At 56.5% G+C, this 60,948-nt stretch overlaps 4 protein-coding genes and 1 long non-coding RNA gene across 5 annotated transcripts; all 5 read right to left on the bottom strand.

Annotated features, from left to right (window-relative positions):
• Positions 1–2,584: 2,584 nt before the first annotated feature.
• ZSWIM4 (zinc finger SWIM-type containing 4) lies at positions 2,585–17,263 on the bottom strand. The gene is made up of 14 exons (XM_049788535.1): positions 17,087–17,263; positions 14,911–15,112; positions 13,050–13,406; positions 11,883–12,031; positions 11,634–11,784; positions 10,297–10,452; positions 9,249–9,602; positions 8,015–8,152; positions 7,663–7,917; positions 6,783–6,918; positions 5,735–5,889; positions 5,340–5,503; positions 5,053–5,134; positions 2,585–3,763 (listed from the first exon to the last, which is right to left on the bottom strand). The coding sequence occupies exons 1-14, from the start codon at positions 17,261–17,263 to the stop codon at positions 2,904–2,906; spliced, it is 3,336 nt and encodes a 1,111-aa protein (XP_049644492.1). The 3' UTR covers positions 2,585–2,903.
• Positions 17,264–24,948: 7,685 nt separating this feature from the next.
• C15H19orf53 (chromosome 15 C19orf53 homolog) lies at positions 24,949–26,659 on the bottom strand. The gene is made up of 3 exons (XM_049788534.1): positions 26,440–26,659; positions 26,290–26,345; positions 24,949–25,215 (listed from the first exon to the last, which is right to left on the bottom strand). The coding sequence occupies exons 1-3, from the start codon at positions 26,534–26,536 to the stop codon at positions 25,090–25,092; spliced, it is 279 nt and encodes a 92-aa protein (XP_049644491.1). The 5' UTR covers positions 26,537–26,659; the 3' UTR covers positions 24,949–25,089.
• Positions 26,660–27,913: 1,254 nt separating this feature from the next.
• MRI1 (methylthioribose-1-phosphate isomerase 1) lies at positions 27,914–31,058 on the bottom strand. Its single transcript, XM_049788522.1, has 6 exons — positions 30,896–31,058; positions 30,559–30,797; positions 29,647–29,822; positions 28,992–29,168; positions 28,673–28,897; positions 27,914–28,129 (listed from the first exon to the last, which is right to left on the bottom strand). The coding sequence occupies exons 1-6, from the start codon at positions 31,025–31,027 to the stop codon at positions 28,002–28,004; spliced, it is 1,077 nt and encodes a 358-aa protein (XP_049644479.1). The 5' UTR covers positions 31,028–31,058; the 3' UTR covers positions 27,914–28,001.
• A 1,598-nt stretch (positions 31,059–32,656) lies between these two features.
• YJU2B (YJU2 splicing factor homolog B) lies at positions 32,657–36,165 on the bottom strand. The gene is made up of 8 exons (XM_049788533.1): positions 36,117–36,165; positions 35,248–35,330; positions 35,026–35,081; positions 34,594–34,654; positions 33,852–33,994; positions 33,585–33,757; positions 33,353–33,491; positions 32,657–33,251 (listed from the first exon to the last, which is right to left on the bottom strand). Exons 3-8 carry the CDS (start codon positions 35,072–35,074, stop codon positions 32,827–32,829), a joined length of 990 nt encoding a protein of 329 aa, XP_049644490.1. The 5' UTR covers positions 35,075–35,081; positions 35,248–35,330; positions 36,117–36,165; the 3' UTR covers positions 32,657–32,826.
• Positions 36,166–36,298: 133 nt separating this feature from the next.
• On the bottom strand, positions 36,299–38,655 carry LOC126030340 (uncharacterized). Its single transcript, XR_007503106.1, has 3 exons — positions 38,632–38,655; positions 37,630–37,758; positions 36,299–36,350 (listed from the first exon to the last, which is right to left on the bottom strand). It is a non-coding gene; the product is annotated as an uncharacterized LOC126030340 (long non-coding RNA).
• Positions 38,656–60,948: the final 22,293 nt, after the last annotated feature.

Below are 60,948 nucleotides of genomic sequence, written 5' to 3'. Positions count from 1 at the left end.
CTGCAGGGCTCTCAGCCCCAGCTCTGCCTTTGAAGGACCCTCACTCCACCCCACCCCCAGTTCTCCCTCCTGCCGGGCTGCACCCCCAGGGCCTGGCAGGAAAAAGGGAAGCCCCCTCCTGGGCCAGCACATTTGTTACCCTCCCGGAGCCTCAGAGGAAGCCGCCTTGGGTGAGGAGACCGTTAAATGCCAACTTTGGGGCTTCCGGACCAGGCTGGCTGGCCTGGGTGGGGGACACCCCCGGCCTGTCCTTGGCTTCCTAACTTGGGGCACACGGATGGGTGGGATTGAATGGATTATCAGAGAGAACCCAGGTAGCCATGGATTGATGGGAGGGGGTCAGGGCAGGCAACCCCATGGGTTGGAGTGGGCAGAAGTGGGCTGGCGGCACAGAGCTATGATCCAGGCATCTCTGGTGCCCTCCCCCGTTTCCTTGCAAGCCTGAGGCTGGTTCACTCGGGGCCTCTGTGCGGGCGCCCCGGCCTGGCCTACCCCCCTTCGCAGCACCCCATGCCAGCCCCACCTGTTGTCAGGACTGGGTGAGTCACATGGGCAGGCAATGCCCAGAGCAGGAGAGTGACCTTGAGGAGTTTCTGGGGATTGGCCGTTGACCCTGGGGTGGGGGGAACCCCTGGGGCCCCGGGAGCAGCCGTTTTTCTTGGGGTGAGCTGTTTAGGGAGACATCTAGGTGGGGTGCCACCTGGGTGAGGAGGGGCCTTCAATCAGGCGATGTTAGTTGGCAGGTAACCTGGGCCAGGAAGAGGGCGGCTGAGACTTGGGGTTTGACCTGGTCCCCCCGCTGTGCGGGTGTCTGAGAATACTGGCCGCAATCTTAAGTTTCTGCGTGTGAGTGCGGCGCAAGGGGGTGCCCCGGACTTGAGGGAGGCCTTGTATGGGTGATCCTGAAGCACGGGAAGGTGCAGCCAGGGACCCCGGGAAGCCGATTGGAGGCGGCTGGAAGGAACCAACCAGTCGGTCTGCAGATCCCCAAGCCGCAGCCCAAAGCGAGGAGTCGCGCCTCCTCTCCCGGCCTCTAGGTGGCGCCGAGGAGCGCGCTGGCCGCCGGGGGCGCCTGCACATACCTGCGGGAACACGTGAGGCGGGGTCATTGGCTCCCTGTGGGCGGAGGGCGGCGCCTCCAGCCAATCGCTGTGCCCAGCGCCCGCCGCCGCCCCGCCCACGGCTGCGTGCGCGCCTCCGGCCCCGCCTGGCTTGGCACGGAGCCCCGCCCCTCCGGGAAGCCCGTGTCCTCAAGTGCCCCAGGCCCGACTGCGACGCCACCTCGGCCCGTCTGCAAAGGCAGGAAGGTCCCGGGGAGCCGGATAAGGCCGTGACGGCCTCTTGGCATGACCCCTCCCAGGCCCCTCATTGTGCCTGGGGGGCTCTCCCGCCGGACACGCCCGGCCTCGCCCCTGCAAGCCGCACCCCCGCCCACCCATCGTTGGAATTCAGTGCCCCCCCACTTTGGAGAGGGCAGGGCCACGGACCCATGTACCCCCCCAAGTGCCGTCGGTGTCTGGAGCCTGAGCACCCCCTAGTGGCCCTTCCTAGCGGTGCAAGGGTCGGGGACCCCACTCTGGGTTGGGGGCATCAGGGGAGAGGCATCAGAGTAGGGTCCTGGCACCTCGACACTGGCCTTCCCACCTTCCTGTCTGTATGTAGTACCAAACCAGCAGGTCCCTGAGCACTTGGGAGCTCCAGATTCTGTCCATCTTGCCCACAAACTTGGGGTCCCTCACTTGTGGGAGGGAGATGCTCGGGAGAAGGAAGGGTGGGGAACGGAGGGGCGTCACTGGGGTGAGGGGACCACTGTTATGCTTTGGAAATAAAATCAAGACGAAAGTGATGTGTTCAATCTTTAAAAAAAAAAAAAGAAATACAATATATTGTTCAATAAATAGAAAACAGTTACAAAACGACCAGTGGTCTCTCATCCTTAATTACAGAAGGGGTCTGGGGCTTTCTTCCTCTCTCTGGGCCGAGGGGGGACCAGGGAGACACCAACCAGCGAGGTTGAAGTGGGGTGGGGGTAAATGGGCAAGATCCGAGGTGCTGGGGTGGGGAACAGGGCGGCCTGGCCAGCCTGGGCCTTTCCACATAGGGGGTGGGTAGGCAGCAGTGAGCCCAGCGCCCAAGTTTCCTGAGTTGCATGTCCAGTGGCTAGCAGGTAGGGGGACAACTAGTGGCCCCCATTCTCCCCCGGGGACCCTGGGTCCCAGGGGCTCGGGAGTCCAGGAGGGGTGAGGGGGTTTGGGGAGAGGTGGGGAGTGAGGTATGTGATTGGAGGCCTTGGGCCTCTTAAAACTCCTTCCTGCAGTGGGGGGAAGTGAGTGATTGGTCCCAGTGGGCAGCCCAGAGAGGGGACAGGGCTGTACGGGGGCCCCTGAGGCAGCTGTGGGGAAGGTGCGAAGAAGGGTTTCAAAACTGGGTACCCTAACCCATGTCTCCCCAGTTCCCCTCCCCTTTCATAGGGGTTTTGGGCAGACCTACTACGTTAATTAACCGCTCAGGCACACTTTCTGGAAAGTTCTCCTTCCCAGCATCTGGGGACCGTGAATTTGGGCAGGGGTCACGTGCCTATTGCTTTAGGGGGTTACCCAAGATGGGTCTGGGGTGTTGGCCAGTCCAAGCAGTCCCCTTCCAGGCCTCTAGATGGTGCTATGGCTTCAGATCCTTGAGACTTGCTCGAGGCAGCAGGGCGGCCACCTCCCAGGACTAGGCAGTGCGGGGCTATGCAGGGCGGTGCGGTGCAGGGGTAAGCCCCTGACTTAATACTGAAATGCCCCGGGGTGGGTCACCGGTGAGGAGATTCCCCGCAACCCCGCAGCGCGGGTGCCTCGTCGCTAAGTGGGGGTTTGGGGACCCTCTGCAAACCAAACCCCACGCCCCCCGCCGCCCGCGGCTCAGCCAAATCGCTCCCGCACCAGAAGCATCAGCTTCTTCTTGCCCTTGTAGGTCTGTTTGAGGTTCTCCAGGAACTGGGCGAACTGCAGGTGGCCGTCGGGCGCCAGCAGGAAGGTGTCGCGGGCCTTGCCCAGGAACTCGATGAAGTCGCCGTAGTGGCGCGGGCTGATGTGAGTGAGGCGCGAGTGGCTGGTGGCGATGTAGGCGGCCACCGCGGCGTCCAGGAGCTGGCAGAGCGGCGCCCGGTCGGCGCCCAGGGGCTTGGCGGCCCGGCGGGCGCCCAGCGGCCCCAGGCCCGGCGCCGACAGGGTCCAGCGGCGCAGGATGTCGGAGAGCATGGGCGCGCAGTGGATGCTGCGGACGATGAGCGGGACGATGGCCGAGAGCTCGTGGCGGCCCAGCGAGTGGCTGAGCGAGCAGGCCCAGAGCACGTCGTTGACGGCCGGGTGGCTGTCCTGGTTGAAGGCGATGCTGAGCTGCGCCAGGGCCAGCGTGGCCAGCTTGTAGGCGCGCAGCGGCAGGCCGCGGTGCTCCATGTAGCGCGCCACGGTGAAGAGGTGCGCGTGGCCCAGGCCGCCGGCCGCCGCGTCCAGCACGATCTGGTAGGCCGCCTCGAAGGCCGCGTGGTTCTTCTCGCACAGCGTGAGCGCGGGCAGCGCGCAGTTCTGCGGGTCCTTCATGGCGCACTGCAGGGCCAGGGTCCGCGCGCACGCCCACAGCTCCTCCCGCCGCGGCGCGTCCAGCTGCAGCCGCAGCAGCGTGGCGTGCGTGGTGCCCGTCACCGCCACGATGGTGGCCGCCTCCACCGGGGTGAAGAGGGAATACCAGTTCTGCATGATGTTCATCAGGGCGGACTGGCCTGCGGTGGGGGACAGGGGTGGCGGGGGCTGAAGGGACAGCCAGGCCTGGAACCACAGGCATGCCAGCAAGGCACGAAGCTATGCCCCCTCGGAAGCCTCGCCCGGCCAGCCTGGCCTAGAACCGTGCCCCTGCCAGCCTAGCTTGGAACCACGCCCCCATCAGAGTACTAGGCAGCCACGCCCCTACCAGGTAGGTTTGAAGCCAAATCCCCAACCAGCCTGGACCGAAGCCCCGCCCTGCCAGCCTGGCCTAGAACCACGCCTCTGCCAGTCTGGCTTGAAGCCACGCCCTCCCCCATCAGTTCTGAAACCACGCCCCTAGCAGGCAGGTTCAAAGCCAAATCCCCTACCAGTCTGTCCTGAAGCCACGCCCCTGCCAGCCAGCCTAGCTTGAAGCCACGCCCCTGCCAGGCAGGTTTGAAGCCATCTTCTCCTGCCAGTCTAGCCTGAAGCCACACCCTCACCAATCAGTTCTGAAGCCACGCCCCACCAGGCTGCCATGTGGCCACACCCCGAACAGTACTATGAGGCCACGCCCCTACCAGACAGGTGTGGAGCCAAACCCCCTTCCAGCCTGTCCTAAAGCCACGCCCCCACCAGCCAGTCCTATAATCACGCCCCTGCCAGCCTAGCTTGAAGCCAGGCCCTCATCCATCAGTTTGGAAGCCACGCCCCTAAAAAAGTGCTATGAAGCCACAACCCCACCAGACAAATTCCCTACCAGTCTACCTGGAAACCACGCTCCACCCTACTATGAAGCCATGCCCACAGCCACAACCTAGCATGCCAGGACTGATGTCACTGTCCCCCCCATCCGACAGTTGTGTATGTGTGTGTGTCTGCGCACTTGCTACAACCAGCAATGAATGCTCCAGACTCTCAGGGGTCCTCAAACTTTTTAAATAGGGGGCCAGTTCGCTGTCCCTCAGACCATTGGAGGGTCTGACTCTAGTAAAAACAAAACTTATGAACGAATTCTTATGCACACTGCATATATCTTATTTTGCAACGAAGAAACAAAACAGATACAAATACAATATGTGGCCCGAGGGCCATAGTTTGAGGACCACTGCGAGTTTCTCCTGATTGCTCTTTAAAATCACCCCGATGGGTTGCACTGGGGACCACAAGGCCGAGATCAAACCCAGGTAAGCTGGGTGCAAGGCAAGCCCCATATCCACTGTCCTAACACAACTGGCACACTTGGTTCGTGTCTAGTGTGGCCCCGTAAGGACACACGGTGCTCTCTAGCCCTGAGAGGTCTTGGCCCACACCGAAAGGTTCTCACCGATCTCTGTGGCACAGCTGACCAGCCAGCGCACCATCTCCCTCCGCCGCCAGCTCATGGTGTTCAGAGTCAGCCTCATCACCTGTGGGGGAACAGGCAGTGGGTCAGCGGGGCCCAGTGCTGGCCCTGAGGAACTTGGAAGAAGCCAAGGATGGAGCCCAGGGGCCCAGAGTGTCTAGATTATTGGCGGCAGCACGGGGCTTTGCAGTTTCACCAGTGTGGTAGAAACAGCAAAGCACCTTCCCCTGGTGTTGGTGAAAGTGCACCCCCATCTCCCACATCCTTACCTGCAGGCCCAGCTCCAGTGCAATGCCCAGCAGGGTGGTGTCAGGCGGTGCGCTGGCTGGAGTGGCCGTCTTGCAGGCATCCTGCGCCAGCTTGAAGAGCAGAGCCGGGGAGTGGATATTCTGCTGAATGGAGCCCAAGACAGCATGGAGCCACTTGGGGTCCCCTAGGGGTGTGATGGGGACAGAAGGCTCAGTGGGTCCCCCTGCAGGCAGGACACACCCAAATGATGTACTACACGACAGCGGGGCCCCTCTTATTTTGATGATGCTAAGGTTCCAATTCCTTACTGTCCTGAGTCAGACACACAGCTAGTGAGAGGGGGGACACTCAGGTTCACAGGAGATAGGGATCTGCTTCCCCTGTGCCAGCTGGTGATGAGGAACAGCGGCCTCACCCTTGGCGGCTGTCAGCATGGCAGAGGCGAGTTCGCACTGGCGTGTCTCCAGGTGGCCCAGGATGAACCAACGCGGGAAGCGGTTGCTCATGATGGAGTCCAGCGGGTTGGGTGGGGACTCGCCGGCCGGAAATGCCGTTTCCAGCACAGGCAGCCTGGCATGGGGGGTGGTAGAAAGAGACAAGACCCAGGTGGGGTTAGAACTGGGGTCTGTAATCCTCTTAGAAAAAAGACACACAAATCAGCAAAGCACTGAGGCGCCCAGAGAGATGGCAGGGGTGTCAGGGAAGGTTGCCAAGGGTCTGGCTATGCCCAGTCACTGAGGATTGGTTACGTGAAACATCTCTCTAGGGCCAAGTGATAGCCCAAGGGGGAAGGCTCTTGCCTTGCCAGAATCTGACCCAGGTTCGATGTCCCCTCAACACTGCATACACTAAAGTATGTGGTATCTCCAAAAATGAGCCAGGGGACAAAGCCAGGATGACACAACCTTGAAAGTGTGCAAGGGACCAGAGAGATAGTACAGTGAGAAAAGCTCTTTGATCCTCAGCATCGTATAGGGTTCCCTAAGTCCTCCATGAGTGAGCCCTGAGCACAGAGCCAAGCACCAAATGTGATCCTTGGCACCACAAGGTCCCCTGAGCACTGACTGGGCCATGTGACTTCCAAGCACAGCGGGATAAAAAAAGAAAATTAAAAAAGAGTTCAAGGAAAGTCCCGAGTTTGATCTGTGGCACCACAGAATCCCACCCCATACCGCGGCTACAGCCCTGGATTTTACTGGTTGGCAGTCCTTATTTTCCAAAGGAAGGAAGGAAAATGGTAAAATGAAAGGCCTCCGGAGCTATTTGGGTTGGCTGGAAGCTGCCTCCCAAATTGCATTCTGAGCCACGCAGTCATTTCTCAGAATCAATGGGAAGTAACAGCCTGGATGCCTGAGTGGGGGGATAGGGTGCGGGGAGATTAAACTGAGCAGGCTGGGGTTTGGGGCGTGCCCCTAAATGTCTGTTAGGCCCCTTAACCCAGTCCTCCAGCTGCCCAGGTTCACCTCATGGCCCGCAGTGCCAGGCGGTAGGCCAGGTCCGGGTCGTGTGGCAGCAGGGCAGTGAAGAGGTAGCGGGCGCAGCTGTGCATGGGGACGCTTTCCCGGAACAGCACCTCTCCGAATCCGCTGAATGGACCTCCTGCAGGGTGGATGGTGCTGAGACCCCAGGGATGGGGGCCCCCCACTTCTTTCCCTCCCAGGCCCCTCAACCTCAGGCTGTGGAGGACAGTCTGATCCTCTGGCTAGGACACACACACAACCTTGCACAGTCCTGGATGGGGGACATCTAGGTTCAGGGTGGCAGGAATGAGGTAAGGCAGGTGGGTGCACCTGCTTGGGGGTGGAGCCAAAAATAACCACGCCCACTGTCCTGTGAGGGGAGGAGCCTCACCTGCAGAGCCAATGAAATCCAAGCGTGCGTCAGACAATCTGCTCATTGGCTCCAAAGAGGGCATAATCACGGAAAGCGACTATTGGCTAAGAGCATTGTGGGGGCGGAGCCTCACCCACAGAGCCAATGAAATCTAATCCACACTGGACTCTGTTCATTGGCTCTAGGTGGGAAAGGACATCATCATGGGAAACAATGATTGGCTGCCAGCATGCAGGGGGCGGAGCCTTCTCAGCCACAGAGCCAATGAAATTGAGCACAAGCCAGACACTGCTCATTGGCTCCAAGGAGGGACGGGGCATCATAACGGAAAGCAATCATTGGCTATCAGCACTGCAGGGGGTGGGGCTTATCTAGTTAAGCTGCTAGGGGCGGGGCCTCCTAGAACCAGAACTTTTAAGACTGTACCTAGGACAGGTCACCTGCTCCTAGTCTAAGGCCTGGAGAGGGACTTTGTTTCAGGGGCACAGCCAGGCCTTGGGGGCCCCTCACCTTCCAGCAGTAGCCCGGCCTGCTTGCGCAGCACCTGCACCAGCCGCTCGTCCAGCTCCAGTTCCTCCAGCAGCGCCAGCAGCTGCTCCTCGTTCCGAACCAGCTTGTCTTGGGCGTACAGGCCGCTGGGCAGGGCGCGTTGCTGGCCCAGGCCAAGGAGCGCTACTTCCAGCGCCAGCGCCAGGTAGGACTCCCCCGGGTTCCCGGGCACCGGTACGTGCTGGTAAGTCACCTTCCGCTTCTCGGGGGCGGCATCTGTGGGAGACACCGGGGATGCTGGCACGGAGCACGGTAAGGGGATGGGCAAGGCCCATCGCCCAGATCGCAGGGGCCCCCTCCCTCTGTGCGTTACCTGGGTACAGTGCCGGGCTCTCCTCCTCCAGACGGCAGGCTTCCAGGAGCGCCCTGCACAGGCAGCCAATGGGGTCCAGGGGATGGCCCACCCAGCCCTCCGTGTTGGTAATGCAGGTGGATCCTTTCTGCAGCAGTTCTACGGAGCAGGGCAGGGAGCCTTGAGCCAGTGCTCCTCCACCTGCCCAAACCCTGCCTTGGGCTGTCCTTGCCCACCGACTCTGCAAGCAGCAGCCAGCTCAGTCAGCACACAGCTGGTAGGATCGGGCAAGACAAGGCCCTCCCGCCCCAAGAGCATCTCCATCTCCCTACTCTCTCCTGTGCCATCAGTCTAGGGTGGCACTAGGTATCAGGAAGCACATTTGCCTGGCAATCTTCTGCACCTCACTCAAGCCTGCCTCTGGGTCTGGCCTCAAATGTGGCCCTTCCCTCACCTCCTCTCAGCTCCAGGACCATCCCAGATCCCAGCCCCATTCCTGCCTCCTCCAGGTCACACCCCACGCCCCTTCTCGACTGCCAAGTCCAGTCCCCAGGGATCAAAACTTGCCACCCTTAAAGTAAGCTTTTTTAGAGGGGCAAATCAGTTCTGGGAGGCTTGGGTGACCCTATGGGATGCCAGAGATCGAGCCTGGGTCGGCTGTCCACTATGCTATCAATCAAGCCCCATAGTCAGCTCTTTAAGGAAAGTGAAACTGAGGTTCTTTTGTTTTTTTGGGGGGTCTTTTGGGCCACATCTAGAGGTGCTTAGAGGTTTACTCCTGGCTCTGAGCTCAGAAGTCACTCATGGTAGGCTTGGGAAACCATACGGGATCCTGGGAGTCAAACCCTGGTCCTTTCGGATTGGTCGTGTTGCAAGGCAAATGTCTTATCACTGTGCTATTACTCCGGCCCCAGGGGGTTCATTTTGGTTGGTGGTCACATTAGGGTTCACACTGGCAGGGTGTGTGTTTAAAACTATGTGTGCACGTCTTTGTATATGAATCTGTCTGTATGTGTGTGTAAGTGTATCTGTATATACATATGTGTGTGTTGTGGACCCCACATTTTCCCACCTGCATCCCTCCCAAGGGTTCTGTGCCCCTCACAAAAACTTTCTGTTTGGGGCATCGCCTCCAAACACTTCTTTTCCTGGCAAAACCCCAAGGGTACCCCAGCCCCCATGTGTCACACTCTGTCCCCAGAAGTGGAAATGGCGCCCCTGCCCCGCAGTGCCCACCCTTCGACCCGCTGCCCACCTTTTTCCTGCGGCTTGTAGCTCTCCAGCTGACGGCGCCGCTGCAACCTCAAGGTGTTGACCACGGCGCCCGCCAGCCGCAGGGCCTGGCGTGGATATCCGTGGGCGCGCAGCGTGTCCACGCGGGCGCACGCGGTGGAGAAGGGCTCGGCCAGCCAGAGCGGGCGGCCCTGGGGGTCGAAGGTGGGCTTGCCGCTGCCAGTGTCTCCTGCGCGGCTGGCGCTGCAGTGGTCGCTGGCTAGGATGCTCTGCAGGTGCGCGTCCCTCCAGTGCAGAGAGCCCGCCTGCAGCGCGCGCCGGAACACCGTGTGTCGCGAGCCTGTCCTCGATGCCGCTTCTTCCTCCGCCACGTCACCTAAGGAGAGCACACCGTGGGGTCGGGAAGCCCTGACAGGCTCAGTCTGGGTTTAAATTCTTTCTTTTTTGGGCGGGGGGACACACCTGCGGTGCTCAGGAGTTACTCCTGGCTTTGCGCTCAGAAACCGCCACTGGTTTGAGGGACCATATGGCATGCCAGGGATCGAACTCGCGTTTGTCCTGGGTCAGCCGCGTGCATGGTAAATGCCCTACCACTGTGCTATCACTCCAGCCCGAGTTTATTTATATACTTATTTTTTTTAACTGGCCCCTGAGTTTAAATTCTGAATTAGGTGGGGCCGGAGCACAGCAGGGAAGGCGTTTGCCTTGCACATGGCTGACTGAGGTTCCATCCTGGGCATCCCGTAGGGTCCCTTGAGCATCACCAGGAATGATCTCTGAGTGCAGAACCAGGAGTCAGCCCTGGGCATGGACAGGACAGGTGTGGCTCCAAAGCAGAGCAATAAAAAGGAGAAACAGTGATCTTGATTTTGGGGGTTCCTGACTGCAACTCTTGTGGGTGACCTGGCCAGCCTGAGGCCGTGGGAGCCAGTGCTTCCAGCGCACACTAGGCATATGCTCTACACATCAATATCACTTTCGGACACGGCCCCTTTTCTCTTTCCCAGGGTCTCTCCTAGAGTGCTGGGTCCAGGCTGCTGTGCAGGTGGGCAAGGGCACCCCCCACCTACCTGTGGGGGCCTGCATGTGTGGCTCGTGGAAGGAGTAGTTGCCCTCTTCCAGGGGGCACACGTCCAGCTGGTCCCAGGTTCTCAGCAGTTGCAGCCAGCTTGCCCGCTCCTCGGGTTTGCAATGGGGGCTCAGGACCACGCACACCCACAGGGCCCCTGAGGGAGGGAGAAAGGGAGTGAGCATGGTGAGGTCCCGACCCCCAACCTACCACTACCCGACCCCCAACCAACCCAATCCGGCTGCGGATTCTTATTGCACCCGGCCCGCTTCCCAGCCTGTGGAACTGGTGCCCTGTGTTAGCGCAACAGTCTCTGCACTGGAGACAGAAAGCAGAGCCACAGAGAGTTAAAACGAGTGGCTGCAGATCACACAGCTCTGGGTGTGGAGGTGGGATTCGGCTTCATCCACCTTGGGATCTCGCTTTATTTTATTTTATTTTTATTTTTGGGCCACACCCGACGGTGCTCAGGGGTTCCTCCTGGCTGTCTGCTCAGAAATAGCTCCTGGGGGCCCGGAGAGATAGCACAGCGGCGTTTGTCTTGCAAGCAGCCGATCCAGGACCAAAGGTGGTTGGTTCGAATCCCGGTGTCCCATATGGTCCCCCGTGCCTGCCAGGAGCTATTTCTGAGCAGACAGCCAGGAGTAACCCCTGAGCACCGCCGGGTGTGGCCGAAAAACAAAAAACAAAAACAAAAAAAGAAATAGAGTTCAGTGGTTGGACAATTTAGGCACTGGAGATTGTGTCTGTGAATGGCCTGGAGTGAAGGTTCCTTTTTCAAGGAAAAGAAATTCAAAGAGAGGCCGGAGAGATGGTGGTACAGAGGGTAAGTCTCTTGATTCGTATGTGGCTTGATCCCTGGAATACCCCGGAATTAGGAGTGATTTCTGATTGCAGAGCCAGGACTAACCCCTGAGCAGCACGACCAGAGGCCACAGCCATAGTCCAGCAGGGAGGGCATATGCCTTGCATGAAGCTGTCCTGGGTTGAATCCCCAGCATCCCATAGGGTCCCCCTGTACCACCAGGAGTGATTTCTGAAGCACTCCAGTATGGTCCGAAAACAGACAAAAAAATATACAAAGAAGGGGCTAGAGCAATAGCACAGAGGCTGTTTGCCTTGCACATGGCCAGACCAGGTTTGATCCCTGGCATCCCATATGGTTCCTTGGGCATGTCAGGAGTAATTTCTGAGCAAAGAGCCAGAAGTAACCCGAGTGCAACCGGATGTGTACCCCCAAACAAACAAAATCCAAAGAAGACTGTTCCCTGATTCGAACAGTTGCAGAGGGAATTCAGATGATGAGTTGGGGAGACATGTTGTCTCTAGGGCCCTCACCCAGCTCGTCCCAAAGCTGGCGGCACTTGTCTGTCATGCCAGCGCCCTGCTGCCGCCACAGGGCCAGGCGCGGGTCTTGCAGGAACTGCTCCGTCATGAGGATCAGCATGCGCGCCCCGTTGGAATCCCGCATACGCAGCATCTCCCGCACCTGTGCGGGGGAAGGAGGGTTCTGGGTGATGAGCGGGGTCAGGCTCACCCCCACCCACCGCCCCCTGTACTCCCCATGCTCCAGTACGCCTGCAGCACCTTGTGGAACATGGAGCGGAGCTGCTGACTGGCGCCGTAGTAGCCGCCATTGGATAGCAGCTGCTTCACTTGCTCCTGGATCTGCTCCTCATCCAGGTGCCAGCAGTTGGCATCCTCAATGCCCGCACCTGCCGTGGGGTCAGGGGCACCTGTAGGCAAGGAAGAAAGGTTGGAGAGAGCCAGCATGTGACCCTGCCACCGGTCCTCAAAATCATGAGATGCATCTCTAAGTTTCTTTTTTTTTTTTTTTTTTTTTTTTTTTTTTGGTTTTTGGGCCACACCCTGTGATGCTCAGGGGTTACTCCTGGCTATGCGCTCAGAAGTTGCTCCTGGCTTCTTGGGGGACCATATGGGACGCCGGGGGATCGAACCGTGATCCGTCCTAGGCTAGCGCAGGCACCTTACCTCCAGCGCCACCGCCCGGCCCCAGATGCATCTCTAAGTTTCAAACATTTATCCATCACTATTCACTTACCTAACCATTTGTCCATCATCCATCATTCCTCCATCCACCCATTGCCATTCACTGATCCCTTCAACCGTCCATCATCCAATCACTGGTCTACTCACCTATACGTCTATCTACCTCATCCACCCATCACCATTCAAGGATCCTTCCATCCCTCATCCTCTATTCACTGATCCATCCATCCACCCACCCACCATCCATATCGAGCCATTCCATCCACCCACATACCCATCAATTCACCCACATATTCATCCATCCATCCATCCACTGATCCGTCCATCATCTATCCATCAACCCTCCCATCCATCCACCCACCCATCTATCCATTAAACCATCATTTCACCCACACATTCATCCACCCATCCACTGATCCATCCATCAACCCTCCCATCCATCCATCCACCCACCCATCCATCCATTGAACCATCATTTCACCCACACACTCATCCATCCACCCACGATTCTCCCTTCCATTGGTCCAGCCATCATCCATCCATCGACCCACCCACCCAGCAATCCCACTGCCTGCGACCACCTCCATATTCATCCTTCTCCAGCATCACCCACCCACTAGGCGCCCCCTTTCTTCCCCGCCTTAGGTCAGCCCTCACTTCCACCACGAACGCCCCTCATGCAGCCAGCCCGGCCCAGCCTCGCCTCCTCCACCCCGGGGCGGCTCTCCACGGGGCGGTGCTGACCGTGCACCAGGTTGATCTCGGAGCCCAGCAGGAGGATCTCGTCGGCCAGGCGCTGGGCGGTGGGCAGCACCTCGGTGTGGTGGGCGCTGATGAGGTACTGCACGAACTTCTGCAGCTGGTCGCGGTTCATCTGCGACAGCGTCTCGGAGATGGGCAGGCGCAGCGCCACCTGCTGGGCGTGGCGGATGCGGTAGAGCGACAGGGCCACCACATGGGCGCAGTAGAAGAGGTCGCGGTTGTCACAGCCGCAGCTCACCGACGTGATCTTGCAGCGGTCGAAGCTGATGGACACGTGGTAGAGCCGCTCGGGCTCCCCAGGGCCCCCCGGCTCCTGGACGTTCCCGCTCAGGTGGAACCCTAAGATCAGAGGCAGAGGGTTCTAAGAGGCCGGAGAACCCCCCTGGGAGACAGACAGTCCGTCCGTGTGCTGGTTTGTATATCTGGGAAGCAAGCGGGCAGACACCCCTGCACCCCGATGGTGAAGAGGAGGAGGAGAGGAATAAATCTTCAGCTCCAGCGGCTCCCACGGATACAGATTTGTCACTGTGGGTTTCAGGGCTAAGAGTTCAGCTCCTGGTGGGGAGAGCCCCGAGGCTGGCAGTGCTCAGAGGGGGTGAGGGAGCACTCCGGGGGCAGGTCCTTCCAGCAGCCCCTGCCCCTCCCTGTCCCGAGGAGCCCCGCGGGCGGGCGGGCCCATCCAACTGGTCCGGTGGCTCAGGCCCCGGCTGGCCCTGGCTGCGTCATGCGGACAGGCGGCAGGTGGCTTCCTCATACCGGCTGGAGGTGGCCGGGCTGGGACCTGGAGATGTCCCTGCCTGCCTGTTTCAGCCGGGGCCCTGGGATCAGTCCCTGAGGCTCCTCCTGGGAGGCCCAGCTCCTTCTGCTCTTCTTCCTCCTCCTCCTCCTGCCCCCAGACCTGGGCACTGAAGCTGCTTCTTGAGCTGCTGGGACCCATTCTGCCCACTGTCTCCCACCTGGACCCTGCAGCCTGAAGTCCAGGCGCACCCCACCCCCCTGCGGAGGCCGAATAAATGACCCCGAAGTCTCAGATCAGAGAATAACCCTCAGATCCACTTTTCAGTCTCTGCCTGACCTTTACACCCAGATCCATCTCCTCCTGAATCTCTTGAGGTCAACACCCCAGATCCACTTCCCCATTCTCTGCCTGATGTCTCTACCTCGGATCCCTCCACCTGATGTCCCCAGAGCCACTTCCCAAGTTTCTGCCTGGCATTTATACCCGGGATCCAGCTCCACCTGACTCTACCCTATATCCTGAGCCACGTCCCCAGTCTCTGATGTCTACACCCAGAACCACCTCCACCTGACCTTCTGAGGTCTACACCCCAGAACCACCTCCACATGACACTACACCCTGAGTTTCTGCCTGACTCTGTCTTAGTCTCTGCCTAAAATGGACTATACTCCAGAGCCTGTCCTCCCTCTCTTTCCCCAAATCCCAGACCCAGGGCCATGAGCCTGCTTCCAGGCCCCGTCTCCCTGGGGATGCAGACGATCCTTTGTACGTCTGGCCCTGAGCCCCCTGTGCCTTACCTGGGCTCGAGTTCTTTTATTGGGGGGGGGGGGCAGCGGCGCTCAGGGGTTTCTCCTGGCTCTGCACTCAGAAATCACTCCTGGCAGCCTTGGGGACCATATGGGATGCTGGGGGGCGAACCTGGGTCCATCTCGGGTTGGCTGCATGCAAGGCAAACACCCTACCTCTCTCTGTGCTATTGCTCTGGTCCCTAGGCTTGGCCTCTAAGAATCTAGAATCCTCCAGCTGGAGCTCAGAGGGGTGCTAAGCACTGGCACAAAGGCTGGACAGTGGGATCCAAGTCCCCAGTCTGGAGTCAGAACTCACCCACTTGCAGTACCCGGTCCACGGCACCCGCCTGCAGCAGCTGCAGCCCTCGAGTAAAGGGGGCCCGGGCGTCATGCTCGCTGTCTGGGGTCTGGCAGCCCAGCGACGAGTACACGCAGATCTCGCGCTCGCTGCGTGGGAACGACCAGAACACGATGCGCTTCTGCACTGGCTCCGGCACACGGGAGAAGCGCTCCTCCACCTGCCAGGGTGCGTAAAAGCCCGTCAGGGCACAGGATCCCGGGGTATAGGGGTCCCTCCACTGCCTGCCTGGAAGGTTCTCTCCCCAGGGCTCGCCCAGGCTCAGGACGAGGAAGAAAGTGTCTGGCAATTTCTTGCTTTTATGTTCATGTAGTATTTCTCCTCCCCCAAGTTGGTTTGGGCCTTGCAGTGCTCTGGGCTGACTCCTAGCTCTGTGCTCAGGGATCACTCCTGGCGGGGCTCACCCCATATATGGGGTGCTGGCGATTGAACCCTAGTTAGCCGCCTACAAGGAAGCCTTCTTCACTGTCCTATGGCTCCGGTCAATTGTTTTGTTTTAGGGCCACACCCGGCGTAGCTCCGGGGTTACTCCTGACTCTGCACTCAGGAATCGCTCCTGGTGGTGCTCAGGGGACCCTGTGGAAGGCTGGGGATCAAACTGGGGTCTGGCCTGCAAGGCCAATGCCCTCCCACTGTGCTCTCATTCTGGCTGTCCCCTTTTGGTCATTTTTGTTTTGTTTTGTTTTGGTCTTTTTTGTTTTGTTTTGTTTTGGGGGCACACCCGGCGGTGCTCAGGGGTTACTCCTGGCTATCTGCTCAGAAATAGCTCCTGGCAGGCACGGGGGACCATATGGGACGCCGGGTTTCGAACCAACCACCTTAGGTCCTGGATCGGCTGCTTGCATGGCAAACATCAACACCGCTGTGCTATCTCTCCAGCCCCCTTTTGGTCATTCTTAAAGCAACTGCTGAGACTCAGTAGTGGGTCGTCCCCTTGACCCCGGTGTCAGCTTCCTTCCCAAGCTCCTATCCCCAGAAAAGCCCACAGAGACGGTGTCCCTTCCCTGGGCCCTGGCTGAACCTGAACCTGCCCTTCCAACCCAGGCTTGATCCTCCCAGCTGGGTGACCCTGGGCAAGTTTCTCAACCTCTCTGTGCCCCAGTTTTCTTTGCCTATGAAGGAGACATGGCTTCCTTGGGGCCCAAAGGGGCCTTCAGGGTCCTGCTGGGTGGGCCGCACCCCACAAAGAAAAAAGACAGCCCAGCCCGTGTCCCCAGGTCGGGGTGCTAGGGGACCGGGGGGGAGGACAGAGTGGCCCAGGCTTTCCGGGCAATGACTAAGGAGGGGATTTCCGGGCCGTGAATCAGAGCCTGCCCGGGGCACCCTTCAGACCGTGGAGGTGGCGTGAGACCCAAGGGTCAACCCTCGCCAGACCAGGCAGAGGATGGAGGTACAGGGAATAGGGGTGCGGGCTGGGTGAAGCTATGAAGGGAGACACCCAGTATCTTAGTTCTGGAAAGCGAGGCAGAATCCCTTAAAGCCAGAGGCGGAGCTTCAGGTGCACCTGTCCGAGTACCCAGACAGACAGACAGATGGACAGACAGACAAACAGTCTCAGGTCCTCCTCCGTTGCAGGGGCTGGGATGGGGAGGGGGGACCCTGGGAACAAAGTGGTTCATTTCTGCTAATCCTGGGGGTCTGGTCTCAGGGAGGAAATAGAAAGGGCCAGGTCCAAGGATTTTGGGGCTCCTTTAGAAAGGAAGGAAGGAAGGAGGGAGGGAGGGAGGGAGACAGCTGTGGAGACGCGAAGCCTGAAATCTTTGGAAATCGGGGATTCCTCGGTTGGCTGGTGGGTGTAGGACAGAGATGATGTGGGGGGGGGGACCCGGAGTGAGATCTGGGGGGACCAAAGTCGGGGCCAACTAGAGGAGTTTGGGGAGAAGAGGGCTGCGCCCGGGGCGCCCCCACTGCCGGCTGAGGAGCAAAGGGGGGACCCCCGAACTGTCTGGGGGGAGCCCCTCGAAGTCTGGGGCTCGGGGAGGCGTCGGGAGTCGGGATCGGGGCGCTTGAGGCTCTTCCGGCGGGCGGAGAAAGTCGGGGGCGGGTCCCGGGGTGACTCCGGTCTGGGGTCCGGTCCCGGGGAGGGAGGGGTGGAGGGAGGACCCCGAGAGCGTGCCCCCCGCAGCCCGGTCACCTGCTCGAAGGCCCAGCTCTCGGCGACGCGCTTGGCGCACAGGTCCAGCAGCGGCTCGGGCCGGCCCCGGGCGCGCACGGCCCCAGCCCCGGCCCCGGTCCCGGCCCCGGCCCAGGGCTCGCGCTCCTCGCGGCCGGCGGGGCAGAGCCGGCTCCGCTTGGCCTCGGGGGCGTCCATCGTCCGGGTCGGGGCCGGGGCTGGGACCGGGGTCGGGGCGGGGCCTCCGGAGGGGCGATCGGTCCGGTGCCGGCTCCTGCGCGGCGGCTCCGCGAGCTCCCGACCGTCCTCGCGGACTCCTCTGCTGCCTCGCTCGGCCGCCCCGGGGACCCCCGCCGCACCCACCCACCCGCGCCCCGCGCCGGGCCGGCCGGGTGATGCGGCCCCTTTAAGAAGCTTCACAACAATGAAGCCGCCTGGGCCGCCGCTTTATGCTCCGCCGTCGTCCCGCCCCCGCGCCCTGCCCATTGGCTTCCCCGGCGGCCTCCGGGATCCTCTGCGCCTATTGGCTGCGCCGCTCCGAGATGCCGCCTTTCATTCGCCCGTGGAACTGCCCGTCTTCTTGGCACGGCCCAATCAGAGAGCGCAGCGGGCGCCGCTGTCCATCACGGGGAGCCGGCGGCCAATCAGAGCGCGAGAAGCCCCGCGGCGCCGGCCTTCGGCGGAGTATCGGGGCGGGCCCCGGGTTCATTCACAACATTCCTCCCCCGCCCCCCTCGGGCTGGACAGCGCACCCGGGGCAGCTGGGGCTGCGCCCACACACCGCTTTGTTTACCGAGGGTCGCTTCCGGCCGCCGCGAGGGGACCGTCCCCGGGGCTAGGCCCAGAGCGACCCGGAGTCAGGGGGCCCCCCCGCCTCGCGGTTCATCCGTGTCCCCCGCACCCCCGATCGCCTCTGGGCTGTGTGATGCCAGAAACTCACTCAGCCTCTCTGGGCGCCCCGGCAAAGCCTGGATATTGGGGCGATCCTTTCCGGGTGGGCGTGGAAGTGGGGTGACGGGTCACAGGTCTCCCCACACCCCATGAGTCGAGCTCCAGGCGCTGCGGATCTTTGCCCTGGAACCAAGATCCGAGCCCTGAGAACCTCCCTCCCATACGACCTCCTCTGTTTGCTTTTGTTGTTGTGCTTGTGGTTATTATGGGAGGGGGGGGACGAATGGGGAACACTCCTGGAGGTGCTCTGAGAGGACTCCAGTCTCTGCTCTTTTGGGAATCACTCCTGGTGGTACTTGGGGGGACCCTACATATGGGATGCCTGGGATTGAACCCGAGGCAAGTGCCTCACTTGCTGTACTATCACAAGGGCCCTTTTATTTTCTGATCCTGCTGTCTTGGACTTGATGGGGCTGAGATGTCAGTCTCCATGGCAGGTGCTCAGGGACTGACCCTCCTCCCCCTCCCTGGATGTCCTTGGAGCTCCGTCTAAGCCCGGCTGGGCCTTTGCTTCTTTTTAATTTTTTATTTTCTTGGGCTGTTGTTGAAATCCTGTCCCTCCCTCCCTCCCTCCCTCCCTCCCTCTCAGTCCCTCCAGCTCGTCTGCTCCACGCCTGGGTGCCCTCCCAGGACCCCATATCGTACAGTACTCTCTCTGTACTCACTAAATCTGTAACTGGGGGAAATTGAGCTAGGTCAGGTCTCCCCAGTTCCATTACAATAACGCCTCCCCATTAGACAGAACTCACGTTGCCCCTTGCATGGTGCTCTCAGGGGTCCTCCCTGCTGGCCCCCTCCCTGCAGCCCTTCCCAGGTCGAAGGAAGGTGGGGTTAGAGCAAGAGTACAGTGGGATGGAGCTTGCCTTGTACATGGCTGACCTGATCCGTGGCATTCCATATGTTCCACGAGCACCAAGAGTGATTCCAGAGCACAGAGCCAGGAGTGACCCCTGAGCACTACAGGTGTGGCCCTCAAAACAGGAAAAAAAATGGCTTGACAGTTTCATTTGGACACTCGCAGATGTTTTTGGGGTACCATGTCGTGCCAGGGACAGAAATCCAGGGCTTCCTCGTGCTCTGAGCTTCCTCCTCTGAGCCCCCCGCCTCATTTCTCCTTTTCCCAGGTTCCAGCGGGCACCTCCAGAAAGCACTGTGGCCCCAGAAATGGGAGCAAAGGCTCACAGGGTGCCCATCTGTTGAGCCCAGGGTGTCTGAACTCTAGTGGCTTTTCTCTGCTGGAAAAACTGAGGCTTAGGGGAGTCCTCACCTCAGGGGTCAGATGGGGCCCTTAGCAGTGCCAGGAATTTTTTCCCCCGCCCCTGCAGTGCCAGGATCTTAGGCAGGTCCTTTTGGGGCCACACCTGGTGGTGCTTGGGGGTTGCTTGCGGCGGTGCTGGAGCAACAGGGCTGTGCTAGGGCCAGGGCCGGGCAGCGGGGCGGCATGCGAAGCATGTGATCCGGCCTGTCCAGCATCTCTCCCCGCCCTGGAGGGTCCCTCAGTGCAAAGGATCGCAGGCAAAGGCCGCGGGAAGAGAAAGCAGCAGGGGTGGGGCGGGGAGGGGGCGCATTCGTGGTAGCTTAGATGGAATCTGCCTGGGGATCCCTCAGCAAAGGGGACCTCAGGACTGGCTCTCCTCTGAAAGGGAGTCCAGCCCAGGCCCCCCACAAGTGTTGGGGACACCTAAGTATAGGCTCAGGGCTGCCCGCAGCCCCCAGCAGGGCCAGGAGCTTGGTCTTGCTCTGTATCAATTGCTAATATTGTCGTTGTGGGGAGGGGGCCCCACATGGCACAGAGGGAAACTGAGGCCCAGGACAGACAGATGTGCAGCCTGCCTTCCAGCTCCGCACCCAGCCATGGGCCCAATCGGGGTCAGGGTTGAGCTCAGAGCTGCTGAGTTGCCCCAGAGGTGGGAGGGCAGGGATCCCTTCCCCCAGCCCCAACACCTGCAGGGCCTGTGTCCAGCCCCCCTTTTCCAGCCTCCACTGCCCAAACCGCGGGGGGGCTCCCCTTGTCTGGCCGCCCTGAGCTCACTGTCTGGGCATCTGCAGATCAGAACTGGAACCGCATACCCGGGGGAGGGGGTATGAGGAGGTCCTGGAGGCTCAGCTGGGGAGTAGGGAGTCTGCTTGGCCCCCCCCCCGGGGTCCTCTTGACCCCCCACCGGGCGCTCAGGGGACAGTCACTGCAGCAGGAACCGGCCCGGGCAGCTCCCTTCCTGGTCCCTGCTGGACGCGGCTTCGCGGCCCTGCAGGCCCTTTCCGGCTTTGCCTTCGAATGCAGATTCCCGGGCCGAGAGTCCAGATCCCACAGCAAAATATCCCGGGGGTGGGCAACGCCCCAGAGGTGAAGGCTTGGGGGATCCCCAAATCCCTCTAAATAACTTGGTTTTGGGGGTGCGCGTGCGAATGCGGGGTCAAGTGGTGCCAACGTTCCCCCTGGGGGGACGAATGGGGAAACTGAGGCCCAGAGGCCCCGCCCACGCCCGGAAGTGCAGTGACCTGGGCATGTCCCCAATTTTGGGGTCAGTGGCGGGGGAGGCGGCTGGAGTCCCGCCCCGGGCCCGAGAAGGACAAATGAGGCAGTGTGGGGTGTCCCGAGGTGGCGGGGACGCTGAGGGTGACATTCCAGTCCCCGTGGCTGCCTCGAGGCCGTGTCTGGCCTCTGGGGTCAGGCGCGGGGGACAAAGGCCCCGGGTCCAGCGGAGTCCAGGTCCCTGCAGCCGCGGCCGGCCTCGAGCGCCGCCTGGTGGCTTCAGGAGGAACTGCTGTTACCCGGAGCCTCGCCCTGTTCTAACCTCCTGGGGTGACTTTCGGAACGGGGGTGTCTCCGAGCATTTAAGGGGTGCTCAACCCCTTTACACTCGGGATCCACGATGGGGTCAGGGGTGCGGCATCTGCTCCGGCTTCGGGGCCTGTGGAAGGTTCCAGAGCCGGTGCACAGGTATGAATAGGAGGGTGAGCACAAGAACAGTGAATGAGGCTCTTCCAGGCTTTCAAGGGACACCTGTTGGAAGCCAGAGGGAACAAAGAGGTGGATGGGGACCCCTGCCCTGCTCTGCCCTGCGGGGAGGCCTGTAGAGTGAGGCTGGTCACACAAAGGGGTTTAACAGTATGGGGGGCAATGTGCACTCCCCCAGCCCAGCCCAAAGACCAGCTGTCCTGGACTTTCTCTTTTATTTATTTATTTTTTTTTTTTGTGCACCTGTGATCCCCAAGTCTGGAATAGAGCACTTGGCTTGAACTCAGCAACCTGAGTTTGATCTCTGGCATCCCATATGATCTTCCAGGCACCCCCAGTTGTAAACTCTGAGCATCTCTGGGAATGGCTCAAAATAGATTTATTTACTTATTTATTGCTATTGTTATTTTGGTTTCTGGGCTATATCAGGTGGTGCTCAGGGGTTACTCCTGGCTCTGAGCTCAGAAATTGCTCTTGGCAGGCTTGGGGGACCCTATGGGATGCCGGGAATTGAACTTGGGTTCGTCCCAGGTCGGCTGTGTTCAAGGCAAATGTCCTACCTCTGTGCTATAACTCTGGCCCCCCAATGCAATTTAAAAAATTAAAAAAGAAAAAGTGGCTGGAGAGATAGCATGGAGGTAAGGCGTTTGCCTTGCATGCAGGTCATTGGTTCGAATCCCGGCATCCCATATGGTCCCCCGAGCTTGCCAGGAGCAATTTCTGAGTGTGGAGTCAGGGGTAACCCCTGAGTGCAGCAGGGTAGTAACCCAAAATCCAACCCCCCCTCAAAAAAAAAAAAGAAACCCGGGGCCAGAAGTTGTGCAAGGGGTAAGGCCTTGCGCTAGCATAGGATGGACCGCGGTTTGATCCCCTGGTGTAGGTCCCCTAAGCCAGGAGCGATTTCTGGGTACATGGCCAGGAGTAACCTGAGAGTCACTTGATGTGGCCCAAAAAAAACAAAACAAAACAAAAACCCTAGAGAGAGGCTGGAGCAATAGCACAGCAGATAGGGCATTTGCACGCAGCAGCAGCAGCAGCCGACTGTGTAGTGGCAGAAACAGATGAATTCACGTGTCTGTCGCCTGGGAGGCACCTGGACTGTCTACTGGTGAAACCCTGTCACCTGCTCAGTCTCCTCTCAGAACCATGGAAGGGCAAGTCTACAAGCCATGATCTTTTTTTGGGCCACACCCGGCGGTGCTCAGGGGTGACTCCTGGCTGTCTGCTCAGAAATAGGTCCTGGCAGGCACGGGGGACCATATGGGACACTGGGATTCGAACCAACCACCTTTGGTCCTGGATCAGCTGCTTGTAAGGCAAACACTGCTGTGCTATCTCTCCGGGCCCCATGATCTTTTTTTTTTTTTTTTTGATTTTTGGGTCACACCCAGCAGCGCTCAGGGGTTGCTCCTGGCTCTACACTCAGAAGTCGCTCCTGGCAGGCTCAGGGGACTTTATGGGATGCCGGGATTTGAAGCACTGTTCTGCATTCAAGGCAAATGCCCTACCTCCATGCCATCTCTCCGGCCCCTGTTCTCTAATAAATTTATTTGAGTCCACATCCTTGTCTTTAAAACAAATGTCACCTAGGATATATCCTAGGAACACAAAAAGAATACAAAAATGGCCTTCTGCACACCTGTATTCATTGTAGCGCTATTTACAATAGCCAGAATCTGGAAACCCAGATGCCCAACAACAGATGAGTAGCTAAAGGAACTGGTACATATACACATGAACTACAATGCAGACATCAGTAAAAATGAAATCATCAAATTTTCCTATGCATGGATGGACATGGAAACTATTGTGTTGAGTGAAATGAGTCAGAGGGAGAGATAGAGATAGACATGGAATAGCTTCACTCATTTGTGGGATTTAAGAAAAATAAAAGACAGTATAATAATAACACCCAGAGACAATAAAGATGAGGGCTGGAAGGATTGGTTCACAATATGAAGCCTACCACAGTGGAGAGTCCACTTAAGAGAAATACTGGGGGCCGGGCGGTGGCGCTGAGGTAAGGTGCCTGCCTTGCCTGCGCTAGCCTAGGACGGACCGCGGTTCGATCCCCCGGCGTCCCATATGGTCCCCCAAGAAGCCAGGAGCAACTTCTGAGCGCATAGCCAGGAGTAACCCCTGAGCGTCACAGGGTGTGGCCCAAAAACCAAAAAAAAAAAAAAAAAGAGAAATAACTACATTGACAACTATCATGACAATGGTAGTGAATGAGAGAAATAGAATGCCTATCAAATACAGGTAAGAGATGGGGGAGGAGGGAGTTGGGGGCGATTAGTAGCGGTAATGTTGCACCGGTAAAGGGCGGTGTTCTTTATTGTAACTAAAACCCAACAACAGGAGCTGGAGAAAGAGCAAATCGGTGCTAGCAGCCGATCCAGGACCTAAGGTGGTTGGTTCAAATCCCGGTGTCCCATATGGTCCCCCGTGCTTGCCAGGAGCTATTTCTGAACAGACAGCCAGGAGTAACCCCTGAGCACCCCCAGGTGTGGCCCAAAAAACAAACAAAAACAACAAACATGTTTGTTATCATGGTCCTTAAAGATATTAAAAAAAAAAAAAAAAAAAAAAAAAGGCCCGGAGAGATAGCACAGTGGCGTTTGCCTTGCAAGCAGCCAATCCAGGACCAAAGGTGGTTGGTTCGAATCCCGGTGTCCCATATGGTCCCCCGTGCCTGCCGGGAGCTATTTCTGAGCAGACAGCCAGGAGTAACCCCTGAGCACCGCCGGGTGTGACCCAAAAACCAAAAAAAAAAAACAAACAAACAAACAAACAAAAAAAAACAAAAAACAAAAAACAAAAAAAACAGGGGCTGGAGAGATAGCATGGAGGTAAAGCGTTTGCCTTACATGCAGAAGGTTGGTGGTTCCAATCTCAGCATCCCATATGATCCCCTGAGCCTGCCAGGAACAATTTCTGAGCGTAGAGCCAGGAGTAATCCTTGAGCACTGCAGGGTATGACTCAAAAAAACAAAAACAAAAAACAAAACAAAAACAATAAAAAAACCCAAATGTTACGAGGGCCAGTGGTTAGTGTACTTGCCTGGGCATGGCCCTAAAACAACAAATATTGACAGACCAGATAATAGGGTTCAGACTTTTCCCCTTATGACAACATGGCCCTGTGAACACTGCTGGAGGCAGCCTAGAAGCCCCAGGCAGCCTTTTGTGGCCCTTGGAAGCCCTACATTCTCCCCCCAGCCTGGTGAGCTTAAGAATAAGGAGGTATGGGGCCGGAGTGATGGTGCAAGTAGTAGAGCATTAGCTTTGCACACACTAACCTAGAACTGATCACGATGCGATGACACCCCCCCCCCCCCAGCGAACCATATGAGGAACAATTTCTTCAGGAGCTGTGACCTGAAGACCTCTCTTCACCATTTATGCCCCTTACCTCAAAAAAAAGAACCAACATTGGCCAGTTAAGGCCATGGCACAAAGCTCCATGAATGGAGTTCGTGTGCTGGAAGCATGGGCTGAATTCCCAGGGCCGTGTGGTCTCCTTAGGGCTGCCGGGTGTGATCCCCAAACCAACACAGGATGATGGAGCTGAGACATGGTCAACCCAGGGTTTTAAGGGAGTCATGCTCAAAAAAGGTGTTTGATGTGGGGGCTGTCTGGTCTCCCTAGCACCACTAGGCTGGGGCACAAAGTTTTCAGGCACAAATGGGCACCCCATGCCAGCACGCAGCCACCACCTGGCTCTGAGTGCTGGCCTGTCCCTCCTTGCCCTGACTGGAGCACTGCTAGCAGGAGGGGACTGTGGAGACTCTTTGGGTGCAGGAGTAGCATGGGATGATGGGGGCTGTAAGCCTGGGTCAAGCAAAGGCCATGGATGGTATACAGCCTGGGGTGCAAGAACTCAGCTGCTGGCGTCCGTCTCATCTGTGGCTGGGAAGTAGGGATCAGGCAGAAGAGGCACCGCCTCCAACACAGAGGCGCTGGAGAACCAAAGGAGCAGAAAATCAGGTTTATTGAGAACTAGGGGAGCATAGGAAGTGCCTCTTCCGCTCTCTGGGTCTGCTCCACTCTGGGGTACAGTCTGTGGTTTTGGGAGTCTGTGTCCTCTCTGCGAGGGGTACAGAAGGCCGAGTCTTTAAGAGGATGCCCCCTTCTTCTTGTCAGGCATCCCCTTGAGTAGTGCCAACTTCTTGGGCAGGCTGGAACTTGCCTTCATCGTCACCTCGTGCTCAATCTTCTTCCGGATCGCCACCTCCAGGTCCTACAGAAGGTACAAGGTGCTCAGGTGGGGCTCCAGGGATGGGGTAGGTGGTCCAGTCGGCCCCAGCTCAGAACCTGGGCTCTTTGAAGTGGGGGAGAGGGCAGTATACCAGATGGTGCTCAGGGTGACTCCTGGCTCTGTGCTCAGAGATCACAGGGTTGTCTGCATGCCCAGTGAGCAACCCACTCATTATCAGAGAACGGCTCTGTTTTTAAGTGGCACCCTGCGGGGCCAATTCAACCTTTGGGCTTGTGTTCAGTTGCACCTGGGTGTGGGGTTAGGATTCACATTCTTGGGTGCTCAGAACCTCAGGGCCTGGTCCTGCTCTGCTTTCTGCTTTGCTCCAGGTGGTCCGAGCAGCAGCAAGACAGGAACACAGTGTAGCACAAGCAGGTAGAGCTTGGCCTCTGCCTGTACTTGCACACAAGGCCCGGCCGGGTTCCATCCCGGGCACCTTCAAGCCAGCCAGGAGTAACCCCACAAGGCCGCCGAATGTGATCCAAAAGCCAAAACAGAAAACACACCACCGATAGGAGAAACAAAAATCCGACTCGGGGTTAAAGCGTCCCGACCCTAGCACCCCACCGATTCCATTCTAAAGACTCCTGGAGATACAGATCTGGTCCAGGCCACCATCTCTGGGCCCAAAGAGGCTCCGGGGAGGCGTGGACACATGCAAGACGCATTGCTTTCTGCAAAGCTGGGCTTGTCGCTCCCCGGAGGGAGGTCCGAGGAGCTGCCCAGGCGGCCTCTCGGGTTGCTGTCGCAGCATCCTGCAGGCTCCCTCCATCCTCCACCCCCGTGGCCCCCACTGTGCGCCCCACCAGCGCCTGCAGTCAGTCTCCGGACAGGTTGGGCGCCAAACCCGTCCGTTGCACACTCACTTTCTTGTTTTGGTTTCGCATTTTGGGTCACACCTGGTAGCGCTCAGGGGTTCCTCCTGGCTCTGCTCAGAAATCGCTCCTGGCAAGCTCAAGGGAGGGACCCTATGGGATGCCGGGATTCGAACCACAATCCTTCTGCATGCGAGGCAAACGCCCTACCTCCACGCTATCCCTCCGGCCCCCCGCTCACCTTCTTGACTTTCTGCTGCTGGACCACGCGCGCCTTCTTCGGAGCGATGATGCGGCCTGGGGAGGGAGATGTGCGCATGCATGAAACCGAAGGAGTCCCCCAACCCAGGCCCCAGCACGCGCCCCCCGGCCACCCCGACCCGCCACTCACCGCCTTTCTTCGGGGCTCGGCTGCGCTCCGCGGCGGCCGTGCCGGCCTTGCTCTTGCCGGGTCTCCGCGCCTGGAACTTGCGCTGTCCCTGGGCCATGGTCGCGCATGCGCGGAAGAGGCGGGGCGAAAGCGGAAGTTAAGCGCAGCGCCGGGCGGAAGCGTGGGGCGCGACGGGAGGTGACGAGCGGAAGACGCAAAGGCTCACGGGACGCACCGTGGCAAAGATTTTTTTTAAAGGGCCAGTTAGAGCCAGGGATAGCGTGGAGGTAGAGCGTTTGCCTTGCATGCAGAAGGACGGTAGTTCGAATCCCGGCATCCAATATGGTCCCCCAAGCCTACTGGGAGCGATTTCTGAACGTAGAGCCAGGAGGAACTCCTGCGTGCTGCCGGGTGTGACCCAAAAACCAAAACAAAACAAAATAAAAAGGGGACCAGTCAACATCAAATGGTATTCATCTAACATTAGAGTTTTTTTTTTGTTTTTTTGTTTTTGTTTCTGTGTCACACCCAGCAGCGCTCCTGGCTCTATGCAGGAATTCGAACCACCGTCCTTCTGCAAGAAAGGCAAACGCCTTACCTCCATGCTCTCTCTGGCCCCAGAGTTTTTTGTGCCAGAATAGGGTAGAGCCTTTGTTTTGCACATGGCCAACCTGGGAAGGACCCAAGTAGTCCTCTGCATCCCATATAGTCACCAGAGCCTGCAGGAGTGATGAGCACGGAGCCAGGAATAACCCTTGAGCAACACCAGGTGTGGCTCAACTTCCCCCAAAATAAAAATAATAAAGGTTTTCATGAAAAGCTGGACAATTCCATGGAGGCCAGAGAGGTTGGAAGTACAGCAGGTTGAGGACTTGCCATGCATGCGACTTATCCACTTCCTGATTAAAAATTCCCCAGAGCTCTGCCAGGGAAGAGCCCCAGCAAGACTGAATATTTCCTAGCATGGATTTTTTTTTTTTTTTTTTTTGTGGTTTTTGGGTCACACCCGGCAGTGCTCAGGGGTTATTCCTGGCTCTATGCTCAGAAATTGCTCCTGGCAGCCACGGGGGACCATATGGGACGCCGGGATTCGAACTGATGACCTCCTGCATGAAAGGCAAATGCCTTACCTCCATGCTATCTCTCTAGCCCCAGCATGGATCTTTTAATTTTTGTTTTTGGGTCACACCCGGTGGCGCTCAGGGATTACTCCTGGTAAACTCAGGGGACCATGTGGGATACTGGGATTTGAACCACGGACTCCTGAGTTGGCCACATACAAGGCAAACAAACGCCCTAAAGCTGTGCTATCTCTCCGGCCCCAGCATGGATTTATTTTGTAACACATTCTGTGCAATTTCCACAAGATCTGAACTTGTGCTCAGGACACACAGTGCTCATTTTGTTAACTTCCAGGCGTGCCCCCAAATTCATGTCATCCAGATACTTACAGCCCCTGCTGGTTGGGGGAGGCCAGAGCTCCAGCAGTTGGCTCTGCGCTTTTATTATAAGCATATGATGGGGGAAGGGGATGGATGGGTGTGGCGGGGAAGGATACTCCTGGGGTCTACCTGGGCCTCTGCTCAGGAGCCCGCAGCACTGAGGGCAGCCTGGAGATCCTTGGGGGAGAACACCCCTAACTCCGTGATGATGCCTCCAGTTATGAGCTCATGGGGGGTGACGTCGAAGGCGGGATTCCAGACCCCAATACCTGCAGAGTGAGAAGAGAGACCAGAAGGCTGGGACTGGCTGGGTGCAAGAGGCCGTGGTGAGAATACAGAGGGCAGGGTGCTTGTCTTGCATGGGGCCAACCTGGGGCCAACTCCTGGCATCCCATTTGTTCACTCCAAGCAGCACCAGTCCTAACTTGTGAGTGTGGAGCCAGAAGGAGTAAAAGGAGTAAGCCCCAAACACTGGGACCCAAAAATAAAAACTAAAGTATTGGAACACGAGGCTGGGAAAGATTTGGGGGAGGGGGAGAGAGAGAAAGACAGGGAGAAAGGGACCCAAAAATAAAAACTAAAGTATTGGAACACGAGGCTGGGAAAGATTTGGGGGAGGGGGAGAGAGAGAAAGACAGGGAGAAAGGGGGAGAGAGAGAGAGAGAGAGAGAGAGAGAGAGAGAGAGAGAGAGAGAGAGAGAGAGAGAGAGAGAGAGAGAGAGAGAGAGAGAGAGAATTTCCAGCGTCTTTCACTGAGCCCTGATTTTCCCAGCCTGGCAGAGGGGACCCCCAAAGGGTTGGCACAGGCTTACCAGGCGCGGCAATTCGGACCCCCTGCACGTCGGTCAGCTCTTGTCCTGGGCGCTCCTCAATGACAATATCTTTGCCCGTGGACAGCTGGAGGTCACAAGAGGAGCTGGGGGCAGCCACGTAGAAGGGGATGGCGTGGTGCTTGGCGGCGATGGCCAGCTGGTAGGTGCCCACCTTGTTGGCCGTGTCTCCATTGGCCACCACGCGATCAGCTCCCACGACGACGGCTGGGGAGGCAGGAGGGAGCAGCTGGGGTGAAGGGGAGGTGGGAAGGGGGCAGGGTGAGGTTGGAGGTGGGGTTGGGGTTCCCCCAGCACTGACCTGACACCCCACGGTGGGCCATGGCAGCGGCTGCCATGCTGTCAGTGATGAGTGTGGCCGGGATGTGCTCGTAGACCAACTCGAAGGCTGTGAGCCGGGCACCCTGGTTGTAGGGGCGCGTCTCCGTGCAGAAGGCGTGCTCCAGGCGGCCCAGATTGTGGAGCGAACGGATCACACCTTCATGCATGGTTAGAGCAGTGCATCAGGAAAAGGGGTTATGAGGTTCCCCCATTCTTAGGGTCTGTCATGGTATCTCACTCTGTCAGGACCTCCAAAACATAGAGCACTCCTCTTCTTTTTTATTGGGGGGGGTCACACTCAGGAGCGCTCAGGGGTTACTCCTGGATCTATGATCAGAAATATCTCCTGGCAGGTTTGGGGGACCATATGGGACGCCGAGATTCGAACCACCGTCCTTCTGTGTCTAAGGCAAACGCTTTACTGCTGTGCTATATCTCAGGCCCCTCACCCCTCCTCTTCTTTGTAATAGTCACCTTATCTCAGCCAGCCTCCCTCTGATCATCTGTTACCCCCCATCTTTCTTTGAGCACCTGGATCCAGCCAAAACTGATACTAAACCCTAGGTGTTACTGTACAAGAACTGTCTCTCACATCCACAGAGGGCCATCGTCAGATTAGGTGGACATCCACTCACCAAGGGCAGTGCCGTAGCCAGCGGTGGCCAGTGCTCCCGTGTTACAGTGGGTGAGCACAGTCACTTTTCCACCCTCAGGGGCCGCACGCTCCAGCAAATGGCGAGCGCCCAAGTCCCCGATGTTCCGATTGTCCCTGAGATCTTTCTCCAGCATTTCCTCTGCGAAGCAGATCACCCTGGATCGGGGATGAGGGATGAGAACAGAGAGGTTCTGAGCACCAGGCAGGAGGGCATGGAGGGGGGGGGGGGATGGCAAGACTCTTTCTGTGGCCCTGACACTGGGTAAAGTGTGGATGGCAGCAGTGAGGGTACAGAGTGCAGGGCTGTAAGCTATGGCATAGCAGGGGCTGAAACCCACATGGGGTGGTGGGTGGGCTTTCGTTCCAAGGTGCTGAGGCAGAAGCTGGACTGAGTGAGGGGCAGCAAAGGGCAAGAGGAGCCAGGGCAGGGCAAAACCTCCAATGCAAAACCCGAGGTGCCAGAGACACCTCCGGCAGAGCAAAGCACGTTTGCCTAGTACACGGCTAACTAGGGTTCGATCCTGGTTCCCATATGGCTCCTCCGTGCACCACCAAGAGCGATCCCTGTGAGCAGAGCCAGGAGTGGCCCCTAAGGGTGGCCAGGTGAGACCCCAAAACAAAAGTAATAAGGAAAAAGAGAGCAAAGAGGAGGCGTCTGGATAAGCCGGCAATGGAGAGAGGCGGGCAAAGCCAGGGTGCAAACACCCCTGGGGAGCCCCGGGTCCACTGACAGCCCCTCCGGCATGACCTTGCGCCTAGGATCGCAGCGCTTCGTGCCTCAGTTTCCACATCCGGTGGGCGTGCACCAAGTCGGGGGCTGGGGCGCCAGATCCCGGCGCGCCGGACACGGTCCACCACCCCCACCCCCCAGCCAGCCCCACCGGCCCAGTACCTCTCCCGGACCGCCTCCTCCGTGGCGCCCTCCCGCTCGGCCTCCCCGGCGGCGAAGGCGGCCAGGTCGCGGGCGGCGCGGGCCATGTTGACGGCCGTGGGCCGCGCGGTGACCAGCAAGGCGAGCGCGTCGCGCACGAAGGCCACGAGGGCCGCGAGCCCCGGGCCGCCCGCGCCCGCCTGCAGCTCCACGGCCAGGCTGAGGCAGCCCACGAGGGCGATGGCCGGGGCGCCGCGCACCTGGGGGCGAGAGCGGGTGAGCCCGAGGCGTCCCGGCCCGGCCCAGCCCGGCCCAGCCCATCCCATCCCAGCCCACCCCGGCCGGCCGGCCGGCCCACCTTCATGGCGCGGATGGCCGCCCAGGCCTGCTGCACCGACCCCACCGCCTCGTAGCGGCTCTCGTGCGGCAGCAGCAGCTGGTCGAGGACCTGCAGGGAGCCCCGCGAGTAGCGGATCGCCTCCAAGGCCATGGCGAGGCCCGGGCGTTCAAAGCAGCGCACACGTGGGGCGGGTCGCCTGGGTCCTGGGACCGAGCGCAGTGATCGGGGACCGGAGGGCGGAGCCGGAACGAGGAGGCGGGACGAAGGGTCAGAGAGGCGGAGCCTAGACGCAGGGACGAATCTCGATTGGCTGATCTGGAAGACTGGGGCGGGACATCTGCTTCAAAGGGGAGGAGACAGGATGCAAGGGGCGGAACTATGTTAGCGGCTGGACCAATAGGGAGGAGGCAAAGGGGCGGAGCCACGAGTCAAAGGCGGGTTAAGGGGAGGAGACATGACCCAGAGGGCGGAGACACAACGAAAAAGGCGGAAACCACGTCTTCCAAGGGGCGGGGCTACTGCGACAGAGCCAATAGGAATAAGGCAAAGGGGCGGGGCCATGATGCGAAGGCGGAACAAAATGAGTTGGGTGGATCCCGAAAGGAAGAGGCGGGACGTCGGCTTCAAAGGGGAGGAGACATGACCCAGGGGGCGGAACGGTAGTGTCTGAAGGGCGGAGCCAGAACGAAAGGGGCAGGATCACGGTTACCAAAGGGGCGGGGCCCTGAAGACAGGGTCAATAGGGAGGAGGCAAAGGGGCGGAGCCACGACTCAAAGTCGGGTTAAAGTTAGTAGGGCAAATCCCGAAAGGCTGAATGTGAGACGCAGGGGGCGGGACGGCAAAAGCTGAAGGGCGGGGCCTTGAAGTCAAGTGGGCGGAGCCCTGAGGCAGAACCAGTGGGAAGGGGGTAAAGGGGCGGAGCCATGATCCGATGGCGGGGCAAAGTTAGTCGGGCGGACGCTGAGAGGCTGCTACGAACGCAGGGGGCGGAACTACAGGAGGCGGAGACGCAATGACGGGGCGGGACAGCGGGGTCCGAGAGGCGGAGCCTCCTTAGGCCGGCAGCGCGTGCGCACTACCGCCGGGACGCGCTCTTCGACCCTTGTTCCCTGGCAGTCAATGGGCGGCGCCACCCAGGCTGCCCTTGTTTGATGCCCTCCCTCGCAGACGTCCCTGCGGGAACCCCGAGGGCTGACTCCTTGCCGCCCCATTAGAGGGTGACTCGCGTCACCGACACTGACCTCCTCGGGTGTAGGAGGTCTTGGTTGTCAGGAGAACCACGCACCTTGGTCTCTTGGGGTTGTTTCCTGCAATTTGCGTTAAAAAAAGCACCCAATTGGCCTTCTGTTTTGGGGCCAAAGCTACCTCTGGGCTTCAGAAATTGTTCCTGGCTGGCAATTGGGGGGCCCGATGTGACACCTATGGGGTGCAAGGAGATAGAACCTGGGTAGACTGCGTGCAAGGCAAACGATCTCCCCGAGTTAGCCTTTTTCCAAGGTATTTCCGCGGTGCAAAAGATGAACCGTTGGGGGTGACAGCCAGCCACATGGGAGAGTTCCTGCACCCCAGCTAGGTCTAAGCGCCCAAGGAGCCTGGGCCACTGCCTCCAGGAGGTCTGTCACGACTATAGGCCAATCAGAGCCACTTCTTTGAAGCCCACCAGGCTTGCAAGGTGGAGATGAAAGCTGGCTGCAAGTGTGCTGATTGAGGCTGAACCCAGCTGGGTAGAAGGCAGGGTGGCAGTAGGTGGGGCGTTGTCCCAGCTAGTCCTCCAAGGCTGGAGCAAGGAAGCAACTTTAATACTGGAATGTCCTCCAAGGCACAGCCCCTCCCCTGCCCCCAGTAAATAAATAAAACCCCAGCATTGCAGTGGGGGGCGTTGAGGTCCAGGTTCTGGGGAGGGTGAAGTTGGGGTACGTGACCAGCGCTGGATACCACCGCAGACAACTCACTCACTTTCAGAGTCCGAGTAGTCAGCCACGAGAGAGGAACTGAGGCCCTTGGGAGGCTGGTCCTCGGGGGTCTGGGGTGCATCCTGCCAGCTTTCTTGTGGGGTTATAGACATGTCCTGGGAGATTGTGGGACTGTCCTGGGGGGCTATGGGCCTGTCTTGGGAGATTGAGGGACTGTCCTGGGAGGTACCCTGGAGCTGGGGGCTGTTGGAGGGGTCCCCGCCCCGGGCCGGCCGCCGCACAATGCCTAGGTCACAGCCGGTGATGGAGCCACTGGTGGGAGGTGCCCGGCGGGCCTGGAGCAGCTTCTTCAGGACCCTGCTGCTTGTCTTGGGAGTGCTGCTTGCTGGTCCTGGGGCGGCAGGGAACCAGGAGCGCTGGGTGATCTCCGAGCGCTTGAGCTTCTGTTTGTCCTCGTAGGCTGTGGGGATGGGTGAAGAGGGAAGCCAGGCATTGGCCAGGGGGCCAGGCCAGGGAAGCACCCCTTTTCGCCCCACTCCCATGGCCCAGGGCCCCACGCACAGTCTAGGGTGTGCAGTGTGAGCAGCGCAGCCAGGCGTCTGTCGGCATCGGTCTCGGGCAGCAGCGGGATGTCGAGGCTGGCCTTGGCCTGCAGCGCCTGGTCCCGCCGCTCCTCTTCCAGCTGCCCTTTCTTGCGCTCCTGCGGGTGGCCGGTGAGCAGGCGAGCAGGACAGGGCAAGACAGGGCAGGCCCCCCACTTCCAGGCCCTGCAGGCTCACAGCCCAGTGCTCACCCGGAAGCGTCTCCGCAGCAGGCTGTTGAGGCCGAAGTCGTCCTTCCAGGCGCTCTGGGCCTCCTGCAGGTCGCTGAGCGCGGGTAGCGCCTTCCGGAGGGTCCCGCGGTCGGCTGCTCCGTGCTCCAGCCGGAACATAGCATCGGTCTCCAGGCGCTGCTTCTGCTCATGTTCTGTGGGTAATGGGGACAGTCGCGGGACGGAGGTCAGTGGGGTGACAGGGTCGTGGGGTGACAGGTCAGCGGGTAGCACTGTTGGGCTGCTCACCAGTGGTTAACACCTGCCCGTTGTCCTCCGGGTCCCAGCGCTCCTCCTTGCGCCGGGCACCGCTGACGATGACATACTCGCAGCTGGCCGGGTCCGTCTGCATCTCGATGTAGTTGACGCACAGGTGACACTTCATACGGAACCTGAGGGTGACCGAGCCTTCATTCATTCATTCATTCCCACCATTCATTCCTTTTCTCCATCACTCACTCATCACCACCATCCATTCACTCCCCACCATTCCTTCCTTGTTATTCATTAATTCACTCTCACTAGTCCTTCTTTTATCCTTTGTTCTCTCCCTCCTTTCATTCCTTTCCTCCCTCCTTTGATCTCTCATTCATTCATTCCCTCATGCTTTCGTTTTCTCATTCACTCATTTATCCCCTCCCAGCTTTGCTCTTTCCTTCACCAAACTTTCTCTTCAGCACTGCACCAACTCTGGAGTCACTTAAGGGACAGAGAAGTGGTGGTGGTGGTGAAGACCCTCCAGAGGGGTTATGGGTGGACCCAGTTGCCAGCACTGGTGTTGGTGACCAGGTGCCGCTGCTACAAGTCTGTCCCTGAGGGTTGTGGGGTTTGGGAGGACCTGCAGCGAGGGGGAGCTTTGGAGCACTTTGGGCAGAGCCTCAAGTGTGAGTGTGTTGGGGGCGGGGAGGGGCCCCCTGCCAGTGGGTCCCTCCTAGGGCATGGCCCCTGCCCAGCTTTCACACCTAGGTAGGGGTGTACCCCTAGCCCGTACCTGTATATGGGGGTGGTGTAGTACTTCCCCACTTGCTTCTTCTCAGCGTTATAGCGGACACCTGGGGAGGAAATGGGTTCAGCACCAATTTTGCTACTGGCTGGGGGGACACCCGCAACCTGGCTTTGGTTCTCATAACCCCTGGCCTCAGTTTCCCATCTCTGAACGGGGATTGGTATGGGGAACCCAGAACAGAGGGTTGCCAGAGGGTTCCTGGAGCAGATCCCGGCATCCTCCTCCCGTCTTGAAGAGGTGGGTTATTTTGGGGGGTTCTGAGCACCCCGGGGCCTTGTTGGAGTTGCAGAGCTATCACTGAATGGGCTGGGCATCCCAGACTGCTGTGTCTGTCCTAGGTGTTGTCGCCCATTCACCTGCGGAAACTGAGTCACGGGAGGTGGAGTCTGGGGTGCTGGACGGGGCTGGGGGACTCACCCATGCCGATGTGGTTCTTGCAGCCGTCACACCAGATATTATAAGGCATCTCGAACCTGCGACACATATGACTCAGGACCCGCCTTGGCCCTTGGTTCAGCACCCCAGGGCCGAGTCAGGGAGACACGGAGCCGCCAGGGATGAAGCCAGGGTCTCAGGCACTCCTTGACCCCCTCCCACCTCCAGCTGCAGTAGGGGGGTGATAGGCGCCCCAGAACTTACCTGATGATGAGGATGCCCTGGGACAGCTTCCGTGCCCGCTCCCGCAGGGGGTGGGTGCCATGGTAGCGGTTGAGGGAGCCATGCTGCAGGGGGAAGACAGTGAGTGGGGTGGGGAGGCTCCAACCCCTGGGGACCCACCAGGCTGAGGGATAAGGGCTATGATGCGCTCATCTGCCTCCCACAGGACTCCTGGACTCAGGGCTGGCACCTGTCCTGACCCCTTTCCTGCCTCAGTCTCCCCTTCCTGCTGCTAGAGAGGGAGGTGGGCTGGGGGTGCAGGTGGTCTCTGCAGTCGCATCTCTCCCTCTTTTTTTTTTTTTTTTTTTGGTTTTTCGGGCCACACCCGTTTGATGCTCAGGGGTTACTCCTGCTAAGTGCTCAGAAATTGCCCCTGGCTTGGGGGGACCACATGGGACGCTGGGGGATCGAACCACGGTCTCGAACTTTCCTTGGCTAGCGCTTGCAAGGAAGACACCTTACCTCTAGCGCCACCTCGCTGGCCCCTAACTCTCTCTTTAATTTTATTCAATACCCCATTTTATTTCGTTTATTTTTTGGGCCACATTCAACTGCGCTCAGGGCAGAGCTCCTGGCTCCAGCTCAGGGATCACTCCTGGAGGTGCTCAGATCCTGGGGTGCTGTGATCGAACCAGGGTTGGCCACATGCAAAGCAAATGCCCCCCTGCTGTGCTATGTGGGGACCCTGGCCCCTTGCCACCTTTTTTTTGGTCAAACATCTGGTAGTACTTGGTGTCATGATGCTCACTGGCTTCCAGGAGTGCTCAGGGGTCCTGGCCTGTGCCCCCTTGTATGCCACCCTCAGTAAGGGAAAGAGGAGGACCCTTGACTCATGACCAGCTGGCTCCTACCTTTTCAGGGTTGAAGTCTGGAGGGTAATACTTGTTTACACCTTTCCTCTCACCCTGGAAAACAATGAAAGCATGAGGAGAGAGGGAAGGGATGGTGTGGGGGACCCCCCCTGAACCTCCCAAAAGCCTGGCACTCACCATCTGGGCAGTGGATTCTCAGTCCCAGCACGCGAAGATTGATATGGGCTGGTGCCTCCCGGGGCTGTGTTGGGAGGTCTCAGGGGTCTCCTGGGGCTGGGAACAGGGCACAGAGCTCCTGTGTGATATTCTCAGTCCCCCTGGGTCGTTCTCCCCACAGAAGCCTGAAGGGTCAATTGCTTACAAGTCTGACACGTGAGATCCTGGGTTTGATCCCCGACACCTACAGAGACCACAGCAAAGTCCCTCTTAAAACCCAATTCGCAAAACATACAAACAAACAAAATAAAACCCAATTCGAAGGGGCCCGAGCCACAGGACAGAGGGGAAGGTGTTTGCCTCATATGTGGAAAACTGAGGTTTGATCCTTGGCACCCCAAAGGATCCTCCCAAGCCCCACTAGGACTGAGTGCAGAGCCACTAGGTATGACCCCCCCAAAATAAAAACCCAATTGGGAAAACTGAGCTAGACCCCCCCATGCCCCTAGTCCTGCACCACAGCTGAAAATATGATCGGTCTCCTGGGGTCCCCATCACCCATGCCTAGTTCCTTCTGGCTCATTCTTTTCCAGGGACACTGACTCGAGCTGTTGTCCAAGGGGGGACCTGGGGCAATCCTTGAGCTTGGCTGGGTCAGACACCACCTGAGAACTGACCCCTGGCCTACTGGAATCAGTTCCTACCCTGGGTCTCCCCACCCCTAGGTCCTCCTTAACTAGAGGAGGGGGTCTCCACCCAGTAAAGTCATGGGGAGTGAAGGACGCTCTATGCTACCCCCAAAGAGATCTCAAGATTACGTGTCTCTACTTCCCTTTCCTGGGGACTTCTGTTCTGGGGGCTGCACCTAGGTCTCATGATTTGATATTTGATGATTTGATAGTTCTGCCCCTTGCATCCTGTCTCCTCCCCTTTGATGACAAAATTTTACCTGTGCGCCCCCTTTGCAATGCGGGTGTGTGTGTGCCTGGCTGGGTGGGGACTGGTGCGTATCCGGGCTCAGAGGGAGTGTGCTCTAGAACTGGGATCGGCACATCTTCCCTGTCCATACCAACTTTGGTTTTTGGGCCACCCCTGGTGATGTTCAGGGCTCACTTCTGGGGGGGCTCAGGGAGTTCAAGGGGGTGCCAGGAACCGAGCCTGGGTTGTGGCCTGCAAGGCCAATGCCATAGCGCTGGTGTTGTATCTCCGGCCCATGACTGGGAAAATTCCGACAGTGTCTGTCTGTTCCAGGGAATGACTCTGCTCTTGGCCACATATGACTACAACCCGTCAACATCTCTCTGGCCCCAAAATGCGCAAGTCACGTCACAAAGCTATGGGACACGAGTCTCCTCAGCCCCCAAAGCACTTTCAAACTTACAACACACACACACACCTGTGCCAACAGGATCTATGAGCCAGCCCCTGCCCAGGTGATGGGGTGGGGGGCAATGCCTGCTCCCCGGGTGAGAATACCAGCTCCTTGGACAGCAGCTGGGCACGGTCTGATCCTCTGAGCAGCTCCCTGCAGGAGACAGACTTTCTGATGTTGTTGACTGCAGTGAGCACTGGGATGAGAGTATGTGTGTGTGCCTGTGGGCATGTTTATTATGTGGGACTTTTTTTGTGTTTTGTTTGTTTTGGGGCGGTGCCCAGAGCTGACTCCTTGCTCTGTGCTCAGGAATCACTCATGGCAGGCTCAAGACACCCTACAGGATACAGGGGATGGAACCCAGGTGGGCCATATACAAGACAAGGGCCCTCCTACCCTTTGTCTTATGGCTCCAGCCCCCTGTAACAGGATCTTCTGGTGGTTTTTCTCACCTCAGTGAAAGGCACAGGGTGGGGTGGGGTGGGTTATCCTTGGGGGTGGATGTCCCAGGGGGTGGTATGAATGACAGGCTGAATAATGGGTAAGTGGGGGGAGTCTGGGGTGAAAGTGGGGGACTGCTGCAAGGACTGAGGGGGGCAGGTGGGAGGCCTCCTGGGTGCATGACTTCTGGTGCAAAATGCGTCCTCCCTCCAGAGCCAAGTTTACCCCTGGACTCCATGGGGTCCCCGCCTGCCTGGGAGATGCCGTCACGCCCCAGTGGTTTGGGACGCGACATTGCGGCGCTGCCTCCGTCTCACTGCGCCCTGGTCCGGGTTCACCGTCCAGGGTGCTAAACCGAGGAAGGGGTCCTCCAAAGCACCGGTGCGGATGGGGCATGGGGAGCTCAGTATGCACCAGGGGGTGCGCGACTGGGACCCCAACCCGCACCTGCAGATCCTTCCAGCCCCCCTGCAGCATTCCCGTAGAGATCAAGGCTCTTCCGAGCCCGGGCGAGGTAGTGGCCGGACCCCCGATCCCCGGCCCTAACCCCGCCAACCCGCCCGGCGCCAGCTAGCCCGCACTTACCTGCCTCCTCCTGACGTCACTCCGCGGCCCTGCCCGGAAGTGAACGCCAGGGGGCGTGGCGCATCTCCGGCCCTGTCACGTCACCAAATACGCATGCGCGGGGCGGGCGTAGAGAGCGGGGCGTCGCGCTGGTTGGTCGCAACGCCAGGTGAGCAGCCAATTCCCTACTGCGCGCGCCACGAAGCCCCGCCCTTCTTCTCCCACGGACCAATCAGAGCCCCGTTTGCCTGCCCGCGCCCTGGCTCTCTGGTGCATTCAAGCCAACTCAGGTTTTGCAAGAGGTTTACAGAGGGTTTTTCCTTTAATGAGAAAAAAGTTATTTTTCAATTATTTTTTGTGATTAAAAGCGTTACACATTTGATGAAATAACAGGAAGCTGCTATTTTAGCGCCCTTAAAGGAAGAGTTCAAGCTCCTGATCCCCTCACATTGTCCTGTCTCTATGGAGCCCTGGAGTGAGAAGTTGAGTTTGAATCTGTTTTTAGGCCCCGCAGGACCTGACAGCGACTGGCTCGATTAGTAAATTCTACTGTCTATTGGGTGCCTGCTGTGTGCCAGGGCATGCATAGGTGTAGACTCTGCGTTGCCCCTCAAGCACCCCTACCCCCACCTACCCATTCAGGACCTGAGCTTTTCACCTTCAAGTCCATCTGCAGACTTTGCAAATGAGTTCCTTGGAACAAGGTTTTTTGCTCAGGGCTAAAGTGGTCTCACCCTCCCCACCGTGGGGGTCCGGACTCTCGACTTCATCAATGCAGGGTAGAGCTCAAGAGGGAGTCAGAAATGAAGTGTAGGGCCTGAGAAATAGCAGAATGGTAGGGCGTTTGCCTGGCATGCTGCCTTCCCAGGGAAGACCCAGGTTCAATCCTTGGCATCCCATAAGGCCCCTGAGCCTGCCAGGAGCGATTTTTGAGCTCATAGCCAGGAGTAACCCCTGAGCGCCGCCAGGTGTGGCCCAACCAACCCCCCAAAAAGTGAAGAGTTCTTCATAAAATGCAGCAAAGTAGCAGAGAGAGGAGCCTTGTTTTCAAGCAAGACAAAAAATGCAGCAGGACCAAAGGTTAAGGGCCTACATTTGTCTCTCTTGTTTAACCCTGACCTCACTGGTTCCCCAGATCCTCGCTAATAGAACTACCTGGAGCATAGACTCAGGAAGAGTCCCTGAGCCCCACCAGTGACTGTGCTTCCAATACCACACCTCAGGGGGAATAAAATAACACACACAAATAAAACCTCAACATAGCATCCTACAGCGTCTGAGTTTGCCTGTAGCTGGTGGGCAGGTCTTTACAATGTGCTGTGCCCTCCAGGTTTTCTGTGAATTCATCTCTTAATGCCTTTTAGAGCAGCTCCACATTATTTATTTATTCCTCACCCTGTTATTATTTTTCTTTGCAGAGGTATAAAGAGCCCCTGTACGGCTGTGCAGCTGTGGCAGGGAAGGAACTTGCAGACTGGAGCCAAAAGCGCTTTCTCCATGAGAGAAGGTACTTATTTATTTATTTATTATTCTTATTTTTTGGTGCACAGAACAGCCGTGTGTGCCAGCTACTTCCTGCACGTAATAATTTCCCAGTTGCCACTGACCTGGCGTTGAGCATTATGAAAAAGCTTCTGTGAAGTCTGCCCCCCACCTCCTTGATGGACGGCCAGGTGCAGCCAAAGGCTCTGATTAAAATGGAAATTCGTGAGGCCAGAGCCATAGCACAGCAGGGAGGACACTGGGCTTGCACGGGGCAGACCTGGGTTCGATCGCAAGTCCCCCATAAGGTCCCCCATAAAGTCCCCCAGGCACCACCAGGAGTGATTTCTGAGCGCAGAACCAAGAATCAGCCTTGAACACCGCCGGGTGTAACCTTTGGTGCACCAGTGCTCAGGGAGCACCAGAACTGTGGTGTCTGAGCACCAAAGCTAAAAATGAGGCCTACCCTGCAAAACCCACCATCTTTTGGTTTCAAAGACGACCTCCAAAGTATTGGGAGGCTGGCTCGACTTCCATTGGTTCAATTAAATCACGTGGTCATCTCCGACCGCAATGGTTTCTGGGAAATGTAGTTTTTAGTTAGAAAACATGTTTTCCTAGAGAAGAGTTGGGGAGTTTGGGGAACAATGAAGGAGTGAATGACAGGGATCCTCCCGGCGGGCCCTTTGGTGATGGATAGGGTCGGACTGGGGATCCTGAGCTGGGAGTGGATGTTCCAGTGCCGAGTCACCCCTGTATTCCATCTCCTGCTCAGTTGGGACCTGGTGGGGGCCAGGGGCGGATACCTAAGATGATGCTTGGGTTTGGGGGCGAGCCGGTGGTACAGACACAGCCGCGTGGCCCCTGGTGTCATGGACCTGGGGTACCAGCCCAACTGTAGCATCCCTGACCTAGGTCGCTCCCTTGAGGTCCCTGTAGGGCAGCATTTTGGGGTATGGGGTGGCCGTTTTGCTGGTTTTTCTTATTGTTTAGTTGCTTTGGGGCCACAATGGCCAGTGTTGGGACTCTTCCGGGCAGTGCTCAGGATGGAGCACTGTGTCGAGAACAGATCCCGCGGTGTCTGCACCCCTGCATACAAAGCTTTGGGCTTGGGTGTCAGCCACAGTAACTGCCCACCCAGCCACCGTGTGTGTGTGTGTGTGTGTGTGTGTGTGTGTGTGTGTGTGTGTGTGTGTGTGTGTGTGATTTTTGGGCCACACCCGGTGGTGCTCAGGGGTGACTCTTAGCTCTGTGTTCAGAAATCGCTCCTGGATGGGGCCTGAGAGATAGCATGGAGGTAGGGCGTTTGCCTTGTATGCAGAAGGATGGTGGTTTGAACCCCGGCATCCCATATAGTCCCCCGAACCTGCCAGGAGCGATTCTGAGCACAGAGCCAGGAGCACAGAGCCACCCTGAGCACTGCAGGGTATGACCCAAAAACCAAAAAAAAAAAAAGAAAAAAGAAAAAAAAAGAAAGAACTCCTGGCAGACTCAGGGGACCATATGGGATGCCGGGAATCGAACCTGGGTCTGTCCTGGATCTACTGTATCCAAGGCAAATGCCTTACCGCTGTGCTATAACTCTGGCACCACCCCATTATCTTATCTTTTTTTTTGGGGGGGGGGTCATCCCAGCAGCGCTCTGGCTCCATGCTCAGAAATCACTCCTGGCAGGCACGGGGGACCATATGAGATGCTGGGATTCAAACCACCATCCTTCTGCATGAAAGATAAACGCCTTACGTCCATGCTTTCTTTCCGGCCCATCTCTTATCTTATTTTAAGAGAAAATTTATCTATTTTTTAATTGATTTATTTTATTTTATATTTATTTTATTTATTTTTTATTTTACTGGGGAGCCACACCTGGCAATGGTCAGGGGTTACTCCTATCTCTACCCTCAGGAATCACACTCCTGGCTGTGCTCAAGGGACCCTATAGGATGCCTGGACAGTATCAAGGCCTGCTTCTTGGAAGGCAAGTGCCCACCCACTGTCTGATGGTTGCTCCCATTGTCAACTCTGTTTTGTGTTTTGGGCCACACCAAAGGGTACTCAGGGTTTCCTCCTGGCTCTGCGTTTAGGAATCACTCCTGGCGATCCTTGGGGGCCCTTATGGGATGCTGGGGATTGAACCTGGTTAGGCCTGTTGCAAGGCAAGGTCCCTCTCCGCTGTCCTGTGCCTCCAGCCCCATCATCTGTTTTGATCGGGCACCTATCACTGTGCAGAACTTTTTACTAAACTTACTCATTCCCCTGCCCTACCCCTCTCTGGCGCTTTCATAAGGAGCTTCCCTCTAATTGTGTGTACTCCTGGTAATGCGTGACCCCTGGTCAGCATGAGTGAACCTCCTGACCCCCCCACCTCAACTCATTATGATCACAACAACAACATCAGCGAACACAAACAATTTAAATATAACAATAAAACATGGCCTCAAATCACAAGACTCTGGACAGGCCAGTTTCTTTCGGCATCACCAGGCTGCTGTTCTCCTGTCTGCCGCCAGAGGGCGCCCGCGTTTTTCCTTCTGGTCATCATCTTATTCAACTCCAGAAGGTGTTATTTTTGCTTATTAAAAAAAGTGGGAAAAAAAATAAAATAGGGGCCGGAGTGCTAGCACAGCGTTAGGGTGTTTTCCTTGCACGCGGCTGATCCAGGACGGGCCTCGGTTCGATCCCTGGCGTCCCATATGGTCCCCTGAGCCAGGAGTGATTTCTGAGTGCATAGTCGGAGTAATCCCTGACTGGTGTGGCTCAAAAGCCAAATAAACAAATAAAAGTAAAGTGAGACTTCAGTATAATGGGTCAGATGCTGGCTTTGCACACGGCCGACCCGGGTTTGATCCCTGGCATCCCATAGGGTCTCCCAAGCACCACCAGGAATGATTCCTGAGCGCAAAGCCAGGAGTCGGCCCTGAGCAGTTGCGCCCCCCAAGATAAAATCAATTAATGAATTAAAATAAAAAAGCGAGGGATGGAAGAGAAACCTCCACTGGCCTATATGCTTGCATGCAGGTGGCAATGTAGATTCCTGAGCACTGAGCTGAGAGTAGATTCTGAGCACTGTGAAACTCAAAAATGATGGAATGAGCATCTTTCTAATGCATTATATTCTAATGAATTATAGCGTTCAGGACTGTGTGCTGAGCCACCGATCTTGTTTGTTTGTTTTTTGGATCACACCCAATAGCGCTCAGGGGTTACTCCTGGCTCCATGCTCAGAAATCACTCCTGGGAGGCCTGGGGGACCATATGGGATGCCGGGATTCAAACCAATGACCTTCTGCATAAAAGGCAAACACCTTACCTGCATGCTCTCTCTCCAGCCCCTGAGCCACCGACCTTATCTCATTCCAGGACACCTTTATTCACCCCTACCCCCAGATACAGCTCTCAGAATACGTGTCATATGTAGTGGTCAGAACCTTGGGACTGAAGGGCTTCTGTTACCTGGAAGGTATCTCATTGTTCCATGTGTTTTTTTTTGTTGTTGTTTGTTTGTTTGTTTGTTTGGTTTTGGTTTGGATTTTGGGCTACACCCAGTGATGCTCCAGGGGTTACTCCTGGCTATACACTCAGAAATCGCTCCTGGCTTGGGGGATCATATGGGATGCTGGGGATTGAACCGAGGTCCATCCTAGGTCAGTCGTGTGTAAGAGCCCTACGGCTGTGCCACCGCTCTGGCCCCCATGTTTTTGTTTTTGTTTGTTTTTGCACCATGTAGGGGCCTCATTCTGTGCCTTGTTCTCATATGACTCAGTTTGGCTTTTCTTCCTCTTCTCCTTTGGTGCTCACTGAGCAAGTAATTCATTAAACCACTCTTGGGTTTGTTCTGGACAATGGTTTGTGAGACATTTGGACCAGATGGTGTAGACACGGGGTGGAGAAGCTTGCCCTGGCCTTCAGGTCCTTACTCTGGAGAAAGGACACAGAGGAAGCAGTTTAATCAAGCTTGGTTTCTCCGTGGCCCCAAGGCCCAGTCCAGCCCCCTACCTGTGTTTGTGAATAAAGTTTTATTGGAACACAGCCATATGTGCGTGTTCCCCCCCAGAGTCTGAGGTGACGGCCATGTTACCTCATGGCAGTGCTTCTCAATTATTTTCTGTCATGTCCCCTAGGAAGAAGAAAACATTTTTTGCACACCCCCAGTGCGACTGTAAATAGTATCTTTATTAAAAAATACTTTATCTTGCAAAACAAAAATATATAAAATAATTTGAGCTGATTTTTTCATCAGAGGTGATGTCTGGATGAATGGCTCCAATGAGCTCTTTCTGCAATGCATAGCTTTTCAAAGTCTGGTTTGAAGCAGGACACAGCAACTCTCATCTCCAGAGACTTACAGAGACATAAACATGGGGCTTAGCTTGCTATGACAGTGTTTGCTTAGGTCAAACGCGCCCTCCCTGGGGGACACGCCCCACTATTTGAGAACCACTGCTTCATGCATGGCAAGAGAGACCATCTGGTGTGAAAAGATGTATGACGTGGACTTTTTAGCTTTTGTTTTTTGAGTGAATATGTTTTAATTGTGGTTATTTTATATTGTTTGGGGGACACACCCAGCAGTGCTCTGGTCTTACTCCTGGCAAGACTAGGGAGACCCTCTGGGAAGCCAGGGATAGAACCCGGGTTGGCCATATTCAAGGCAAGTGCCCTCCCCGTTGTGCTATTACTCCATCCCTGAAGCAAGACATCTGTTCGCATCTTGGTTCTTCCTTTTGGCTGCTCCTGTTTGTGGGTTCCAGAGTTGCTCTAGAGCCACACCCCAGGTGCATACAGTGTCGGGATCGAATTGGGCCTTGCACCTGTCAGACATTTGAGCTGCATCCTGCGAGGCACCGGGCCCTTTGTAGCTGTTTTTATTCTAGTGTGGAGAAGGGACGTGGGTCAAAAAGAGCCGTGAAGGTGCAGAGTCCCGAGAAATACTGAACCGCAGAGGGAAATGGAGGTGCCCCAATAAGAATGCTCACTGGTGCTCTCTGGAGGCACAGAGGGGGTGACCAATAGGGGGTGCCAGCGAGCACCCAGAACCAAGTCCAAAGCAGAGGTACAGACAATAAGGAGGGGCTGGCAATTAATGCTGGTTACTTAGAAGCTGAGTCTTTCTTCTGAAAGCCTGGATTGTGTCCCCACATAGGGCCATGTTACCTGATTGGGAGAGGATCTGGAAAAAAAAAAAAAAAAAGACAACTACAAATTTCTGAACATTCAACAACCAACATTTAATTAGAAATTAAATTTACGGGGCCGGGCGGTGGCGCTAAAGGTAAGGTGCCTGCCTTGCCTGCGCTAGCTTGGACGGACCGCGGTTCGATCCCCCGGTGTCCCATATGGTCCCCCAAGCCAGGAGCAACTTCTGAGCACATAGCCAGGAGTAACCCCTGAGAGTTACTGGGTGTGGCCCAAAAACAAAAAAAAAACAAAAAACAAAAAACAAAAAAAAAAAAAGAAAAAGAAATTAAATTTACCAGCAATCCGGGGTGTCTCTGGCAACGCTCACCCCTGTTGTATTTCTCAGACATAAAGGAGGCCAGGAGTGGGAGAGTTTAAGCAGCCCTGCCTGAAGACCATCGCTTTCCGCAAGGCCCTACCTCAGCTGCCACCTTTATGCTTTTCAAAGGGCCGTGTTGATGCATTTTTGGCTTGGCATGTTGGCTTGGTTTGGGCAGAGGCGATCGCGTGCCCGCGAGAAAAGCCAGAAAGCTCAAATATATCCCACATCGCCCCATTGAATCCATGCACAAGAGCTCTGCTCTTCAGAGCTGTTATTATCATTATTTTTCTTTTGCAAAGAAGAAAAGGCACCCTGCCCCCCCTTTCCCCTGCCCCAGGCACTTAAGCACTCATTTGCATGACTGTGCGCAGCGCCAGCCCCTCCTGTTCTAATTTGATGAATTTGACCTTTTCCTACCGAATCCGCGAATCCACAGTACACCAGCCGAGCAGAGGCAAAAATTGGAAGTCAATTTGGGACTAATGGGTCCTGGGCCGAGGACAGACCAGATCTAAGCCAGTCAACGCCATTTGTTCATTTCGGTGAGTTGGTTGGCTGGTCGAGGCGAGAGGCCGATGCCAACGTGAGTGCCAAGTTTTAAATTTAGGCCAGCGGCTTCCCCGGGTGAGGGGCATGGTGCCTCCTTTTTCTATTCTTTTGGGATTGCTACCTGGAAGGAATTCGTTCCAGATTTCTCTGCTGACCTTTCCCAAATGACCCAGACTTAATTGAGGGGGGGGGTAAGGACACACCTGACAGTGTTCCGGTGCCAATCCTGTCTCCATGCCTACAGGACCAGGTGGTGCCAGGAGGGAAGTTGGACGAGAGGCGTGCAAAGGCGACGCTCAGCCCAGGCACTCTCGCTGCAGCCTGACTGAATGTTTGGGGCCAAGAAATCCAAGGCACAGCTCTCTCTCCCTTCCAGCTTTCCAAGTGGGGGGACTGGAGGCCCACGAAGAATGCCCATTAAGGGCTCTGTCCATCTGTCCAGTGGCCCCATTTCCTCCGCCTCTCTGTCCCTGGGAAACTCAGCGTTCTCCCGGGTCTGAAGGTTTGGTACCAGCATCCATGGTCTGTTCCCTAATGTTGGGCCCTTGACATCCACCCAGTGAGTAGGTTGCCCTCTAACTGGTTTTTTTTTTTTTTTTTTTTTTTTGGTTTTTGGGTCACACCCGGCAGTGCTCAGGGGTTATTCCTGGCTCCAGGCTCAGAAATTGCTCCTGGCAGGCACGGGGGACCATATGGGACGCCGGGATTCGAACCGATGACCTCCTGCATGAAAGGCAAACGCCTTACCGCCATGCTATCTCTCCAGCCCCACCTCTAACTGGTTTTGTCTCAGCCTTTTGATCTTCCCAGGTAAAGGAGGACCAGAATCGTCATCTCTTTGGTCAGCGATTTCTCATGCACGTCACATCTTGCAAGATGAGAACCATGAGGCCTGAGTGAGAACACACTGGGAAGGCATTTGCCTTGCATGTGGCCAACCCAGATTTGATATCCGGCACTCCATGCGGTGCCCCAAACTTGCCAGGAGTTATTTCTGAGTACAGAACCAGAAGTAATCCACGAACACCACCGAGTGTGGCCCCAAATCAAAAACAAAACAAAAATTATGAGAACCATGGCTGGATAGTTCAACCACCCAAATGTTCTCCAGCTTGTCCTTGGCAATGGCCTCCCAAATCCAGCTGAGTTAAAGAGATTGGCCAGCCCCAGCCGCTGGCTGTCAAAGGGACAGACACAATATCATTTTGGTTTTATGGCCTATTGTTGCAACCGAGAATTCTGCAGCCAGAGCTGAAAGGCTGCATTCAGGGGGCAAGTCACGGAAATGGGGGTTCCACACAGTTAAATACTGGCATCTAGGTGGGACACCAAATACTTCTTCTAACACCTCATTGGTCAGCAGCACCCTGTCATGGCTCCAACCAATCCTAAGGGTTCTGGAAACACTGTCCATTCACCTGTCTGCCTGATACACTCTCTCACTTTATTGGTCAGAAACAATTGCGCACACCAAGGTGCTTTTCTCTTATCATTGCTCTTAGCGTTTCAACCCCGGGCTGTCAACATCACCTGAACTTGTTGGAACTATGTATTTTTGGATTCCACCCTAAGTTTCCTCAGAATTTCTGAGGGAGGTAAAACCACAGGTTCTTTTTTATTTTGTTTGTCTATACTTAGCAACACTCAGGAGTTACTCCTGGCTCTGCATTCAGAAATTACTCCTGGCCGGCTCAAGGGACCATATGGGCTGTTGGGGATTGAATCTGTGTCAACTGCGTGCGAGGCAAAGGTACTTCTCACTGTGCTAGGGCTACAGCCCCAAGTTTTTGTTTTTGTGGGTTTTTATTTTTAAATATCCGTTGGCTCCAACCAGTTCTGGGGGGGGGGGTTCTACTTCCTCTCTCACCTCATTGGTCAGAGCTGCTCATGGCACCAACCAATCCTAGGGCTTCTGGACTTAGAGCAGGTCACTTGACTCAAACCAATTCCCAAAGGGTCTAGGAACATCTTCATCTTGTGCCTGTTATGGGGTTCAGTGGTCCAGAGTGATGCCTGGGCATCTCATCCAAGGGTGGCCCAGTATTGTCTAACAAAGAGAGATAGGGCTGGAGAGATAGCATGGAGGTAGGGCATTTGCCTTGCATGCAGAAGGACAGTGGTTTGAATCCCTGCATCCCATATGGTCCCTTGAGCCTGCCAGGAGCTAATTCTGAGCACAGAGCCGGGTGTGGCCCCAAAACAAACAAACAAAAAATAAAACAGAACCCGAAACAAACAATACTTTGTTCGGAACTGGGGCCACTCTTGATGTGTTAACACGCAAACACTGCCCAGTGGTGTGAGACCTGGTGGCAATTCAAACAACCATCCTCTAAGTTGGGGCATTCCTAACAGGACCTTGTGTCTGGATGGTTGGTAGAGTTGGAGTTAGACAATGTGCCTCCCCTTTATTTGGTTTTTGGTTATTGAATCACACCCAGTGATGCTCAGGGATTACTCCTGGCTCTGCGCTCAGAAATTGCCTCTGGCAGGCTGGGGGGACCATATGGAATGCCAAGAATTGAACTGGGGTCTGTCTGGGATTGGACACCTGCAAGGCAAATGTCCTACCTCTGTACTATCTCTCCACCCCGACAATGTGCTCCTAGAATGGGGTTGAGGAGCCCAAGCAAGAGCACAGTGGGGAGAGCATTTGCCTTGATGCAGCCGAGCTGGGTTCAGTCTCCGGCATCCCATAGATTCCTCCAAGCTTGCCAAAAGTGATTTCTGAGCACAGAGCTAGGAATAACCCTTGAGCATCGCCAGGTGTGACCCAAAAACAAAAGAAAAAAAAAGTGTTCAGGTTGTAGAGACACAGAGACATACTACAGCGGGGAGAGCGTTTGCCTTGCATGCAGATGGCCTGGGTTTGGTTCCCAGCTGCCTATAGGGTCCCCCGAACCCCTGACTACAAAGCCAGGATTCAGCCTTGAGCACTGCCAGGTGAGCCCCAGAAACACTGTCACACACAAAAATAAAATGAAAAGGGTTTAATGATTTGTGATTTGAATGATTTGTGAGCCTCCCCCACATCCCCAGAAGTGTCCCCATTCCTGCAGAATCCTCAAAGACTCTGGGGTTATTTTGAAGCAGATTGAGGAGGGTTTGGCGGCTCCAGACACCTAGCACTGATCTTCGTGGCCTTCCAAAGCCTCTCTCCCTTCCTGAGCCTGCTCTTGAAGGGGAGGCTCCTCGCCAAGCACCCCTACAGCAGGAGGGGCTGCCCAGGCTTCCAGCCTGTGCACACCTGCTCACTTGGCACCCACCTGGTTGCTGGGGGTGGATGGGTGATGGAGGGGCCTCTGGAGTCGGAGTCCCCCCAGCTGCTCCCAGGAAGAGGCTGCCAGCCTACAGCTGCCCGGTGTCTCTTCTGCCAGCCCCTGAGCGCCAGCAAGCCCGGACCTCGCTTCATTGCCTCAGTGCGTGTGGGAACCGGGTGGACAGAAGAGAAGCAATGGACAGTGGAATCCTCAGGCGACAAATGACCGAGCTGGCTGGAATGAGGGGACATTGTGGGGAGGGGTGCTGGCTTTGCTTGCAGCCAACCCAGGTTCAATCTCTGGTATCTCACAAGGTACCCTGAGTCCTGCCAAGAGTGATCCCTGAAGATCCCTGAATGCAGAGCACCACTGGGTATGGGCCCAAAATAAAAAAATAATAAACAGGGGCTGGAGTGGTAGCACAGCGGTAGGCATTTGCCTTGCACACAGCAGACCCAGGAGGAATGATGGTTCAAATCTCAGCATCCCATATGGTCCCCTGAGCCTGCCAGGAGCAATTTCTGAGTGCAAAGCCCTGAGCATTGCCAGATGTGACCCCCTCAAAAAAGCATAACTAATGGACAAATATTGGGGAGGCTCTTGCCTTGCACGCAACCCACCTGGGTTTGATTCCCAGCATTTATAGGGTCCCCGTGAGCATTGCCAGGATTTATCTCTTAAGCACAGAGTCAGGAGTAAGCCCTGAGCACTGCCAGGTGTGACTCCCACAAAAAGAGAGGATGATAAAAGAGAAAAGGTAGAAACATACCCCCCCCATTCCCACGTGAATGGGTGCAGAGGGTTCACTGAGCAGTGCTCCAGAGACCCTGTGTGGCAAAGGGGAGGCAGGCCCAGAGGGTCCCCACTGGGGGCATCTGTCCTTCACCCCTCCCACTCCAGAGACAAAGCTGGGGCGAGAGATGCCGCCCTCAGAGGGGAGGTTTGAAGGGGAAAGTGACTCAGGGACCATTGAGGCGAACGTCTGTCCTCCGGAAGGGGCCTCGGGGGACACTTTCTGAAGGGCCTTTGAAGGGAGCAGCAGCTATTTGGGTGACGCTGGTGACTCATCCACGACCGTCAGCTCGGAAAATGCTCACTGTACAGGCTCTTGGCGGCGTCCAGGTAGAACAATCTGTTTTATTTGCTATTTTGGGGGTGATATATAAGGCTAATCTCTGCTTCCTCTTGGGGACCCAAAGGGGGTGCTGGGAATTGGACCCAGGTTTGGTCAGGTGTCAGGCAAGTACTGTGCTATAGCTCCAGTCTCTTAATTTGGGAATTTGTGTGTGTGTGTGTGTGTGTGTGTGTGTGTGTGTGTGTGTGTGTGTGTGTGTGTGTGGTTTTGGCGGTGAGGGCCACCAAACCTGGGGTTTCTACATACACCTTGATCCTTTCAATTGCTCTCCAAGCTGTGATCTGACTTTTTCATGGTCTGTTTTCCATCTTTTTGCTATTCCTGGAGTTAAAAATTCACCTCCCACAAAAGTAGGGCTGGAAAGAGGAGAAGGTGGAAGGTGGGAGAGTGCCTTGCATGAGGCTGACCCAGATGGACACCCATACCCCAGAGGGTCCCTCAGGCCCTGCCAGGAGTTATTTCTGAGTGCAGAGCCAGAAGTCAGCTTTGAGCACCCCTGGGTGGGGCCCAGACACCCCATAATACAATAATCACTCTCAAGAATAAAAGGACTCACGAGGTCCCTTTAGTCTTGGGATTCAAAGTCCAGGCACAGACACCTTTGTTTTGTTTTTGTTTTGGGTGCACACCAGGCAGCCCCCCACCCCATGCCAGCGCAGGCACCTTTCAGTGGCCAGTCATGACCTTCCTGCTCTCAAAGTCTTTATTTCCCTTCTCTCAGTCTATTGGTACCAATATTCCAACTCCTCCCCCGGACAGAATTTTGGGGTAAGGGGAAGCTTTCGGGGGCAGGGCAGAAGGCACTGCCCCACATGCCCACCCTCATTCTCCTAGACCCCCAGTGCAAGGGCTGCTGGTATAAAGGGAGGTGGGCGGGGGACACACAGCCTCTTCCTCAAAGTTAGAGCCCTGGGCTGGACTGAGGGGGCTGCAGGTAGTGGGGAGAGAGAGAAATTTGGGGTGCTGGTTCCCACAGCACCATGTGGCTCTGATGAGGTTCAGTGCTCCTCACCCTCCTCCCCACCTCAGAGAGGCTGAGACGCCTCCGAGACGCCTTCTCTCTCTCTCTCTCTCTCTCTCTCTCTCTCTCTCTCTCTCTCTCTCTCTCTCTCTCTCTCTCTCTCTCTCTCTCTCTCTCTCCTGGCAGCAGTACAGCCCGGCTCTGCTGTGGAACCCTCAGCTGAGAGGAAGCCGGGAGCCAGCCCCCCCTTCCTTGTGCTCCGGGGCCCCTCTGGGGTGGCCATGACCCACCGCATCCCGGAGCCCTCAGCCTGGACAAGGCCGGCAACCCCTGACTGCCCCGAAAGCTGATGCCCTACAGGTGAGCCTGGGTCACATTGGTGGGGCGTGGATAGGACCCTCCTGAGGAAGGAGCCAGAAAGTCTGGGCTCCCCTTCCCCTTCGCCTGGGCCGCGTTTCTCCTTCAGGGGTGCCCCTCATTTTCCTGTACCCCTTTCCCAAACCACTGTTTTCTTCCGGATAGGAGAGAAGGGGGCACCCCGCTGTGTTCCAGGTGTCCGATTGTTTCCCAAATCTGTCTTTGTCCCCCACAGCGCTGAAGGAAGGTCACTTGGTCAAAAGCCCCCCTCCTCTCACTCCATGCACCCCTTCGCACCTCCCAGTTTCCCCAAGAGGCAGAAGTTCCCCTGCACCAGTGGGGAGGGGGTCCCCGTTTCTCAGATCCCTGGGTAGTGAATACGAAGGGGGAGGGGTGGCTCCACCATGTCGCCCTCTGAGGGGCCCCATAAGTTCTGGAGGCTTTGTGGGGGGAGGTGGGCTCCCCAATACTCACTTGCCTGGTTACTGATGCAGAGAGGGAATGACAACCTCTTCTTGAGCTGCTTGGGATACAGGACTGCAGGGGCAGAATCTCAATAGTGTGAGGGATAGGAGGGGAGGAGAGAAAAGGGGGGAGGGAGAGAGAGAGAGAGAGAGAGAGAGAGAGAGGAGGGGACAGTCCCCAGGGTGTCACTGAGTGTGTATCTAAGCCCGGCTCTCCCCCAGATCTTGGGAGCTTCAGCCACTCCAGGGGTTCCCAGTCTTAGAGCAGACAAGCCTGGCTGGAGCCTGTTGTGCTGTTGGGGTCCAGGAGGGCATCCTAGTAGGGAAGGGGACTGCGGGGGGGGGGGGGGCTCTTGGAGCTCAGCCCAGACTCGGTGTTGAGTTTGGGAGGCATATCTGTCCCCTGTCACCCCCAGGCTGCTGGCAGCCCGTCTGAGTGGGGGGGGGGGGCTTCAGCTGTCATTGCCGCAGGGAATGCCCAGCCCTCCCAGGGGGCAGCCCCACCCTGGCACCTGCTGCGTGTGGATCCAAGTCTCAGTGCTCCTGGCTCCCATGGCAACCCGGCAGCTCCTTCTCGGAGATGGGGTGTGCAGGCAGCCCCCCTCATCGCCCCCGTCTCCCAGCTCCACGGAACTGCATTTCTGGAGGACTTTGGGGGAAGTCTTATTCTCGTTTACTTGCTGCTGCTTTTTCTGGTGGGTGGGGGGATACACCCAGCAGTGCTAAAGGCTGACTCCTGACTCTGTGCTCAAGGATTCGTCCTGGTTGGTGCTCAAGGGACCCTGGAAGCCCCAGGATCAGTCTGTTCTCATGCCACTCGGATGGTCTCACACCACAGGACCCATGGTCCATTTCAGCTCCAGCTCCAGAAGGAGGCGCCTAGCACCCACCCTTCCTCCCAGACCTGCCTACTTACTGCAGGTTGGGCAAACAGTGGCTGGGAGTGGGTGGGCAGGTGCAGGGATGGGAGTGCCCAGGACTATTTACCTCCCTCTGTTCACACAGGACAGCTGGGCTCCGACCACCTGCCAGGGGAGCTGTGGTGGGGGGGCCTTTTCTACCTGGGAAGCGCCTGTCGCAGTTCTCAGGGCTGGCTGTGGCATCTCCCAGACCTGATGTGAGCAGGGTGCAGACCTCACCCCATGCACACCCCTCCTCAACGCGCTCTGCAAATTTAGCAACCTCCCAAGTGGAGTAAGGCAAAGCAGAAACGGGGCAGCCGTTTCTGGGTCCATGTACAAGAGTCAGAGACATGTGGGCAGGACCCAGAGCCCAGTTTAGACTTTCACCCTTCCTGATGCTCCGGTGCCCTTAGAGATTCACAAGCAAACAAGCAAATTTTCTTTTCTTTCTTTCTTTCTTTCTTTCTTTCTTTCTTTCTTTCTTTCTTTCTTTCTTTCTTTCTTTCTTTCTTTCTTTCTTTCTTTCTTTCTTTCTTTCTTTCTTTCTTTCTTTCTTTCTTTCTTTCTTTCTTTCTTTCTTCCTTCTTTCTTTCTTTCTTTCTTTCTTTCTTTCTTTCTTTCTTTCTTTCTTTCTTTCTTTCTTTCTTTCTTTCTCTCTCTCTCTCTCTCTCTCTCTCTCTCTTTCTTTCTTTCTTTCTTTCTTTCTTTCTTTCTTTCTTTTTCTTTCTTTCTTTTTTTTTTTTTTGGTTTTTGGTTTTTGGGCCACACCCGGTAACGCTCAGGGGTTACTCCTGGCTATGCGCTCAGAAGTTGCTCCTGGCTTGGGGGACCATATGGGACGCCGGGGGATCGAACTGTGGTCCGTCCAAGGCTAGCGCAGGCAAGGCAGGCACCTTACCTCTTGCGCCACCGCCCGGCCCCCAAATTTTCTTTTCTTTTCTTTTCTCTTCTGTTTTTTTTTTGGGGGGGGGACCACACCTGGCGGTACTCAGGGGTTTCTCCTGGCTGTCTGCTCAGAAATAGCTCCTGGCAGGCACGGGGGACCATATGGGACACTGGGATTTGAACCAACCACCTTTGGTCCTGGATCGGCTGCTTGCAAGTCAAACGCCGCTGTGCTATCTCTCCGGGCCCGCAAACAGGCAAATTTTCAGGGGTACATGTAGGGATAAGGCTGGCCACAGACTCATCTGGTAGCCATCACCCATTACCGTCCACCCATCCACTCATTGATCTGTCCATCCATCCATCATCCACCCACCCAACATCAACTACTCATCCATCCTTCCACCCACTTACTCATCCATCCATCCACCCACCCACCCACCCACCCATCCATCCATCCATCCATCCATCCACCCCCCCTACCCATCTGTCCATCCATGCATGTTTGCATCCATCCATCTATTCACCCACCCACCCATCTACTCACCCAACATCTACCATTCATCCTTCCACCCACCCACCTACACATCACCCACACTTCTTTCCTCCACCTATTCAGAAGGCAGATGTTGTCCAAGTGCACCCGAAGTCGTGGGACTCCCAAAGGGAAGATATGTGATAGGGGCTCAGGCCCTGACAATACCCCGGAGTGGCCTGACGGAGGTGCCCATCTGCCCTGAGAAAGCAGCTCTGGACAGAGACTGGCTGTGAGCTGAGTCAGAGATCTGGAACAGAGACAGGGTTTGGGCAGCAGAGATGGGGTTTGAGACTTAGGGCCCCTGGGGGCTTTCCCCATGGTGGGCACATAGGTGAGAAGTGACATTTTTTGCCCTCGGGATCCAGGCTGGAAGCTCTGGATTCTGCCTCCCTGCCCACACACAAGCACCTCATTTCTGAAGGCCGAACCTTCTTGTACCTGTTATATATTGTTTTGGTTTTTAGGCCAAACCCGGAGGTGCTCAGGGGTTACTCCTGGCTCTGCTCAGAAATCACTCCTGGCAGGCTCAGGAGATCATATGGAATACGGGGATCGAACCTGGGTCCATCCTGATCAGCCACATGCAAGGCAAATGCCCTTCCATTGTGCTATCTCAGATATATATATATATATATATATATGTTTTTGGGTCACACCCAGCAGCACTCAGGGGTTACTCCTGGCTCTATGCTCAGAAATCGCTCCTGGCAGGCTCGAGGGGGGGCGGGGGACGACGACACCATATGAGATGCCAGAATTCGAACCACCGTCCTTCTGCATTCAAGGCAAACACCTTACTTCCATGCTATCTCTCCGGCCCCCCACCCTGATATTTTAATGCTACTTCGTTCATCCCCGAAGAGGAGAATTGCAGGGTTTGGGTCTGGAGGGACAGTTGGGGAGGCGTGGCACCTTCATTGCCAGGAGTGACCCCTGAGCACGGAGTTGGAGCCAAGAGTCCTTGCAAACGGGTGTGCAAGAGCTCGAACCTGTGCAAGGCCGCAGCCTGATGCCTGTGCTTGCACTCTAGCGGGTGAGGGGGTGTCTCCTAGGATGCACACAACAGTCAGATCTGGGGGCGCCCCCTCGTCAATGCAGTGGCGTCCGGAGCATTGACCCAGACGGCCTTGTCCTTCGTTGTGCGCTCGCCGGCGCCCCAGTTCCCTGGCAGCGTCTCAGAGCTGCTTTTAGGGGGGCCGGTTGCTGAGCAGCGCCTGGAGTCCGCGGGCGGTTTTGAGGTGTGCTCTGCACCCCGGGAGGCGGCGGCAGCTGCTCAGTGTTTGCTCACTGACCTCTTCCCCCCTCCACACAGCCTCGCCCTCCCGGCGCTGGGCGCCCCAGGCTCATGGATGCCCGCGCCCGCCTGGCTCCAGGCCCCCATGAACTCCCGCTATGATGCCCTGCGCGGCTCCCCGGGAGCCCCCAGCCCCCCGCCTGACCCCAGGCCCGGAGAAGGGCCCCCTCTGAAGCGGCGGGGCGGCGTGGTGGACCACCGGGACATCATCTTGGCCCACCAGGCGCACAAAATCCACAACACACCGCAGGCCAAGAGGAAGGAATGGGAGTGAGTATTGGGGTTCACTTGTGTTGGGGGGCTCCTCACTGGAGAGGGGAGAGGGTCAGGTATGCTGGGTGGGGGTGCAGAGTAGGTTCCTGGGTTGGGGTATCTGGGGGGGGGGGGGAATGCCTGAGCCAATGGCAGCCAGGAAGGGATTAACTCAGGTGCACCAGGTTCTAAGTGTCTCCCACATTCCAGTGACTTCAACCCAAGATGGGTTGGTAAATGTTCTATTGGAGAATGGTGGTAGAGGAGCCTTGAGTTCATCCATTGGAGGAATGGGGGACTGTACTTTTGACCCCCCAAACTCAGACCTATATATAGGGCTGGGGTTTGGAGACGGAGGGGTGGGGGCTACTGAGGGGACTGGAGGTACCGGCTTCAGGCCCCCCTAACGTGTGGTCATCTGGGGGGGAATCAACTTGTCCCCCAGACTTATTCCTTCTGGGCTCCTGGAAGGTTAAAGGTGGGCGGGGCTCATCTGCAGAGCCCCCCGCCCCTTCCTGGACTCTCTCTTGTGGAGGTTTAGGGTGGGGGTCCCTGCGGAAGGCTGGAAGGGGACCCCGATTTCAGGCTGGGTGCTGAATCCAAGGATGGGGTCCCTGCCCCGCCCTCTGCAGTTAGCTCCCGGCTCCCCTTTTTATTTCTTGCTGGGGGTGGGTCATAAATGCCAGCCGGTGCGCGTGTGGGGAACAACGGGGTGTAAGGATGATGCTAGGAGAAACTGGAGGGCCCGAACCGCCATTGAACCCCAGGACAGAGCCACGGAGGTCGGTGAACTGCGGCCGCTCAGGTGTTGAGGTCAAGCTGCCATCTGGTGGCGGGCTCGGTCATTGCGGGATTCCGAGCTGGACTCTGGATCGCTCCCAGAATCCTCCACACCTCACCCCGCGGGCCTGACCTCTCTACTCGCCTGCTGTACATCTTCTCAGTATATCCCCACGCAGTTTCCACCACACAAACATCCATTTGTTACTCAGACATCGACCCATTGTCCACTCATCCACCATCCACCCACACATCCATTCGTCTCTTCTTCCATCCATCCATCCATCCATCCATCCATCCATCCATCCATCCCCCACCCTTATACCTATCCACCCATCCATCCATCCACCCGTGCATCCATTCATCCAACAATAGATCCACCCATTCATCCATCTATCTATTCATAATTTACCCAAATATCCACCCACCCATCATCCACCCACCCATCTATGCATTCACTCATCTATCCACCCACCAATTCATCCACCCACTCATCTATCTACCCGCACATCCATCCATCTACCCATACATCTATTTGCCTACCCATACACCCATCCATTCATCCACCCACCCATCCACCCATCTATCCATTTGTCTATCCTCCCATCCACCCACCCATTCATCCATCCATCCACCCAATTACCCACCACATACTCATCCATCCCTCCACCCACCCACTCATCCATCTACACAACTATGTACCCACCTACCCGTCCACCCATCCATCCACCCATCCACCCACCCAACCATCCATCCATTTATCAATTAACCCACACATCCATTCACTCAACCATCCACCCACATATCCATCCACCCACCCATCCATCCATCCACCCACCCATCTATCTACCCACACATCCATCCATCCATCCATCTACCCATCCATTTATCTACACATCCATCCAAACACCCATCCATCCATCTATCCACCTACCTACCCACCCACCCATCCACCCATCCATCCATCCATCCATCCATCCATCCATCCATCCATCCATCCATCCATCCATCCATCCATCCATCCATCCATCCATCCATCCATCTATCCACCCATCCAGTCAGTCAGCCAGCCAGCCAGCCAGCCAGATAGCCAGCCACCCAACTATGGTACCCATCCATCCATCTATTCATTTATTCCCCCATCCATCCATTCATTTTCTCTTCCATCCATCCACCCAACATCCATTCCATTCATCTGTCTATCTATCCAACCATACATCCACCCATCTATCCATTCATTCAATCACCCATCCATCCACCCACCCCATCCACCCATCTATCCATTCACCCACCCCATCCATCCACCCATCTATCCATCCACCCACCCATCTATCTACCCAACATCCATTCCACTCATCTATCACTTATCCATCCATCCACCCACCCGTCCATTCATCCATCCAATCACCTATTCACTCACCCATCTATACACCCATCAATCCACCCACCCACCCAATCATCCATCCATCCACCCACCCACCCAATCATCCATCCATACATACACCCACTCCATCCATACAACCATCCACCATCCACCCACCCATCCATCCATCTTCATCATCCATCTATCCACCCACTCCATCCATCCATCCATCCATCCATCCATCCATCCATCCATCCACCCACTCCATCCATACAACCATCCACCATCCACCCACCCATCCATCTACCCAACATCCATTCCATTAATCTATCCACCCATCCATTCATCCAATCACCCATCCATTTATTTAATACCCACCCATCCACCCATCCACCCACCCACCCACCCACCCATCTATCCATCTACCTACCCACCTATCCATTCATCCATCCAACTATCCACCAACCCACCTATCCATCCATTCATCAATCCACCCCACCCATCCCAACCATTCACCCACCCATTCACCCATCCATCCATCAATCCATCCATTCACCCACCCATCCACCTATCTATCTACCCACCAAACTATCTACCCACCCAACATCCACCCACCCATCCATCTACACACCCAACCATCCACCCATCCATCTACTCACCCAACCATCCACGCACCCAACATCCACTCTCCCAACATCCAAACACCCATCCATCCACCCATCCACCACCCTAACTGTCATCCAACAGTGCACCCATTCACTAACCATCCACCTGCTCACCTGTTTATCCATTCACCCCACTCATCCACCCACCCATCCATCTACCCACTCATCCATCTACCCACCCACCCATCTATCCATCCATCTATCCACCCATCCAGCCAGCCATCTATCCACCCACCCACCCATCCATCTATCCATCTAAACACCCAACTTTCTACTTACCCAACATCCACCCACCCAAAATCTACCCATCCAGCCATCCACCCACCCAACATTCACCCACCCACCCACCCAATACCCACCCATCTATCCACCCACCCATCCATCCATCCACTCACTCATCCACCCACCCATCCATCCTCCCACCCACCCATCTATCCATCCATCTACCCACCCACCTGTCCATCCATCCATCCATCTACTCATTTATCCATACATACATACATCTATCTATTTACTCACCCAACCATCCATCTACCCATCCATCAAACCATTCATTCATTCACCCACTCATCCACCTGTCCATCTACCCACCCAACCATCCACCCACCCAACATTCACCCACCCATCCATCCATCCACCCATCCATCATCAATCCATCCATCTACCCATCCACCCACCCACTCATCTATCCACCCACCCATCCATCCACCCACCCATCCATCCATCCATCCATCCATCCATCCATCCATTCACCCACCCATCCATCCACTCACTCATCCATCCACCCATCCATCTACCCACACAAACATCTACCCACCTACCCATCCATCCATCCATCCATCCATCCATCCATCCATCCATCACCCACCCATCCATCCACTCACTCATCCATCCACCCATCCATCTACCCACACAAACATCTACCCACCTACCCATCCATCCACCATCCATCGGTCACGCATCTATCCACCACCCACCCATCCACCCATCTATTCAGCCATCCATCCATCCATTCACCGCCCTTACTGTCCATCCAACAGTGCACCCACTCACTAACCATCCAACCACTCATCGGTCTATCCCAGTGGTCAACAACCTGCGGCCCCCGAGCTACATGTGATTCTTTACACTTTTAATTTGGCTCTTCTGCATGCCGGGCGACCACTCCAGGAGTCAGGACTCTGCTCCTAGCCTCTGTCAGTGTGTGCTCTGTGTGGCTCTCAAAATAAATTTCAATCGTGGTTTTGGAGAGATTTGGCTCAGTTGAAAAAAAAGGTTGCCGACCACTGGATCCATTCACCCCCTCCCATTCATCCACCCACCCATCCTTCTACTCTCAGTAGTCAAGCTAAGTCCACCACCTCTAACACCATCACCTCCACCATCAGGGAACAGAGGCCTGGGCAGGAACCCAGGTTCGATCTCCGGCACCCCATATGGGGTGATGACCCCTGAACCTAGAGCCAGAAGGAAGCCATGAGCACTACTGAGTGTGACCCCCAAACAAAATCAAAGATAACAGCACGGGAGAAAGAAGGATTGAGGGGGACTGAGGCAACAGGATCGAGGCCTGTGACGGACTCAACCTGCTGTGACACTGGAGACACTGACAGCCACTGTCTAGGGGGGCCTGTGTGCGTGCACAGTGTGTGTGTGTGTGTGTTTGTGTGTAGTGGTAGAGGCAGGGTGGGTGGCAATAGGGGCCTAGCCCCAGTCCTTTTATCGCTGCTCTGCTCTGTGGGGGTAGGAGACAGATGTTTCTAGAATCCTTTCCTTCTCAGTGTTCAATCGGAAAGTCCCGTGGCTTTAAGTAATAAAGTATGAGAATTAGCAAATTCATAGGATTCTGCAGATACAAAGGGAAGGAAGCCCCCAGAACCCCAAGTGAGACCAAGCCAGACCCCATTCTCTCCTGGGGTCACACCTTCACTCCTGCAATAACCCAAAGGAG

This window comes from Suncus etruscus, chromosome 15 (genome assembly GCF_024139225.1).
Source record: "Suncus etruscus isolate mSunEtr1 chromosome 15, mSunEtr1.pri.cur, whole genome shotgun sequence".
Lineage (NCBI taxonomy): Eukaryota > Metazoa > Chordata > Mammalia > Eulipotyphla > Soricidae > Suncus > Suncus etruscus.
This window is presented reverse-complemented; position numbering and strand designations above follow the sequence as displayed.

Excerpts from the sequence above, each read along its gene's own strand:
- C15H19orf53 (XM_049788534.1), bottom strand. The coding sequence starts at position 26,536 with ATGGCCCAGGGACAGCGCAAGTTCCAGGCGCGGAGACCCGGCAAGAGC. Across the intron at positions 26,346-26,439 it reads CCGAGCCCCGAAGAAAGGCG|GCCGCATCATCGCTCCGAAG; the intron begins GTGAGTGGCGGG and ends CTCCCTCCCCAG. Across the intron at positions 25,216-26,289 it reads AGCAGCAGAAAGTCAAGAAG|GACCTGGAGGTGGCGATCCG; the intron begins GTGAGCGGGGGG and ends TACCTTCTGTAG.
- YJU2B (XM_049788533.1), bottom strand. The coding sequence starts at position 35,074 with ATGCCTTATAATATCTGGTGTGACGGCTGCAAGAACCACATCGGCATG. Across the intron at positions 33,995-34,593 it reads TACACCACCCCCATATACAG|GTTCCGTATGAAGTGTCACC; the intron begins GTACGGGCTAGG and ends GGTCACCCTCAG. Across the intron at positions 33,252-33,352 it reads CACACTGCACACCCTAGACT|CCTACGAGGACAAACAGAAG; the intron begins GTGCGTGGGGCC and ends CCATCCCCACAG.
- MRI1 (XM_049788522.1), bottom strand. The coding sequence starts at position 31,027 with ATGGCCTTGGAGGCGATCCGCTACTCGCGGGGCTCCCTGCAGGTCCTC. Across the intron at positions 28,898-28,991 it reads GGCCCACCGTGGGGTGTCAG|CCGTCGTCGTGGGAGCTGAT; the intron begins GTCAGTGCTGGG and ends CTGCCTCCCCAG. Across the intron at positions 28,130-28,672 it reads GGTCCGAATTGCCGCGCCTG|GTATTGGGGTCTGGAATCCC; the intron begins GTAAGCCTGTGC and ends CTCACTCTGCAG.
- ZSWIM4 (XM_049788535.1), bottom strand. The coding sequence starts at position 17,263 with ATGGACGCCCCCGAGGCCAAGCGGAGCCGGCTCTGCCCCGCCGGCCGC. Across the intron at positions 12,032-13,049 it reads CGAGATCAACCTGGTGCACG|GTGCCCCTGACCCCACGGCA; the intron begins GTCAGCACCGCC and ends CCTTGCCTACAG. Across the intron at positions 8,153-9,248 it reads CTACAAGCCGCAGGAAAAAG|AACTGCTGCAGAAAGGATCC; the intron begins GTGGGCAGCGGG and ends CCTGCTCCGTAG.